A 69,329-nucleotide genomic window follows, 5' to 3' on the forward strand; every position below is an offset into this window, starting at 1 on the left:
CTTCCAGAGCCCAGACTGGCCCACGTGGGAATGTACACCCTCCTCCCAGGCTCTGTGACGTTGTGCAGCCTGGGCCTCCGGGTTCTGGCGCCCTCTGCCTCGGCGGTACAGGGGGAGGGTAACCAGCGGTCCTGGTCACACGATCAGAGGTGGGACGGGGTCACAGTGCAGAGAAGGGACTCAGGCCCCGCCGGGGTCCAGCCTGGCTCTTCTGCCCCTTGGGTAGTGACCAAGCCTCCTCTGCAGCCGTGTCCTCGTGTTCAATGAGAGTCACGATGCAGTGACCACACGGGTGATCACGTGTCATCACGCTGGGGGGTGAAAGGAGGAGGTGCTGTGAATAACCACTGCTCGCCAGCTGGCGTGAAGGGAGCCGGGGCCACCTGGCCAGCAGGTGCCCTTGGAGGTGCTGCGGCGGCTGGAGAGAGCCCAGCCCCCAGGCAGTCTGTGGTTCGTTTGGCCATCACTGCAGATTCGGAGTTTGAGCCTCACGGCAACCTGTCGGGCCGCGTTAAGTCCCCTCGTACAAAATGAATCAGTGGAGCTTTCAGGGGCGCAGAAGCCCCAGCCGATGAACAGAGGGCCTCACCATCTGTTTGACCCTAACAGTCTTCAGGCTGTGTCAGAAAGCAGGCTCTCGACAGGTGGTAACTGCTGTTATTAATATTTATTGTTAATGAGTGGTAGCTTAGATTGTCATCCATTGTTGTCTTGGGTTTTAATAACCCCCTGAGGGGGTTGGAAGTGTCCCGCTTTCTAGGTCGGTCATACCTGTGTGCAAAGCGAGAGTTGCTGGGCTCTGAGTTGAGGGCCGGGAGCCGGGTGGTGGATGCTTGTGGCTGGGCCTCCTGGCATCCGTTCCCGCTGCTCTGAAGGCCTTGTCTGTATTAACACTCCCCAGGGCCCGGGCTCTGAATGGATGACGTTTGCATTGATTCATTGGAGTGAAGAGAAGGAACCCTGGGCTTCGAACCGGAAAACCGGGTTTCGGTGGCTCTGCTCCGCCTCTCTGTCTGGCTTCCGTGTGGAATGGGGCTCATAAGTCTTTGGCCTCTGATGGGGGTGTGTGTAGCAGTGAGGGTGACGGAGACAGCGGGGGTGGAAGGGGTCCTGCGCTGGCGAGCAGTGCTAGACGGGGCACGCTGTTCTCGTGGAGCTCACGGGGAGTCTGATGTGTCCCCGCTCGGGGGCCCCTGCCGTGGGTGTGGGTCCTGAGTCTCTGCCCAGAAGCCACCTCCTCAGAGAGGCCTCCATGTCTACCCCCTTACCCCCCAGTCAATGTCCTTTCTGGCGACCTCAATCCACCGTCTGGTGTGTGTCCCCCCACCGACCCCCACCCTGCCCTGAGGGTAGGGTCGTGAGGGTTCATTTACCCCTGACCCCCAGTGCCCACATGGATGCTGGGTAGGTACACATAGGAATGAAAACCCAGGCCTGGAGGGCACCGAGGGCTTCCTGGAGGAGGAGGGCACATTCACCTGGTCTTGTGGGTGAGGAGTGTCTGGGGGCATTTTGGGTCCTAGAAAGAAAAGGGAGATTGGAGGCATGAATCCTCTAGCCCCCTCCTTCCCTCCCCCTACTGAGGGTAGAGGGGCAGGGCTGAAAATTCAGAACTTAGTTTCCTAGGCTATAGGGAGCCATGGATGCTGTGTGGGCAGCAGCAGGGTGGGCGCCACCATACCATCTCCAGCCCCAGGCCAGGCCTCGCTGTGGTGACCACTCACTGGGGGTGGGGGGTGGGGGGGTGGGTGAATGACATGGGACCTTGTTCCCGGATCTAGTCTGGGGCTGGAGGCCCCATCAAACCTGTGTTGAGCCTCCCTCTGAGATAAGAACACACATGTCTCTTGCTACCCACCCTGGTGGGGAGGGTGGGCCAGCTGGTTGGATGGAGGTGGAAGAGAGAGAAGGGAGGGGTGGGGGGCTGGAGGTCCCTGCGATTCCCCTCCCCTGATGGGGGGCAGGGTGGGCGGGCCTCCTTTGAGGACAGCTCTGTGTCCCGAGTTTGGGTCTCAGGTGGGGTCCTGAGCTGCCTGGGGGTGCTGGGGTGGAAGGGGCATAGCAGCACGGGGGAGGGACCCGGGGAGGCAAGGCCCTGACATGGGGGACGGGGTCAAGGGCTCTGCGTCCAGCCTTGGAGGAGGCGGAGGCGGGTGGCCATGCTGAGACTGGAGGAGGGGGCGGCGTCTGCGCTCCGGGGTGAGGGTACCACAGGCAGTGCTGACGGCCGGGCTGTGGTGGTGCTCCGTGCCAGGCCTTGTCAGGCAGCTGCGGTCGTTTCCCTCTTTGCAGATGAGGAAACTGAGGCACAGAGAGTAACTACGGAGGTCACCTGGTCAGTAAAGATTCTCGGAGGAGATGGTGTTTGATCTGGAGCTGGGGGAGGGGTGCTGCAGGGGAACCCTGCGTGGTCCCAGGGAAAGAGGCTTGCGGTCAAGTGCCTGGAATTCCATGGGGGCGATGCTCCCCCTGCAGGAGCCAGGGGAGGGGAGGCTGGGCCGGTGGCAGGTGTGGCCCAGGTGGGACCTGGGTAGCCCAGCGACAGGTGGCGCTGCGAAAATGCTCCGTTCTAACCCTGTGAGTGACAGCGCGGGAAGCTGAGGCACAGGGTGGAGGGAGGTCTCTGCGAGGAACCCAAGGGGCTTGGCTCCAGGGGCGAGGTGACCCCTGGCTCAGTAATGCTGCCTGCATGGGGGGCACCTCCACCCCCTCCTGGGGCAGCCGCAGTGTTGTAATTAGCCGGCCCGCCCATGCCCGTGGGAGGTGGCTTCTCAGGGTGGGGGTGGGTGGAGGGTGGTCAGCAGTCCCGTTTGGGGGTGGGCCGGCTTTATGCCTGTTCCGGTGACTTCTTCCCCTGTGTCCCCCAAGCTTAGCCCAGCACCCGGCACTGGAAGATGCTCAATGAACATTCTAAGTTGGATGAATGAATGAATGAACGGATGCTGGCTCCTCTGTCCCCCTTGGAGGGAGTCCTGAGCTCTGGGCCGGGAGCAGGGGAGGCCGCAGGGAGGACCCCGGTGGCAGAATGGGCTCCGAGCCAGTGCTGAGGCCTCGGTAGGGGGGAAGTGTGGGAGTGGGGTGTCTTGGGCAATGATGGGTGAACAGTGGAGCTTCAAGCAGAGGCAGGCAGCCCCAGGGGTGCAGTCTCCCATGTACCTGGACACCTGCGTGAGCTGCGGCCAGTGTGTCCCTGTGTGATGTCACAGGCGGCCTGGCAAGCAGTAGCCACACCTTCCAAGCCATCTGTGCCCCCAGCTGTAAGCCCCCGGCAGGAAGCTGGGTCTGGGAGGGAGGGGTGCTGTCTCTGGCACCGAGGCGGGGACCTCCCCCCAGCGGGGTGGCGGAAGGGACACCTGCAGGGCACCTGGCAGTCCTGCTGTCCCTGTTGCTCCTCAGTTTCCTCCTGCATGGTGGCCACAGAGGCCCCGTTTTCCAGCCGTCAGTGCCCGTCCCTTTGTCCCCTCGACACCCCGGCAAGGCAGGGCTTGTCATACCTTTTGGTGAGGAGCCGGGGCTCCGAGGGGCAGGTGGTCACAGACAGCTTTGGGTTCAACCCCAGACCGGCGAGCCCAGAGCTCTGCAGGCAGATCGGCCCTTGTCCTCCTGTCACTCCTCTGCTCAGCCCCCCTCCTCCGGCCCTACTCCTTTCCTCTCGTGCCAGGTCCCTCCAGGGGAGTGTCCAGGCCCAGCAGGGTGTGGCCAGGCCAGCTGAGGCCAAGGTGGGGAGGCCCAAGCCCTCGCCAGGACTGGGGCAAGGGCAGCCTGCAGAGTGGTGGCAGGCAGCCTTCACCATGTGGGTGCCGGCCAGGTGGGTGCCATCGAGGCCAGGGATGCTTAGCGTGGGCCTGGCGGGCTTGGCGTGCCCCTGGGGTTCAGGAGACCCAGGGTGCCTGGTGGCAGCCAGGGTGGAGCACAGCGGCCTTGGCCACACTCACGACTGCCCACGGAGGTAGCAGTTCTGCCTCCTGGGTCTGCACTGGAGCTGCGGCCCGGTCAGTGCTGGCGGCTGATGGTACGTGCGGGCGGGCCACTTGGGTTGACAAGTGGGTACCACGCCCCACGAGGCACCACTAAAGCCACGGTGTGGTGAGGGCAGCCCATGCAGCGCCCAGGGGCAGTGGTGGAGCTCCGGGGAGTGTGTTCGCAGCCCTCTTCCCCGTCTCCAGATCCTGGAGGGTAGAACAGGTGCCTTCCCGGGTGGAAACTCAAGCCTGCTCCCAACAGCTCTGCTTCCAGGTCACAGCCTGGGCACCCCATGACCGGCTTGGAGCGGGCCCCATCGGAAGGTGCCTTCCCTTCCTGGCAGTGTCACCATTTATACAGGAGGCCTGAAGCCCCAGAGAGAGCAAGCATTGGCCCCGGGCTACACAGGGAGTCAGGGCAGCTGGTCAAGCCCTGATGATGAAGTTCCAGGAACGAGGAGCATGCCTGTTCCCCTCGCCGGCCAGCTCCTCCGGGAAGCCTTCCCTGACCACCTGATCCTCCAGTTCTGCCCTTCACAGTGCCTGCTGTGCTGGCTTATTTGGCCCCAAAACTTTCCTGCCGCTGGTCCCCATCCCAGCAGGGGGCACTGAGGAGGCCCTAGAGGGAGGGATTCATAACTCGGGGAGCTGCCCAGGAGCAGTGAGCACCCTGTCACCGGAGGTGTGCAGGCTGGCGATCAGATGGCGTAGTGACCTTTGAGTTTCCTCTGGACTTCAGGGGCTCGGATCCTGTGATGGGTTCTGGATGGCTCCCGGATCTGGACCTCTGCCCAGAACAGTTGGGTCACTTGTTCCTTCCACAACAAGTGGGGGGCCCTCCTGGTGCCAGGCCCTGTGCTGGAGGTGGGTGGAGTCGACAGCCTCTGAACCCCTCCTCCTTCAGGACACACCTACCCTGGGGCCAGGACTCTCTGCTCGGAAGGGCAGTGGCTGCAGGGAGGCGGGGGTGGGTGGGAGGGGAGGCGGTGGAGCTTGGTCAGCGATAGGGGCTGGACCCTCGGTGCCACGGGTCCAGAGGCAGGAGGGTTCTGGGAAGGTTTCCTGGGGGATCAGCGTGGACTTGGCCTGTGGGGTCTCCCCCTCCCGGCCCCCGAGCAGCCAGCGGACTTGGGCTCATCTGGGAGGGTTCCAGGAACGGCTCCTGCCTTGATAAAAATAGACTTCTCTGAAGGGCTTGGGACTGTGCCAGCTGCAGCAGGTGCCCCAGGCGAGGGTGAACAGGGGTGCAGCCTCGGCAGCACGGTGGGCTCTGGGTCCTGGGTGCAGTGTCACAGAGCTTGGTGGGACCTCTCACCCTGTACGGGTGAGGATGAAGTGTGGGGTGGCAGAAGCAGCCTGCCCGGGGCTCCTCTCTCCCAGAGGGCCAGGGTCAGGATGAGCAGGGTCTCTGGGCCCAGCAAAGCAGCCCGGCTTTGGTTCTTCTGTTTCCTTGGGCAAAGCCCCGCGACCCCTCTGAGCTGCTGTTTCATTAATACAGCGTGGCTGACGTGTCTTGCTCATGGGACGCAGTGTCCAGCATGGTGTCTGAGGGGACACACTCTCAGAAAGTGGTCCAGGTGGGAGAGTGGTGGGGCCCTGAGCTCCCAAAGCTGGCCTTTAGGAAGAGGCTGCTGCAAGGGGGGACCTAAGAGCACTGGACTGGGAGTCCTGGCCCGAGCCCGCCTTGGTTCTGGGTGGAGGAGCCCTTGCTGTGAGCCGGTGGGCAGGCCACCTGGCTTGGCTGGGAGGGGGCTCCGGCGGGCCTTTCTGCCCTGTACACGGCTGTCCTATCCTCACCTCCTCTGCCTGCTTGCCCGGCTGAGGGTGGGAGGAGTGCGGGTCCCGGCATGACTGACACTCTCTGGGTATGTGGGTGGGGAGAGCCTGGGAGGGGGCCGTGCTCTGGGCTGGGCCCCTGGCCAGTTCCTCCCACCCCGCCCCTGCGGTGCTGACCGATGATTGCAGGGGCCAGGCTGGCTGTCTGGGAGCTGGGCTCAGAGCCGGGTTCCCAGCGAGGCAAGGCCTCTGGGGACCCTGTGTGCTGGGGGCTCTCCCCACCCTGCTCCACCCCCTTCCGAGGGCCTCCGCCTGGGCCGGGGCAGGTACACGGTTGACTGCGGTGCCAGGCTGCACTCTCGGGGCTCACAGGCTGGGGAGCATTCGTGTTCCTGACATGGTGCTTCCAGGAGGTGAAGCCAGGACCCTGCTGTGGGAGGGGCAGGCCCAGACCCAGGGAGGGCTTCCCATAACAGAGGGCCTTCTGGGGAGGGGCATCTGCACTGAGCATTGGAGGATGAGCCGGGATGTGGACACCGCTCCCTGTGTGTCCCGGTGCTTCGGTTTCCTCACCTGCATGGGGGCGGGGGGGCGGGGCGCCAGCGCCCGCCCAGGGGTGTGGTGACGATTCAGTGCGGGACAGCAGCCTCTGGGAGGAGCTTCCAGGGCCACGAAGGGGGCACACAGTGGAAGGGCCCCCGGGTTTGAGGCTGGAGCAGGAGGGCTTCAGGGCCAGACCAGGTGGTGGGCCACCATCCTGTGGGTGTCACCCTCGGGAACCCACCTGGGCCACAGGCACCCTCCTTCCCATTTGCAACGTAGGGAGCTCGCCCTCTGGGCCTTGGCTTGCGCTGCGGTCCCCGCCAGGAGCCTGGCTCCATGCTGAGCTCCTCACGACCTGGCGCCGCCCCCTCTCCGCAGAGCGAATCCTTCCTTGGAGAAGGAAGGCCATGGGGAGCCCTAGAGGGTTCAGGAGGGCGCCTGAGCCCGGCGGGAGGAAGGCGGGGTGCGCGAACAGCGCCCCCGCCTTTGCGTTTCCCTTTCCTCCGCGGCGTTTCCTCTCCCGGCTCGGCCGTCCACCGCCCCTTTGTCTGCCCCTGCGCGCGGGCCGGGTCGTGGTTATATTTAGGCGGCAGGTGTGGGAGCCACTACAAGCCGGGTCGCTCGCGGGTCACCGGCCACGCCGCCCACGTGATGCCCGGGCGCTATAAATAGCCCCCCGGCAGCCTGGCCGCGGAGCATCCGTGGGGAGGCCGGCGCGCCCCGCGCACCGGGTCTCAGCCACCGCGTCCCGGCCCTGCCCGGCCTCGCGCGAATGGAGGCGGTGGAGGCGGGACGCCTGCGCGCCGGTGAGCCGGGGCGCGCGAGGGCGGGGGCCGTGCCGGGAGGACCCCAGCCCCGCCCCGGGGAGGGGGCCGAATCCCTCGGAACCAGCCTCCCCCGCCCGTCTCCCCCGCCGCCCCCCCCCCCCCCCCCCCCCCCCCCGCCCCCTCGCCCTGCTGCTCGAACACCGCGGGACAGGATGCCTGCGCGCCCACGGCGCCACCCCAGCCCACTGGTCCCAGCCCCGCCCACGGTGCTCCCATGCCCCCCCTCCTTAGCTCTCCTGGGACCCCACTGAGCCGTGGTCCTCCAGCCTCCCCCCAGTATCATACAGGGTCCGGGGTGCAGAGAGGCTGGCGCTCTCTGAAGCCCTCTGCAAACTCCAGCTTCTCAACCAGCTGTGCCACCGGGAATGAGCCTCCTGGACTTGAGATTGAGAACGCCCGCGAGGAGCACTTCCCGGGGCCTGGCGTGGTCAGGGCCCAGAGAAGCCCCTCCAGCTCTCCCTGGCTGGTTTATTCATCTGCAAACAGGGGCCAGGATGGGGCCTCCCCTAACGGGTCTGGAAAGGAGGACTGTTCTGGACATAGCAGAGGGCTCAGAGCCGGCCCGGGTGGAGGCCGCTGGGGTCCCAGCCCAGCAGTGACGTGGGGCCGGTGGTAGGAAGGCCAGAGGGAGGGGCCTTGGGCTCCCAGAAGGGCTCCCGCATCATGGGGGGTGGTGGCCAGGAGCAGTGGCTGGTGGACTTGGGTCAGCCCTGCCTGGGGGCCTGCTCAGTGACCTCACCAAGGGGGTGTGGTTAGGAGGGAGGGCCCCTCCCTGGGGGGAGGCCACAGGCCTGGTTGAGCCACAGGCCTGGCTGCCTGGGGCAGGAAAGGGGGCTTTCACTGCTTTGCTCTCACCTGGGGGTGTGGGCCCTAGACATGGAGGAGACAAGTGGGGTGTGTGGCTAGAGCCCGACCCGGCCTGGGCAGTGATCTCGGTTCAACCTCGGCCCAGACCCTGACCCCATTCTAGCTAGGGCTGGGTCCCCTGACCCCTGCCAACGGGTGACCCTTGAGGCTCACGTGGGCAGCAGTGTGGTGTGGCTCTGGACCCTCAGCTCTGAGGGCCATCCAGGGACACTGGCAGAAGAGCCAGGCCATGTGCCCTCGCCCCCGGGGTCTCCCCAGGTGTCCAGCAGCTATGCGCCGTGAGGTGGCGGGTCAGGCCCTTGGAGAGGCCTGTAGTCCTGTGGCTTCCTGGTAAACACGCACGCACACAGGAACAGCCCGCAGCCCCAGGAGGAGCAGGTGTTTGTGTGCTGCTCAGGGCGCCCGCGGCTGGCTCCTTCCTTGCCTGTACTGGGAGCGAAGCTCGTTCTGGGAGGGTGCAGGATCCCTTCTCCCTGTCTTTTGCCCCCTCCCCGGGGACGCCCGCGTAACCCTCCTAGACAAGGCACGGAGCAGAGTGTGAGCCTGGGAGCGGCGCTGGAGGCCCTCCACCGCGTCCGGGTCCCAGCTGTGGGCCCTGTCTGCACCCAGGTTGAGGCTCCAGGGGCCCAGCCGGCCTGGTGGGCAGCTGGGGAACGGGGTGCTGGGCGGGGCAGAGGTAAGAGTTGTCTGCCGCGGGGGATGGAGGACCTGCCGGGTGAGCAGGTGGGATTGGGCCAAGCCCCGTGGCCGGGGGCGTCCGCTGACCACTGGGTTGTGCTGGAGGGACCTTGGCAGCATCTCGTTTGGCCCCTCACTGTACAGATGGGGAAACTGAGGCCAGTGATGTGCCCAAGTCCTCCCAGCCCGTCTGTGCGGGTGGGAGTGAGGCTGGCTGGGTGCTCCTGCTGGGGCCCCTGGCCCTGGCCCTTTGGGGCCTAGAGAGTGAGAGACAGGCACGAGGTGCTTGATGGCTGTCTCTGTGGCCCAGCAGCATCCCTCCTTGAGGCCCTGTCACAGCGGGACCCCACTCCTGGCCACCTGCACTGTTACCATCTCGGCAAGCACCTGGTGGCCGGTCCTGGCCACTTGGCCCCTGTGGTCTGTCCCCGCTTCTCCGAGCTGCTGCAGGGCAGAGCCGCTTGTTTACCTCCGGTGCGTGGCCAGCCCTGTGGGCGAGTGGTGGACGGTGGCCCAGGGCAGAGGCTGATCAGAGCCGGAGGTTTCCCTGGGGAGCCCTTGAGAGATGCGTAAGGTGGTGCATGGCTGTGAGTGAGGCTGCCACACCCTCAGCCCACTGTGCTCTGGCGCCTTGGCCTCTGCACCTGAGCCCCTTTCCCGGAGGACCGGCTGGCCCAGAGCAGTGTGGGCTTGGAAATGCCACAGAGGCCGGCGTTCTGCAGAGGAGGGGGTGACTGTCCCGGGGCGGGGGTGGACATCCTGGGGTGTCGGGGCTCAGGGGATGGGGGCTGGGCCTCTGTTACCACAGACGGCCCTGAAATCCGTGTTTCGGGGTTCAGCACGCTCCCGGGGGAAGGGTATGTCCCTCCCTCCGTCCCTCTCTGCCCTGTCCTGGTGGCTGTCCTGTCACCTCAGGGGCCTGGGTCAGCCCTAGCAGGAGCCGTCCTTCCTTGGGCTCCCAGATGGGGAAACCGAGGCCCAGGGAGGGTGGCTCGCTCAGCGCGGCCTTGTAGCAGGGCCCGGGAGAAGCACCGGCTGGGACCCCTCCCGGGAGATGGGGCACCCGGGGACCCCTTCCCTTTTCACTTCTTTTTCTCCCCTCCTCCCCAGACGCTGCCTGCCGCTGACCAGCCCGAGATTTATGGAGAGGGCCTCAGAGGGCCACTCTGAGTGCCGCTGCGGCCGGCATCGCCGCCGCGCCTGCTGCTGAGACCCCGCGCCTCCGGCCCTCACCATTGCCCTCGCCCGCCCATGGCCCCCGCCGCCCGGCCCGGGGCCGGCGCTGCCGCCTGAGCCCCCTGCCCCCTTCCAGGACTCGCCGTGCCCCGATGGGGTAACGTGACGGAGGCCCCGTGTCACAGCTGCCTGCTCCCACCCCAAGGCCGCCCCGTTGGTTCAGTTTGAGTTCATTCTTCCTTTGGTCCTTGGGGGTTTGGGGCCTTTGAGTGAAGGCGGCCGTCGACCTGTCCACGGATGCAGACGGGGCGTCCCCAGCGACAGGAGAGCGCTGGCCACGGCCGCAGCGGCCGGACTCACTTTGGGCTTTTTAAAGATTTCTTTGCTGACTGTTTTTGGTTGTCGTTATTTTTGCTTTTGCCCCCTTGTAATTATCCAGCACGGAGAGGCAGGAGCTTGGACTGGTCCATTTTACTTCCGGGGGGCTCTTTCGTTCCTTTCGTTTTTTAAAGAGTTGGGTTTTCTTTTTTAATTATCCACGCGTTAATCCGGGCAGCATCCTCCCCCCTCCCAAGTATTTGCACAACATTTGTGCGCGGTGCTGGGGGGCAGGTTTTTAAAGAAGCATTTTCTCTCTCTTGGACAAGCACAGGGATCTCGTTCTCCTTGGGTTCTGGGGGGGCTGCTGGGGCCTTCTCCCACCCGCGTCCCCGGCCCCGCCTGCAGCCCTTCCTGGGCGCCGCCCCGCCTTCGGGGTGCAGCCATGGCGCGGATGAACCGGCCGGCCCCCGTGGAGGTCAGCTACAAGAACATGCGCTTCCTTATCACGCACAACCCCACCAACGCCACCCTCAGCAGCTTCATCGCGGTGAGTGTCCAGCACGCCCGGCCGCGCGGCCGGGGGCCTCCCGAGGGCCGCAGAGTGAGACGCAAAGCTGTCGGCCCAGGGACTGCGCTTGGGAGCGGAGCTGCCAGCCTGGTTACAGGGTCCCCGGGGGGCACCCGAGGGTGTCCTTCCCGCAGAGCCGGTGTGAGGACTGCGGGGGTATCCGCTGGGCCCGCTGGGGCCTGCAGGGTGGGCAGCGGGAGCCTACACTGCATGAACAGAGGCAGGTTCCGGCAGGAGGAGAAACGGGCCTCGCCTCCTCGGGACGTCGCCTGTGGCCGGCGCAGTCCCGAGCCTTTGCTGGCCGTTTGGCCTCTGTGCGGAGGCTGAGCGAAGGAGGAGGGGGGGGTCCCCCATGTGAGGACTGGCTGCTTCAACAGCCTGGACACAGGCGGTCGCAGGGCACGAAGGCCAGCTGCATGGCCAGCCCAGGCCGCAGGAAGCCCACCGGCAGCGGGGGAATCCTTGGGTTAGAACGGGCCGGCTGGGGGCTTCAGGCCACAGATATCTGTGTGAGGAGGGGCTGGGCGGGAGTCCGAGGCGGCCCCGGGATAGAGTGACCGCCGGACCCTGGGAGCCAGCAGGTTGAGGTGTGCGCTGCTCGTGGCCGCAGCAGATGGGCCACGCGGCAGAGCCTGCAACTCTCCACCTGGCCCCTGGAGTGCCCCTTCCTGTTTGCAGAGCCTGTGGCTGTGTGCAGGGCCATTTGTGGCCTCAGACCTCCAGCCATTCCCTCTGCAACATGAGATAAGCTTCCTTGAGCGCTTGTCCTGGTTGAACAGGGGCCTGGGCACGAGAGGACTTCAGCAACTCCGTAGGGAGAGGCAGTGGGCACCCTGCCATTGGGGGACCTGGACCCTGGATGTTGAGGTGGGACCCTGTAGGGGAGGGCTGTCCCCCTGTATAGCCTGTGATTAGGGTCAGGGCTGAGTGTGACCAGGATTAGGGCTCAGTGTGTGATGGAGGGTCAGGACTCAGTGTGGGAGCGGGGTCAGAGCTCAGTCTGTCACTAGAGGCAGGGCTCCGTGTGTGACCGGGGGCAGCGCTCAGTCTGTGATGAGGGTCAGGGCCCAGCCCTGGGCTGGGTGGAAGCACCCTCGGCTGCGGGCACAGAGGGATCTGAGGCGCCCCTTTGGCCTCAGAGCCCTGCACCACCGCCCCCCACTCCCCGCATTCTCAGAATAGCTCTGTGCTGTCCTCACTGGGTACAGTGTCCCCGTTGCATGATGAGCAAGGTCCAGCAGCTGGTTCCTCACTGCTCCTAAAATAGCTGCTGGGAGCAGGTCGGGGTGGGTGCAGCCCCGGCACGTGGACCCCGTGGAGTGGAGCCCTCCGCCCCAGCGTATAAATATCCCTACGCCTGGCTGTGACCTTCTCCCTGGCAGCCGGGGGCTTCCCCGCTGGTGTGCAGGGCCTGGCTCCCTCCTGGGTGCCATCTGGGCAGGCGCCTGCCCTCCCTGCCCCGAGGCCTGCCCCGCCGAGACTCCGAAAGCCCCTGTTCGGGGTCTGGCTGTGCCCCTTGACTGGACTTGTCCCTGCAACCCTGGCTGGGAGGGCTGCCCAGAGCAGGGACCGTGCAGGGGCTCTCGTGTGGGCTGGTGGTGTCCTATCCCTGCCTGGGGACCCAGGATCTTTGCCTGGAAATTGCTGATGTGATCTGGGGCCCTGAGCACCCAAGAGGAGGGAGGTAGTGCTAGGAAGCTGGCTCCCGGCTGGGTAGCCACGATGGCAAGGAGGGTCGGTGGGGACACCCTCCCTGCTGCTGGGTGGGCCCAGGGACAGTTGCCCCAGGAGCATCAGGAAAGACTGTCCCACCCTCGGCAAGTCACTGAGCCTGAAAGTCAGTGAGCCACTGGTGATTCACGCTGGGTGTCAGCCTTTCTGCCCAGTCAGGGGGTCCCCAGCCCTGAGCCCCGCAGTCCCGGCTCAGCCCTGCCTTCCTTCCCCTGCCAGGACCTGAAGAAGTACGGGGCCACCACCGTGGTGCGTGTGTGCGAAGTGACCTACGACAAGGCCCCGCTGGAGAAGGACGGCATCACCGTCGTGGTGAGGCTGCCGTGCGGGGCGGGGCTGCAGGGGGCTGGGGCCCCGCACCGGGAAGCAGGCACGCGTGGCCTCTCCGCGTGCGCCCTGCTGCGCCCCCCTCGCCGTGTTCGTGTCCAGGCCTCACCTCTAAGGGTCTGGGCTGCCTCAGGGGCGCACCTCTGTCTCCCTGCCTGGCGTTCGGGGCCCTGTCACCGGGCAGCGGGTGCCTCCGGGAGGGTGGGCTGGGGGCACCTGGCGGGCCCCTGGGGAGGCTCTACCGAGGCGGTGGGGAGGGACCCTGGGGGCTGTTTCCTTGGTCCCCGGTGCTGGGGACCTGCGTCTAGGCGGCAGGCCCTGTGGGATGGGCCATGGGTTTCCCGGTGCCTCGACCAGAGCCCTGGGGCCAGCCCTCTGGGGAGGACGCCGAGCCAGGCGACCGTGGTGAGAGTGGGAAGGGTCGGAGCCTCAGGGTCAGACGGGCCTGCCTGAGTCCCGCCTCTGCCCCTTCCCCGCTGAGTGACCCCAGTTTCCTCACCTGTAGAGCGTGGGTGCTTGAAAGGCACCAGGTGAAGTGGTAAAGCGACCCGTGGCACAGGGAGTCCGCAGCCTTTCGCACCCCTCTCACTGCAGCAGGAAGGATCTGAGTTAGACTTACAGCCGCCAGGCAGACCGGTTTCCTCCAGGGGTTGCTGAATCTGGAGTCCGGCAACAGGATTAGGTGACCCGGGGGCCTAGCCTTGGTGGGCACATGTGGATGCACTCAACGGCACGAAGTCTGCTCCACTGGGACTTAAGTGCTTCCATCCTCACTGGGCCCGGCCTGCTCTGTGCAGCTGTGCTGGGGGCTGGGGACACAGACAGGCACACGTCACCATGTTTGTGGGCCAGACCCCTTGGGCTTCCTGACCCAGAACCTCTCAGGCTGGGTGGGGGTCAGGCTTTGACCCCAGAATCGCAGTGTGGGCTGATGGGGAAGGGGGTAGGGCTCCCGGGGCTCCTTGAAGAAAAGAGCAGGGTGTTCCGGGGAGGCTTCCTGGAGGAGAGGGCAGCTGAGGGAGCGGAGAGGATGAAGAGGAGCCTCGCAGTGGGGAGCTCCCTGGCCCTGTGCCCTGGCCCTCACCTCGTGGGCTCCCGACATCCTCTGTGCTTCCCGAGAGCCCATGGGCAGGCCAGCCTGTGCCCCTCACCCCACCTTCCGGTGTGGAGGGCCCTCACGGGCTGCTTCCTTCCGCAGGACTGGCCGTTTGACGACGGGGCGCCTCCACCCGGCAGAGTGGTGGAGGACTGGCTGAGCCTGCTGAAGACCAAGTTCTGTGACGACCCCGGCAGCTGCGTGGCTGTGCACTGCGTGGCCGGCCTGGGACGGTGAGCTGGCGGGGCAGGGCAGTTGGCTTGAACTTGGGGACCCTGTGGCCTGGCTCACTCTCGGATGTGGGTGCTGAGCCCACATCACACACGACCTCCTTCCTTGGAAGTTCCCAGACCTGGGCGGGGAGGAAGTCCTTCCCAGAGTCTGACCCTGCTCCCTCCTGCTGTGGTTGGGATGTGTACTTGAGCAGGAAGGAGCTGCCAGCCCCGCCCCTCTCCAGGCACAAAGGCCCTGCCCCCAGCAGATAGCCTGGGTTTCACTGACGGACCCAGGTGGTGGAATCCCCGATTGCAGAGGGACTGGCTGAGTGGGGTTGATAGCCAAGAGTCAATCTCTTATCCACAACCAGACCTAAGCCCAGCGCTTTACTCTCCCTCCTTCAACCCTCCCACCAACATATTTACGCACAAGGAGCCTGAGGCACAGAGAGGTTGCCTGGCTCACCTGAGGTCACACAGCAGGGTCGGGAGGAGCCTGTGCCCTCCACAGGGCAGGGCAGGGCAGGGCACTGGGGGAGTCTGGGCAGCCCTCAGGCCCCAAGGGGGAAGGCATTGCTCTGTGTCTTCAGTAGGCGGCCTGTCAGGGGAGGGGTTGGGAGTAGAGGCTTGGGTGATTTCGTTCTGCCGTCCGCTCTAGGGCTCCGGTCCTCGTGGCTCTGGCCCTCATCGAGAGTGGGATGAAGTACGAGGACGCCATCCAGTTCATCCGACAGTGAGTGGCCGGTGGGGGAGGGCGGTGGTGAGCGCTCAGGGGTCCGGGTTGAGGGGGCCCTTATCCTGTGCTCCCCGCCCCGCAGGGCCCAGTGCCCTGCCAGTGGGCACTCCTGACCCGTGTCCCCGGGGTGTCCTCTGAGGCATCCCCCGGTCCAGTGCAGCCTCCTTTTGTGGTACCAACGTACCGCTCAGGCCGCCTGGCCCTGACTGAGGACTGGTGTCTGAGTGTGGCCTTCTCCCCTGGCTGGGAGGTATGAGTGAGGAGAGGCTCCAGTGAGGGCCTGGCTGGTCCCACCTCCGTGGCCCGCGGCTCCCTCAGCCTGGGGCGCAGGGCAGTCCAGACAGGCTGGGCTGTGCTGAGCAGCGAGCAGGCCAGCGTAGGGAGTTGGGGCAAACAGCTCTTTAAGCCTCCAGCACTCCTGATGAGGGGTGTCATTCTCCTTACCTGGGAGAGGAAGGACCCCCAGAAGCTATCCAGCCCAGCCCCCCTGTGAAAGGAACCTCCTGTGGCACCTGCCCACCTTCCCCAACACCCCAGGGACGACTGACGCACGGCGGTCTTTCAGAGCTGCCCTTCCGAAGCCCTGGCCCCTGGGGCCTCTGCCCCAGCTTCTCAGCCCCCACGGGGGTCTCCCCCCTCCTCCTCCTCGGGTGGGGGGCTCCTGTCTCTACCACTGCTCCGGGGAAAAGAGCCCTGGTGGTGCAGGGTCTTGGGGTGTCAGCAGGGACAGTGGGGCGGATGGCAGAGGACCTGGGCCTGCACTGGGCCTGCCCCCGCCCCCAGCCCAGCCGCCGTGTGCGTGCGTGCGTGCGTGCGTGCGTGTGTGTGTGAGAGACACGCACGCTCTGTGCCTGTGTGTGTTCTTGTGCTGCTCCCCCAGTGGCGGCTCCCAGGGCACAGCCACCTTTCTCCCAGAGGCAGGCTTGTTTACCAGCCAGACAGCCAGGCCTGCGTGCACCCGTGGGAGCTCAGGCCTCCTCGGGAGCCCGGCACTCCTTCACACACGCGCGCACACACAGGCACACGCTGTTTCTCTCCGTGAGCCTGTGTGCAGCTCTGCGCCTTGGTGCAGATCCAAGGGGCACCAGGGCGAGGGCCGGGCCTTCACCAGAGCCCTTCCTGCACCCACCTCCTTGGTGGTTCCCCAGCTTGAGGCCCGAGGCCCGTGATTGGGGGCTGGGCCCAACCTGGTGACTCAGAGAAGCACAGGCTTGCACCTCCCCCGCTCACGTTTCCTTGGCCAGAGCAAGTCTGTGGCCACGTCTGAGGTCACGGGCGGGTGGGGACAGATGGCCTCCAGAAGCGCACGGTGGGCAGCCCTAGGTGCCCTCACACCTGGGCACCTGAGGTCCACCTCCCCCCTCCTCTACTCCCCCTCCCAGCCAGCCGGGATGCCCAGGCTCCACCCCTGCGGCCTCTGGGGTCCCAGGACCTGGGGGTGAGGTGGTACCCAGGTAGACGCGGGGACCTTGTGGGTGGGGGTCAGGGAGCCAGCCTGGAGGAGGTGATAGCCAGGTGAGTCGAAGGCCAGCAGCGGTGACTGCAGGTGATGGGGGAAGGGTGATTCTGGCCGCAGGAACAGCCCGGGGAAAGGCCTAGCGGCGGGACGGGCTCTGCTGGCTACGAGGACCCGCTCCAGCCCCACTGGACTCTGGTGCCTCGAGGCCCTGGGGCAGGGCAGGTGGCCGAGCCCGGGTCCCGCCTGATCCCCGCCCACCCCCGTTCCGTCTGCTCAGGAAGCGGCGTGGAGCCATCAACAGCAAACAGCTTACCTACCTGGAAAAATACCGGCCTAAGCAGAGACTGCGGTTCAAGGACCCACACGCGCACAAGACCAAGTGCTGTGTCATGTAGCTCAGGACCCTGGCGCCCTGGCCTCGGCTCAGCGGGGCTCCATCTCCCTCCTCTCCAGATGCCTCAGCACACCCGCCACCAACGGTCCGGCCCGCCCCACGCGCCCTTTGCTGTCTCCTGTCACCGTCCCCCACACGCGTGTGCTCGCACCACTGTCTGGTCCATCCTTCCTTTTGTCTACATGCCCGCGTCTGTCTCTTCCTCTGTGCCCCGTGTGTCTCTGTCTGTGCCCTCGGCTCCTTCTGTCCCTCTGAGGCTTAATTCCCCCTAATCTCCCCCTCACCCTGTGTCCCTGGCTCTCCTGCCAGTGCCCTGCCCCTGCCCCTGGGCAGCTCTCCTCTTTGGCCCGTTGGTTTGGGGGCTGGTGTATTTTTTAACCACTGGGCCCGGCCCCTCCCCTGCAGCCCCTCCCCCTGACCTGTTCTTGGCACCTTAAATTATTTGGTCTGGGGCGGTCAGATGTTCTGGACACTCGAAGGCAATAAAACCGGACCCTGTGGCTGTGTGTGTTTGGAGAGTGGGGTGGGGGCCAGGCGGCCTCGAGTGGGCAGGCGGGGCCCCGGGAAGGCCCCTGAACAGGACGGGGCCGGCAGCCCCTCCAGCCGGCTGTGCTGGGGCGCCCCCTGGCGTCCACGCCGAGTCCTTGCGCTCCCTGGCTTAGGGGCAGGGGCCATCCCAGATAGACCAGAACAAGGGCTGTGGCCTGAGCAGGCTCTGCCCACTTGCCATGGTGCTGTTTCAAGGCTCCTGTGCAGGACGGGGTGGGTCATCTGGTAATTCCTCAGGGCTTGTGTCCACTGGGATGGCTGCGCTGCCCCACCAGGTGTCCTTAGAGGCCCAGAGCAGGGAGCGGGTGATGGTGGCCGACTGGGCCTGCCGCGATAGGTCAGAGTGTGTGTGGGAGGGGCGGGGTCTGCCTGGGGGCATGGGTTGCCCTGCTCCCAGCCTCCCTGTATGCAGCTCTCAGCTGTCGCGGAGCTGGGGGCTGGCCCCTCCCTGGGTCGGGTGGCTGCACCTTCCCCAGGTGGGAGGGTGGCCCAGCCGCCAGGTCACAGGCCCTGTCTCCCCGCCTCTGGTCTGCCTTGGCTGGCCTGGCAGTGAACTGTTGCTGCTGGTACGGTTAATGGGGCACCTCCCGTGAATCTGGGTCTAGAGCCCCCCGCCCTGCTGGCCAGGACTGGGCTCCCACCACTTCAGACTTCTCCTGTCTCAGTTCCCCTGGGGGCTTGCCCGGTCACCATTGGCTCCAGGAAACTGTTGGGTCCAGGCCCACCCAGCTCTAAGCTTTTACTAAACCAGACTTCCCAGAGGGAGGGTGAACTGGGGCCGGGTGGAGGGATGTGCGGGAGGCCTGCCTGCCCCACTGCCCAGAGGTGGCCAGGGGGCAAGTGCTGGGTAAACCAGGGAAGTCCCCCCGTTTCAGGAGAGATGGCACTCCTACCCACCAGCTGGACCGAGGAGACCCTCCCCCTCAGGCCTCTTGGTCCTGAAGGAGTGCAACCCTCCCCCCCAGGCAGGGGGTTGCAGCGGAGGAGAGATGGGGGGGCACCCGCGGAGGTCTGTGGACAAGATGGAGAGTTGTGAAAAGGCAAACCCACCTAGAGCTCCTCCTCAGGTGCCCTGTTCAGAGATGCACAGACGGGGAGACGGGGCTCCCAGGTGGAGAGGGGCCGCCAGCTCTACCAAGAGTTATTTCCTCCTTTCCCCAAACACACCCAAGAACACAAGTGAATCTGGGGTGTGTCCATGAAGTTGCTGTATTTTTTCAACCCACCATCCAGGTTTTGGGGTCTCCTGGGTGCCAGCCGTGTGCAGCCCCATCCCTGCCCCGAGGGGCTCACAGTCTAAAGGGGGTGGTGAGCCGGCTAGGGGGGTGCCCGGCCTCAGGAGGGGCTGACGAGGGGCAGGGGACCTTGTTTGGCAGGGCCTCGAGGGATGGGGCTTGTGGAGGTGTCGAGGCTGGGGATGTGGACAAGGCGCTCCAGGTGGAAGCTCTGTCTGGGCGGAGTGGGGAGGGTCAGGAAGGGCACGGGGGGCGGTGGGGGCGGAAAGCAGGGGGCAGGCTGGGCTGGGCTGGACCTCCTGTTGGAGGGCGGCCGGCTGGGGTCCCGAGAGAGACACCCTGGGGGGAAGCCCTAGGGAGGACTCCGGCAAGGGAGGGTCTCACAGGCAGGGAAAGGGCCCACCTGCCCATTGCACAAGTGGAAAGACCAAGACTGGGAGGGGAAGGACCTCCTGAAGGTCAGGTGGGTCTCCAGGGGCTCCCTGGGAGTCCGGGGACCCTTTCTAGACTCAGCCCTCCAAGGGGTCTTGGAGGAAGGTCTTACTACCCATTTTACAGATGGGACAGCTGAGACTCAGGGAGCTGAGACCCTCGCCTAAGGCCACACAGCTCATCCAGGATGGGCCAGGCCCACCAGGAAGGTCTGCCTCTGGGCCAGGCTGGTTCCGCTGCCAACCCCGGGTGCCAGCCCTGACTGGATTCAGGAGGCTAGAGATGGGGGTGGAGGGAGACCTTGAGTCGCAGGAGCTGAGGGAGACCAGCCAAGGGGCCTCTTGCCCACCGTCAGCACCCCCTGTGACTACGGAGCTCTAAACCAGAGACAAGCTGAATGCCGTCGGAGTGCCCCGGTGAATGGCTGCACTCAGCAGTGAGCCCCGAGGGCCAAGGCTGCCCTGGGAGTGCCCTCCCAGCGCCCAGGACACTGGCAGGCCATGGCTTGGGCTCTGGCCAAGGGGAGCCCACCTGATCTCCATGAGGGGAGGGGTTGTCATTTGCAGGGCGCTGCACAGACTTCCCAGTTTGTCTCTGGGGGACACGGTCTCCCCGGCCTCACCCAGGCCTGCCAGTGTCTCCTGGGGCTTGCCTGGTTCCCCTGGGGACCCACGGAATGGTGGGCAGGCAGCGTACAGGTGTGACACATCTTTGTTGAATCTAGATCTTTCTTTCAAATGGAAAAATGTTATGCAACCAAGCGCTGTGTGGACAGAGCAGGGCTTCCTGACACGGTGGGCCCGGGGCTGGGGGTGGGTGAGCAGGAAGGTGAGGGAGGATGGCTGGACGTCAGCGCGGTCCGGCTGCCATCTGCTGAAGGAAGGACTGCCTGGTGGCAAGTTCTTGGATGCTGGGCTCTGGGTCATTCTTAAGATCCTCAAAAGCTCCAGGAGAGGAGGGAGAAGTCAGAGGCGCCCCCTGCAGCCCCGCCCTGACAGGGCAGCGCCCTCGTTCCCACCTGGGGTGTGGGGGGCAGGTTGGCACCCAGACCCCACCTCCTGGGCCTTCTGGGCCTGGGCGCTCCCCTTCCCCACCCCCTCTCAGCCCCACGTGTTTGGGGGTCCACCCTCCCTGTGACACGGGTGTGGGTGTGGACGGGTTGGGGCCACTTTCTGCAGAACAGCAGCTTCGTGTCCATGTCCTTGACCATCTGGGACACGGCCTGGGGGTGGTGGCAGATGGTATAACCTGTGTGACAACCAGGAGCACGCTGGCCGGTGGAAGGGGGCTTGGACCCGCTCCTGAGCCTCTGAGGCCTGGCCCCCTCGCCACCTTTCCTCTTGCCAGTGGCCCTCGAACTCCAGCTGCAGTGGCGAGGCAGGTGCTGGGCGGGCGGGTGAGGCTCAGGGCGCTCAGGCGGGGCAGGCCCGGGGGTCCCCAAGCCCGGCCCCCGCTCACCCATGAAGAGCGCTGACCAGGTCTTGATGTGACGACGGCGGCTGTGCAGGTAGCCGAGGGCCTGTGCCAAGTGGATGCCGAGCCCCTCCTGGCTGTGGGTCATCTGGGGAGCACGCCTGTCACTCGCTGGGGCCAGAGGGCTGGGCCCGCACAGAGCATGGACCGGAGCCCCAGCCCCGGGGAGCCCGGCTCCTGGCCCCCCTCCCCTCCCATCCCCCGCTGCGGCCCCAAACCAGGGAGCTCCAGAGGAAGTGGCTGGCGCCAAGGCTCGCCTCCCAGGCCAGCGTGCAGGAGAGGGTGTGCCGCAGCCGCGCCGCGGTGGAAGGCGAGCTTGGCCTGCTGTGGGGACCGCAGGGGAGGGCCCGGGCTCGGGTAGGGTCTGAGGAAGCCGCAGCGTGGGCGCGGCCCCTCCTGGGCTCCTTCCCGCTGCCTGTGAGGCTGCGCTCAGCCCGCCCACCTCCCTGGCCGTGGCACCAGGCCCCGCTCAGCCCCTATTGGCTTGGACACTGGCCGCTATTGTCCATCTCCCTGGCCGCTGGGAGCTCCAGGAAGGCCGAGCTGCGTCTTAGGGGCCTGGCGTGGGGCACGGGCTGGCACACAGTAGGGCTCAGCCCATATCTCAGCAAGTTCAACGAACAACCTGAGCCCCGACTGCAGGCCGGGCACTGGGGACACAGCAGTGAGCAGGACAGACAGTGTCCTGACCACAGACGGCACGGCCACGTGTTTGCACATGTGTGTGAGTGCACGTGTGTGCACATGGGGAGGGGCAGGGAAACCAAGGAGGGGGCCAAACCTGCTTCCCCAGGGAGCACCCCCTGCCATCTACAGCCCCCCAGCCCCCTGCCCCCAGCCCCCTGCCACCCGTGGGTCCCCAGCCCCGCCAAGGCGAAGGCCCATCGGGAGGCACTGACCGTGACGACGGCCCGGCAGCTGTCCTCCAGGTGCAGGAGCAGGGCCACCATACTCTGGTGCACCTGGGTTCTCAGGCCACTTAGCTTTCTGCCTGTCATTGACGCCACCAGCTCCCCGAACAGTGCCACGGCCGCTGCCTGGACTCCATCCCGCTCCTGCAAGGCAGAGGCTCAGGGCCAGAGCCAGACCTGCCTGGGGCTCCTGACCCTCCGCTCCGTGGTGGGGGTGGGGCTCAGTCCCCTCAGCGGGACACTTTCACCTGGGCTCAGGGCTCTCAGGGACAGGGCTCCTGGGGAGGGTCACAGGCCATCCTCAGGGACCTGAAATCGTTTCTCTTTCATGCTCACAATCACATCCTGACAACCCGAGTGTCATGAATGCAGCTGGGGGGGCGCAGGGCTTATCCCTCTAATTTCCCAGTGAAGGAAAATCTGCCATTGCAAACGTGCTGACTGGTCAGGAAGGTGAGGACAGGCGGGGTTGGAGAGACTGGATGTCGGCGCTAGTTCAGCCCCATGGAGAGGGGCGAGCGCCACCTGGTGGCCTCCCGGCTGGTCCACCTGCGCCGGTGCACACCCAGGGAGCTGCCCTGGACCTCCACCTCCCTGCCCCAGCTGGACCGTGGCCTGGGGTCCTCCCCGCCTTCGAGGAAGGGAGCGGGGGAGGCACAGGAGGGGCACGAGATGGGGGCACTCGCCCCTCCCTGGGCACACTCACGTCGTCGGAGAAGGAGCGGGCGTTGATGGCGATGCCAAAGCTCTGGGCCTTTGTGCTGTGTGCGCCCAGGCAGTGCAGCATGTCCGACACGGTGCCCATGATGCGCACCACCACCGGCTCGCCGCTGTGGAAGAAGCCGTCGAGGAAGGGCGGCAGCAGTCCACGGAGCAGGCGTCCCTGAGGGAGGTGGGGCCGGTGGGCAGTGGGACCCCTGCCTCTGCACACACCCCGCACCCCAGCCCTGCCGGGTAGACCCAGAGCCAACACAGACTCTGCCCTTCCCAGACCCCCATCCAGGCCTGGGCACCTGCACTGTTCCCTGCGCCCTGCTGGATCCCGCCCTGGCTCTGCCCATGAGGGAAATGAGCTCCGAGCCCTGGTCTGTCCACTGGGAGCTGTGGACAGACTGAGGACAGGCTTCTCCTCTCTGAGCCACTGGGGGTCCTCCTGGGGTTAGGGGAGCATTAGCCCCGTGCTAGTTGGCTCCCAGGTCCTTCCTGTCCGGCTCCGTGCTGGCCAGAGCGCCCCCACCAAGTCCTGGAGACCACCCTTCCCTTCCTCCGCCCCACCCTGCCTTTACCCCCATTCCTAGCCTCCCCATGGGTCAGAGGGGGCCTGGGGGGCTGGAGGAGAGAAATTTGGTCAGGTGGGCACACACTGAGGTCGCTGGCGAATCACGTCATGGGGAGTTGGGTGCACCAGTGGTGGCTCCAGACCTTCTATGTTGCAATGACCATTTCCCACTTTTACATTACTTTAAAAGAAAAAGCTAAGTTCATTTTCAGCCAATTCTTCCTGCTCCTCTTGTGTACAGTGTGCTCGTGGATTGTCTGGGTGGACGGATGCTTCCCACCATCAAGCCCCTTACCAATGACTCGTGCAAACTAGGCTGATTTTACAACTTTTAAGCAAGTTTTTGGCAACTTCATTGGCTTCCTAAGCTGTGTTTAGTTTTACAGTATTAAATTAATTTCAGTGACAAACACTTTCTGAGCACCAGCTGGGTGCAGCCAGGGTGCTGGGACCCAGGTCTGGCAGTGGACTGGACAGGCAGAATGGATTCTAACGGGAAGGACCCAAAGTTAAACACACAACGTGGCGTGTGTCAGTCAGTGACGAGTGGTATGATACAGCAGGGCAGGGGTGGAGGTACCGGCAGAGGTGGTGGTTATGAAGGTTTTAAACAAATTATTTTATTTATTTAGTGATTTATTTATTGGCTGTGCCGCACAGCATGTGGGATCTTAGATCCCCGACCAGAGATCGAAGCCTTGCCCCCTGTATTGAAAAGCGGATTCTTAACCAATGGGCCACCAGGGAAGTCCCTAAAGTTTTAATTTTAAGTAGGATCAGAGCATTTGTTACTGAGAAGGTGACAGCTGAGCAAATTCTTACAAAGAGGTGCTGGAAGAGCTTTCCAGCAGAAGGAGCAGCAAGTGCAAAGGCCCTGAGGCAGGAGCACGCCTGGGTGTTTGTGGGGTTTGTTGATTGGCTGAATGACCTTACTGTTTGGGGCTGGAGCAACTGGACGGGTGGAGCCCCCATCACCTGAGATGGGGGCTGCAGGAGGAGCCTGTTTGGGGTGAGGGGTCCGTTGTGCACAGGTTGAGTTTGAGATGCTGCTAGAGTCCAAGCAGTTTGAGGGTCGAGGCTGGAGTTCAGGTCCGCGTTTGGGATACAGGTTTGGGAGCAACTGGCCTATAGGCGGTACATAAAGATTGGAGGATACCACCAAGGGAGCAAGTGTAGACCAAGGAGAACGGTGGGAAGGGGTCCAAGAACAGGAGGAAGAACAGGTGAAGATGACAAGGCACCACCTTCGACGTGGGAGGAAAACCAAGTGAGGGAGGGGTCCTGGGGCCAAGTGGACGGAAAGGTCACCCAGTCACATGTGCTGACGGGTCCACTGCGGGGAGGTCACAGGTGACCTGAACGGGAATGGTTTCAGGTCAGCTGTGGGTGGGAGGCATGCTAACTGGAGCGTGTCTGCCTTCCTTCGATGGCTACATTTGCAGCGTTCTCAGTTGAATTATTTCATTGATATGTAGGCATGACATTGGGAGCATCTTCTAAAAGCAAAATGTAATTTCTAACAAGGACAAACATGGCTGCGCGCCAGTCCTGAAAGCAGCGTGCAGGTTCTCAACGTGATCGTCCCATGACTGTCGAGGCGTTTTTAGCCTAGTTGTCTGGATCCCCTCCCCCGAGGTGAGCAGTGGGATTGGTGGAGGGGGCCCTCCTTCCGCCTGCCGAGCTGGCCCCTTGTTCCCTGGTAAGAGGACCCCTTTGTGGCAGGGGTGGACTTCCCTGGCCTCCTCGCGTGACCACTGGAGCAGAAGCGGGTGATCAACTTGCAGGCCGTGCCTCAAGGGGCAGGGTGTGCCTGCTGGCTGGAGTGGGCATGGTGGTGGCCGCCCAGGCCCTGCAGAGGAGGGCAGCACCCAGAATGGAGCACAACAAACGAGGAGCCTGCTCCCCTGGGGAGTGCAGAGCAGGACAGCCACAGCGGCGGGAGAGAAATGCACTTCTACCGTGTGTAAGCGGTCGGTTTGGGTCTTTTGCGTGTAGCTACTCTCCGGTCTCCCAGTGCACACACCGGCACCCAGTTAGTGCGCTTTGTGTTTGACGGTAGACAGAAGTGGACAGTCCTGCGGGGCCGTTTGTTCTCACGGGCCCCAGCGGAGGGTGCCTCTCTGGCGTCTAGGGCAGCGACCGCAGCCCCTCCCTCAGCCCTGGGGCCCGCTCCATCCCTGCCCCCCCCACAGAAGCAGGTCTCCTTGGCTGGGGGGCTCAGGGTGTGCTGTTTCCCCCAGCCCTGCTGTGGCTGCACCGCCGCCTTGGGAACCATCCACCTTCCCTAGCCCTGGCCGTCCTGGTCTGGTAGCCCCCTCTGCTCTGTCTCCTGTGTTCCTGTAGGTCCACACCCAGTGCGGGGTAGAGAGGAAGCACACGGACACTTCCTACTGATTGCCTGTCTGGGAGGACACCTGGGGACGGGTGTCTGGATGGCTGACCCCTGACAGAATGAATGCATGAGTGACAAAGCAAATGTGGATAAATGACTGAGTGAAATGAATGAATGAAAGAAATCAGAAAAGAATTGCTCATAAATGAAGGACCCCAGGACCAAGTGGATGGGTGGATGGACGAGTGGGTGGATGGGTGGATGGAGGGATGGAGGGATGAATGGCTGACTTTGTGAATGGGTGAGTGGGTAGGTAGGTGGATGAGCTGGGGGGCTGTAGATGGAACGGCCAGCTCCCCCTAAGGCAGCATTGCAGACCTTCCCTTCTGCCTCTCTGGCAATGTTCCAGCTGTTCATTCATTATGGGATGTGGGTTGCACGGTGATGGGTGCAATCGGGAGGGAGTGAAGCTGAGTCTGCGATGACCGGGGGTACCCGCCCATAAGATTCTCAGGGGAGGCTCCTGTCTGCGGGCCAGCCTTGGGCTGCCAACTGGTGGGCTCCTCCTAGGTGCCTGGAGGTCTGCAGGGGCGTCCGCCTATTCCCGGGTGTGGTGGAGACAGTGTCCTTCGGGAGTAGATGCTGCACCCCTCCCGCGGCCCTGCCAAGAGGCCATCACCAGCACCATTCTGCAAGTGAGGAAACCTAGCCCCAGAAAGGTGATTTTGTGTCCCTAGAGCCGGGATTCCAACCCAGTGGGCCTTGTCTGCACCCCGCACACCTGGCCGCTCTGGGGGTTGCTCCAGCCACGGCTCCCCTCACCCTCTTACCTTCTCTGGGAAAAAGAGGATGTTTCCCAGGACCTACAGGCTCAGCACGCAGACCTCAGGGCTGGGGTCCCTGAGGCTTTGGGCCAGCATGGTCAGGGCGGCCTGTTTGGGGAACACCTCCAGCAGGGCAGGGCTGTAGGGGAACTGGGTGGCCCCCGGGGCAGGCGGGTCAGCCCTGGCATCCTCTCCTAGGGGCCTTCATCTGTGTCTGGGAGCAGGGCTGTAGGACCAGGGCCTGGCAGGCGGTTTGGGGAGGGTGGCTGACCTGCTCCCTCTGGGTATCTTGGTTAATGGGTATTTGAAACCCACCTCCAAGCTGGTTCGATCCTTCAATGTATAGCTGGGGAGACTGAGGCCCAGAGGGGGAAAGGTCCTTGTCTGAGGTCACACAGCGAGGCTGGGAGCAGCATACATCAAGAGCCTGGCTCGTGGGGCACTTGGGGACAAAGCCCCGTGGAGGGAGGCCCAGACGTTCCTCGAGCGGGGTGGGGTGGGAGAAGCACAGGCTTTGATTGGGGTCTCCTTCTACTCTTTCATTGCCCTTTTGGCTTCACGGTCCCGGGGTGGGACCTCGAGTCATCAGGGAGCAGGGTGCGTGGAAAGACAGTCCCGCCAGGCTGCAGGCTGAGGGGGCGCTGGGAGGTGCGGACCCAGCCAGAAGCCCCCGACCGTGGGCCCCAAGGAGCTGGAAGCGGGAAGGAGGGGTGTGAGGGGTTTGTCGGGCAGGTGAGGTGCTGGTGTGGTTCTGGCGGTGGCTGAGGCAGCCGGACGAGGGGCTCAGGCTGTCTCTGAGGGGCTCCCCTCGCCGCACGCAGGTCCCTGTGAGGATGACGATGGCTGCCTTCCTCCCCCGCTGCTCCTGGCTCTGCAGGCTGGGTAGCAGCTGGGTGATCGGCACCGTGACTTGCTTGCAGCGGCTCTGCACCATGGCCCTGGGCACAGGCGAAGGGCAGGGGCAGGGCTTGGGCTTGCGGACACAGCCCTGTGTCCCCCTCCCCACACACCCCAACCCAGGGGCCAGGCGGCCAGAGGTGTTGCTGAGCGTGGGTGGGCACATCTCTCTTCGACCGTTTCCTGCTCCATTTGCACCCACTGGCCGCCCACTGGCTGCCAGGCCCGGGCTGAGCATGGGATGGACAGGGGAGCAGATTTGGCCCTTGTCCCCTAGGAGGCCTCAGGCTGTGGAAGGGGCCGGAGGAAGACGCCTGCATCCTAGGCTTCCAGCGTGTGCGCGTGAGACGGGGGCGGGGCGCCCGTGCTTTTCGTGCCCTGCGTGCACACGTGTGAGTCCGTGGGGCTGTGCTCGCAGGCAGGCCCTGGAGGTACGGAAGTCCACAGCCTAGCCTTCTGGGCAGGGGTGACCCGGGCAGTCCCCTTCCCCTGGCCCCGCCCTGCCCCTACCTGGCGAGGAGGCCCATGCCCTGCGGGTCGGTGTGGGTGGTGGCGAACAGGTCCCAGGCTTCCTGCAGCTCCAGGTGGGCGAAGTCCTGCCAGTGCCCAGTGGCGGGCAGCAGGCTCTTCAGCGCCTCCAGCGACGTGCTGCGGCAGTGCAGAGGGGTCCCCAGCCAGCCTCGCCCTTGGGGAGGGTGCCCAGCCGTCGCAGGTGGAAAGGTGCCTTGTGGTTCCTGTCTGCACTCAGGGCCTGGCAGCACTGGGGCCTCCCGGGGGCAGCTCGTTCCCGGCCTCCTTCAACAGAGATGTCGGGGCGTGGGATGGGTGTGCGCCCGGTGGCGGAGCAGGAGACTGGAGGGGGGCCTCCTGGGAGGGGCGGGTCCAGGGGGAAGCTCGAGACAGGTTTGGCACATGGTCAGCGTGAGGTGCCCACAGCTGGCTTTCCAGGGCTGGAGAGAGAACTAGGAGACACCGGGGACAGGTGGTTTCCCCAGCTGCAGGGTGGAGGGGGCCCCAGCAGAGCCTCGATGGACACTGCCGTTTGAAAGTGGAGCTGAGAATGCAGAGAGGTCCCGGCAGGGGAGGAGGACAGTGGGGGGTTGTGTCAAAGGGGCCTGGAGGAGGGTCCACCTGCAGCTCCTGAGGATGAGGGGAAACCAGGTCCACCGGCCGCGTGCTTGCGTGGACTCAAGAAAGAGAGCTGGACCCGGAGCACGGTGGGACAGGGTGCGGGTCAGGGACCGTGCTGCCCGTGCCCCGTCCGGGTCACACAGCCTGGCCAGGGGCCGCAGAAGCAAAGCGCGGCTAGGCCGCGGGCTCCAGACCTGCACAGTGGTGTCAAGCCACGGGCTCTGGGCTGCCCCGGGCCCTGCAGGCAGTGCACGGGCGGAGGGCCCGGGAATAGCTCGGTGGCCCGTCTCCCTGCCTAGCCACCCCGCGCCTGGTGGCGTCACCTGGATGTGTGAGCGCCCCCAGAGTGAGGCTGTCAGCTTGGACCAGGCACAGCTCTGATCAGATTTGCAAATCCAAATGTGAAGGGATGAAATGCCACTCCGTGAAAGTCCCCAGTGGGGCCGACTCAAATGTCAGCTGGCCTGTCATCTCACCCCCAAGCCGTGCCGCTAAAAAGAGGCTGAGTTTTCCGGGTCACTGGTCTCAGCCAGAGTGATGCCGGTTTCAGGAGAAGGCGACTCCGGGCACACTGGCATTTTGTCTGCTCTGTGATGACTCTCGGAAGCTTCTGGTCCTGGGGCACGTTGGGCATCTCCTCTCACGGTCGCTGTGTCCCTGCACCACACCAGGGCTTCTGGAAAGATGGCGTTTGGCTGATTTGGGCATTCTTGGGACTCCCTTGCTGACTCTCGGGGTGAACAGCATCACTTGTGGGGCCCTAAAGCCTAAGACCATCCCCAGCCCAGGACCCCGGGCAATGCACAGGGACCCTTGTTGCCTGAAATCCATGCAGCTCCTTGACCGACAGAAGACGGAGGCCCTCGGGTCCGAGCCCGGCCATGCAGGACTCCCCTCCCTTCCTCCTGGGGTGAAGTCGTGCTCTCCTTCAGCCTCACCCCAGGGATGCCTGGCGCAGAACGACTCTGAAGATGAGGGAGGGCTGGAGGGTGGGCTGCAGGGGTGCAGGGAGCCTGCGGGGTTCACACAGAGCTAGGGCTTCCTGTGCATCAGTGCCGCGGGACACAGACCGCTGTTGTCCCGGGGGGACGAGGGAATGGAGCGTGGCCCTTTCCTTCCCTCCTGGTGTCCCCCAGTCTGACGTGAGCTGCAGGAGGACGCTCTGTCTTCTCATCTTTGTATGTCGCCCCAGTGCCGACCGGATACTGTCACTTCCGCGGCACGGAGCCCCCTGTAGCTCCCCACTGTTCTGGGACTGAGCCGTGGGGTCACCTCCTTCCTGTCCCTTCCTCTTTGGGGTACCCCTGCCTGGAAGGCTCTTTGCCCTCCTTTCCCCACCCAGTGAGCTCTAACCATCATTCAGATCTGTCCTCAGAGGCTGGGTCCTCAGGGAACCACATGCAGGGGGCGCCCCCCAAGGTCATCCTTTGCAGAGGCTGTGCGTCTCCTTCAGGGCACTCTCCAGGGTGTATCATGCATCACCGGGCTGTCACTTGACCCCATCTGCATTTCCATGGGGCTGAGCTCCTGAGTGCAGGGATGGCTCTCTGGTGACTGAGCACGGTCTGTGACACAGCAAGCGCCATCCGTATTCATTAAGTAATGAGAGCAGGACACACAGGACACTTAGCAAGTATCGGCCAAAGAATACATAAGCCGTTAGTCCTTTCTCTCCTCTTTTCGACCAAGAGCTGTGGGGAGCACGGAGTGGAAGGGGGGCCGAGGCTGAGGCCAGGGGCCAGGGAAGGAGGCAGGTCCGAGCAGGGCCGTGTGGACTCCAGACCGGGGCAGAGCACCAACCTTCCCGTCTGTCCCTTCCTGCTCAGGAATCCCTGCTCAACCCCTGGGAAGTCACAACCCCCATGGGTCCGAGGAATCAGGAGGCCCTTGGGCCTGAGACCACGGCACCCCAACTGGGCAAATCGAACAGAAGACGTTTGGGCTGGGGTCATGATCTAACCCTTAACTGAGGCCCCAAGTGTTGGTCGCTTGCATAGGGTCACCCTAGCATAGAGGCTACCCAGTCCTCTGCGGCGCCTGACCCGCACAACACCTGGGGAGGGACCAACCCCATCGCACAGAAGAAGAAACCAAGACCATGAGATGGAGAGACCAGCTCAGAGTGCTCACAGTGGGGTTAGGAGATCTTAGATCTCAGATCCAGGCCCCAAACAGCATATCATTATTAACTGCTTATTTGTTCCTTGTCGACTGCCAAAACCCAGGACTACGGACAGTGTTTTAAATAAAAGAGCTTTAAATTAAACTTAAAGCTTTAAGTCGAAAAGAGGACTAATCAGGAAGTGAGAAACAAAAGGAAGCACCCCCGTGCCACAGTGAGAGATGACTGAACATTAATTTTATGTGAGCTTCCTGGCAGCCAGGGCAAGAAGGAAAATATGTTGGATTATACCTATAAGTGGATGAAGGGAGTGTCTTTGAAATGAAGAGAAATGAGATGTCCTATTAGAGTTAAAGAGATTCAGCCCCTAATGGATGAAACAAGAGGAACGGGAAGTCCTTTGTGGGGCAAGGTGGACAGTGCCTGGAGGAGGACCTTGCTGAGAACCAACCAAAGCAGGAAACGTCTCTAAAAGAAGGGGTTTTGTTCATCAGAGATGCAAAGGAAAGGGAGAGTCCCAAGGCAGGGCCGTCCACGCTTGCTCCTTCCCTGGCAGGAAGCCCTGCCAAACCCTCACCTGTTGCTTCCAGGGGCCGGCACAGCTTAGCAGGACGTCAGGAACCTCAGAGGCCCAGGACTAGTCTGACTCTGCCTTGAGCCTTGCGTGGCTGCCACAGGTATCCTGTGCCACCCTCATGCTGCCGGGGGCACCCACAAGACAGTGGGCCTCTCGGTAGTGAGTGCCCAGATCCCTCTTCGGCCCCCGTCCCCCTGGATGGTACCACCACATCCACCTAGTGTCAGACCTGGGGCCACAGTGATGCGCCTGGGTGGTGCTGCCCTCTGAGGCCCGGGAGCGGCTGCTGACCTCTTTGCTGTCCTTGATGGCTGGCGGACATCACTGCCGATTGGCCTGCTGTGCTCTCGGGCCCCTTGGGGTGGTATCCGCATTGCCGTTGTCCTCTGGGCAAGGGGCCCAGGTCCCATCCCAGCTCCAGGGAAGGTGTGGGAGACAGATCTGGTCAGTCGGAGCCCCACATGCCCCTGTGGCCAAGGCAGTTGGTTCAGGGGTGGGCCTGTGAACTAAGCTGGGCCAATTAGAGCCAATAGACGTGCCCAGGATGGGAGTGTGTCCTGTGGTTGCTGGGGCCCCGCCCTTCTCTTCCGGGAGGACCCGCCCAGAGAAAAGCCAGGACCTGCGAGGTGGGAGGGGGGAGGGCTGAGGCTGCCGGAGCATCTTGACACAGCTGAGCATGAGCAGAAGGCCCCCTGGTGCTCCCCGTGAGGTGACAGCCGTCCTGTTCTCTGGGGCAGCCCTGTGTGAGACAGACATATGTCCCTGCTCCCCGGAGCCCCCGTTATATGGGGCACAGATGACAGCTGTAGCTGGGATGGGCTGGGGGAGAACACAGCACGGAGGGAGGAGGGCTGCTGTTTTAGAGAAGATGGTTGGGAGACCGCAGGAGGTGAGGCTACTGGGGGAAGAGCACCCCAGGAAGAGGGCGCAGCAGCCGCAAAGGTCCTGAGGCGGGAGTGTGCTGGGTTTGAGAAACGGCAGGAAGATGCTGAGGCTGGAGCAGAGGGTGTGCGTGGATGGTGGGGGCTTGTGGCAGGAACTGAGGTCCTGGAGGAGACAGGCACCCAGATGAGGAAGGACCAGAGGGCCACTGGAAGGGTTGGGCCCTTCTCAGAGTTAAAGGGGGAGGAAGCAGGGAGGGTTCTGAGCACAGGCGAGGTCTGACCTGACTTAGGGGTGGAGGGCAGTGGGGGGGTGGTAAGGGGGAGAAGGGGAGGCTGGACCTCATGGGGCGGGGGAGGGAAGCTGATGGACCAGGCAGTTCATCATAGCTTTCTCCTAACCCTCCTGTTTCTGGAAGGAGAACTTTTTAATAGCTTATTAGGGAAGATTCATGCATTTTGCATGGTTGATTTGAATAAAAAAGGAACTTGGTGCATATTCGAATTCAGAAGCAGTATGAGAGAAGTGACAGTTTTTTTCAGTGAGTGTCTTGGGGAGAGCTGTTAAAACTGGCAGCTTGTGTGAAGCTCATCATAATACCAACAAATGAAAAGAGGTCGCCCCGAGGCTTTTAAAGACTTGCTTAATGGATTTCTCCAGATATGCCGCAGTGCAGAGGAAGGCAAGCCTGCCAGCCCGGGCCATGACCCTCCCACAAGGGGCCAGTCCACACTGGTCAGGAGGGGGGTGGGGGGAGGCTGACAACTGTCCAGCACACCAGAGCGAAAACGTGCCAGGGTCCGGCGCCCTGTGCAAGGGAACCCGGAGGGCGTCTGCCTGCAGGGGCCGAGTGGCGGCTGGGCAGGCGTCCCTGCCGTCCCACGGGCTCTAGCTCAGCAATGCACAGACATTCTGTGTGGCTCAGAGGAGCCTCCTCTCCTGCCTCTGGTCCCCTCACCTGGCCTATTCCCGCTCAGCCTTTAGGGCTCGCCCTGCAGTCACCTCCTCCTGGAAGCCTGCCGTGGCTGCTTCCTCCTAAGCCTGGGTTTCCTGGGGTCCAGCTCCCCTGGCACCAACCTGGGTCAACTTAGGGGCCATCACTGGTGTGTGCAGAGCTTTTCAGTGTCCTTGTGCCCATTTTGCACATGAGGAAACTGAGGACTGGAGACAGGATGTGCTCTGATCAGGGCCCTGCCTCGTAACGGGGAGATGGTGCAGGTCAGGCCTGCCTAGTCCCATGGCCTTTCTGCCTGGTCGGGGGGAAGCATGGCCCTGCAAGACTGGAGGAGGCAGGGGGCACCGGGGCTCTCCAGTGTCAGTGACCGTGACGGCCCTCTTGTTTTCTGTGCTAGGTGTCTTTGGGCCTGCGTGCTGGGTGGAAGGGGCTGGAGGGGCAGGAGGGACCCTGGAATGATGGGGTGTGGGCGGGGAGGGCATAGTTGGGGGGTTTGATGACCTGCAACCCCCAGCTTTCAGAGACACCCCAGGGGGGCTGCCCTTGAGCACTGGGGAGGCCACACCAGTCCCATCTGACCCTAGCTGAGTGGGCTCAGAGGACTCTGGGAGATTCCAGAGTGAGGTCACCACCCACTTAGAAGTGGCACCTTTGCAGTGAGAAGGGCCTGGACTCAAATCCCTGCTCTGCCCCGTGCTGGCTGGGTGACCTTGGCCAAGTCACTTCACCTCTCGAGGGCAAAGCTGCCTCGAGGGGCTTAGGTGAGATGGCTCCCCAGGAGCGAGGGTGCACAGAGGGCCAAGGCTTCTATTCTACTCCCTGCGGGTGTCTATCACTCAGTCAGCACCTCTGTACTGGGCATCGTCACGGTCAGGCGACGTCCCGGGGTGCTGGGCAGAGACAGAACCAGTAAGAATCCTGGGCGTGACCCCCCTAGGGTTTGACTTGGGCAGCAAACGATGGTGCGTCAGACACTACCCCACGTGCGTACAGCAGGGCGGGAGGGGGCACGCCAGGAGGATGCATCTGGGAGGCCTCCGCTAAGAAGGGGGGTGCCTGCGGAGACCTGAGAGCAATGGGAGAGGCTGCAGCTCTGAGATGGTGGCCTGCGTGGTGTGTTCAGGGCCAGTGTGGGTGGCGTGGCCTGAGCAGCGGAGGGCAGGAGGACAGTGAGGTCGTGGGGCAGCATCACAACTTGTTGGGTGCCGTAAAGGTTTTGACGTGGGGGTCGCTGGAATGTTTGGAGTGGAGGAGAGACGTGATCCGACCTAGTTTTAAAGGACCACTCTGGCTGCTGGGACGGAGGGGCTGGAAACGGGCCAGGACGCGCAGTGAGAGCGCGTTATGTCCTAACTAGGGTGGTGGTGTCGGCGGCTGGGGGAGATGGAGGCAGGTGGACCGCAGGGCTTCCCAGAGGATGGGCTGAGGGGTGGAGAAGAGAGCCAAGGTGACACCGAGAGCTTTGGCCTGAAGCTGGAGGATGAATCGCCACGTCTGACACAGGAGCTGGCAAGACGAACAGGTGCAGAGCAGGGTCAGGGGGTGGCCTGGACGTGGCAAGTGGACACCCATTAGACATCCCTGTGCATCCGGCCAGGGAGAACATTCGGGAGGCGCCTGGGCTTAGGTGATATTTAAACCAGGGGGCTGGAAGTGGCCACCAGGGCAGGGAGTGTAAGTGAAGATGGGGCCTGAAGCTCAGCCCTGGGGCCCCTGCGTTAAGAAGACAGGGGCACAGGAAGAAGCAGCCAGGAGGCTGTGCAAGAGCGGCTGGGCTTGTGCAGGAGGAGCCAGGTGAGGGTGGGTTCTGGAAGCCAAGTCAGGAAAGTGTTCCCAGCCCAGGAATAAGCCCACGCAGACCTGGTCAATTGATTTACAACAAAGGAGCCAAGAACATGCAATGGGGAAAGGACAGTCTCTTCAACAAATGGTGCTGGGAAAACTGGGCAGCCACGTACGAAAGAATGCAACTGGACCTCTATCTTACAGCACACACAAAAATTAACTCGAAATGGATTAAAGACTTGAACATAAGACCTGAAACCATAAAACTCCTAGAAGAAAGCCTAGGTGGTAAGCTCCTTGACGTCAGTCTTGGCAATCATTTTTTTGGATCTGACACCGAAAGCAAAGGCAGCGAAAGCAAAAATCAACAAAGCGAGACAATATCAAACTAAAACGCTTCTGCACAGCAAAGGAAACCATCTACAAAATGAAAAGGCGACCTAGTGAATGGGAGAGAATATTTGCACATCGTATTTATGAAAAGGGGTTAATGTTCAAAATACTTGAAGCACACACACAACTCAATAGCAAAAACAAACAAACAAAAACTCCCCACACAATCCGATTAAAAAATGGGCAGAGGATCTGAGTAGACATTTTTCTAAGGAAGACATACAGGTGGCCAACAGGTACGGGAAGAGATGCTCAAGCATCACTCACCACGAGGAAAATGCAAGTCAAAACCCCAATGAGGTATCATCTCACACCTATTGTCAAAACGATAAGAACTAACAAGCGTTGGGAAGGATGTGGAGAAAAGGGAAGCCTTGTACACTGTTGGCGGGAATGTAGGTGCAGCCTTTATGGAAAGCAGTATGCAGATCCATCAACCACCACGTGATCCAGCAATCCCTCGGGAATTTATCTGAAAAATGCAAAAACACTAACTTGAAAAGATATATGCACCCCCACGTTCATAGCAGCATTATTTACAATTGCCAAGATATGGAAACAACCTATTTGCCCATCAGCACATGAATGGATAAAGAAGATGTAGCATATATATATATATATATATATATATATATAAAATGAAATATTATTCAGCCATAAGAAAGAAGGAAATCTTGCCATTTGAGACAACATCGATGGACCTTGAGGGCATTAGCTTTAGTGGAATAGGTCAGACAGAGGAAGAAAAATACCAAGTGATCTTGCTTACATGTGGAATCCAAAATGAAAACAAAACCCAAACCAAACAAACAAAAACTCAGCTCATATCTACGGAGAACATGCTGGTGGTTGCTAGAGGTGAGCAGGCAAGGTAAGCGAAATGGTGAAGAGGGTCAAAAGGTACAGACTTCCAGGTATAAGATAAGTCCCGGGGACGTAATGTGCGCACCGCGGCCGTAGCTGTTAACGCTGTATTGTATATTTGCAACTTGCTAAGAGAATAGCTCACCACGAGGACAAAAAAACCTGTAACTATGAATGATGATGATTGTTAACTAAACTTACTGTGGTGATCATTTCACCCCACCACCCCTCCCAAAAAAAAAGAAATAAGAAAGAGAAAGCGTTCCTAGGAGTGAGAGTGGTTGCCATGAAGACACACAGGAACCTGAAAGCATGTCAGAAAGTGACAGAAGCCAACCTGAAAAGGCTACGTATGGTATGATTCCAGCTCTGTGACATTCTGAAAAAGGGAAAACCATGTAGACAGTCAAAAGATCAGTGGTTGCCAGGGGTTTAGTGGGAGGGAGGGATGCATAGTCAGTGCACAGGGGGTTTGGGGGCAGTGAAACTAACCTGTATGATGCTGTAATAGTGAATGCTTGTCACTCACTGTACATTTGTCCAAATCCGTAGAATGTACATCCCCAAGAGTGAATTGTAATGTAAACTATAGACTTTAGTTAATAATAATATATCAATATCGGCTCATCAATTGTAACAAACATAGCACACTAAGGCAAGATGTTACCAAGAAAGGAGCCTGGCAGCGGAGGGAAGTAGATGGAACTTTGCACTTTGTGCTTAATTTTTCTGCAAACCTAAAACAGCTCCCAAAAAAGAAAAGTCTATTTAAAAAAATGGAAAGAGACATACAATGCAATACTAAAGAAAGGAAAACTGGTGTTGCTAGATTTAGATTAGAATAGACAATCAAGATCTAGAAATCTACATTAATATCAGGGTGGTGAAAAAAGGTCTCCAAAGACTACAAGCAGCGTGATACTCTTTACATAAAATTATTGAAACTACAAATAAAATGTTTTTAAGAATATGTTTAGATGCAATCTCATTATATAAAAAGAAAGCAAAAAAATGAGGGTGGATGAGCCAGGAGGATGGAAGCAGTGACGGTGGGCAGCCCTGTCCTTCGATGTAGTTCATAACTAGGGCCCTGGCTTTTGTACGGGTGACAGCTTCACAAGTGTGCATTCGATTACTGAGAAGAATCCTTGCTCTAAGTAAAGAACTAAATTAAAGCAGGCCATGCATAGAGCCGTGATGGACGAGTGTGACAAAGCAAGGATTATCCCTAGTCCAGCTTTGAGGGCCAGGGCAGTAAAAGCAGTTGCCCAAGGGTGAAAGAGGAAAAAGAGAAAACGAGGAAGCTGGGCAATGATTCTAAAAGTTATGTAGAAATGCAAAGGGCCAAGAATGGCCAAGACAGTCTTGCGGAAGGAGGAGGGGGAGGCCTTTCTGGATCAGGGGAGGTGAATTAATATAAAGTTGTAGGAATGAGAACCTTGGGTGTTGGCCTAGGCACAGATAAGCAGAGCAGTGCCAAGCAGGGAGAGCGCAAAGGCAGGTCCCTAGCACACAGCTCTTTTTTTAAAAAGAAATAATTTATTATTTTATGTTTATCTTTGGTTGCATTGGGTCTTTGTTGCTGCGTGCGGGCTTTCTCTAGTTGTGGCTCGTGGGCTCAGTAGTTGTGGCGTGTGGGCTTAGTTGCTCTGCGGCATGTGGGATCTTCCCGGACCAGGGCTCGAACCCATGTCTCCTGCATTGGCAGGCGAATTCTTAACCACTGCGTCACCAGGGAAGTACCTCAGCACACAAACCTTGACTACAGGGAGCAAGCACCCAGAGCTGCAAGAACAGGGTGGGGAACTCGATAAAGGATGCTGGACGTTTAGAAGAAACTGGAGCCCGATTAGCGCCTCCGTGATGTGGGTGGTTGGAGGGCTGAATGAGAAAGGCACACTCTAGGATTTTTATAAGGTAATGTCTGAGAATGAATGATGGAACTTGGAACTCCTTTTCATCAAAGGACCTAGTAAGGGAGCGAAAGGAAAGCTGCAAAGTGGGAGAAGATATTTAACATAGAATCAGCTGAGACCTTGTATCCAGATTACTGTACGTAAAGAATTCCTAGAAATCGATAAGAAAAGGAGGGACGACCCAACAGAAAAATGTGCAGGATACTTGAATAGGCATCACCAAAGACGCCGTTCCAATGGCCAAAAAGGGCATGAAAAGATGTACAACCTCCTTATTTAATCAGCAAAGTGAAAATTAACATGGAAATATGATTAATACTACCCACAAGATTGGCTAAAATTTTGATGGTTGACTAGAAAGTTGATGTTAAGTGTTCGTGAAGATGTAGAGCAACAGGAACTCTAAAAAATACTGTGGGAATGAGAGGCGGTTTAAGTACTTTAGAAACATTTTGCGTCATATGTTGGTGTTGGTGCCACGCCTACACTATGGAAACTGAATGCAGATGTGCCTCAGAGCACATGTATGACCACATTCACAGCAGCGTTAACCACAGACCTAAACCCAAATGTCCATCCATAGTAAGAAGGGTAACTGGTGTTCATAGGATGGGATCCTACACAGCAACCAAAATGAATGAACTCCAGCTCTGTGGAACATATCGGGAGGAGGCTTAAGCACAAGATGTTGAGGGAAAAAGCCAGATAACGAAAGAATACTGGGAGGGCTCATATCACACAATTCTGTTTATATTTTAGGACACGCCACCATTATTTCACGCACAACTAAGAACGAAAAGGTATCCAAGATGGGAGTCTAACAGGGGCCCCACCAAAAAGGTTGGACCCCAAGGGCTGTGTGTACAGTGTAAATGTGGTAAAGCAAAACAAAAGGAAATAAAACCCCCGCCTTGCAGAAAGAACAGCAAGAAAACCGGTGCTCACTGAGCACACCGTGGGGAAGGAGGATGGCGCTCCTGAATCCAAACCACAAAACCTACCTTGGGGTCTGAATCGCACCCCCATTGTGCCCCCCACCAAACACCCTCCAGCAGAGACTTTTACATTTGAAGCGGTCTCAGGGTGAGACTGCCCCCAGGGGACTGAGAACCCTACATCATTCCAGGCGTAAGGCACCATCAATGTAAAATGTGCTCCTACTTCATAGATGTTGATGTGTGGAAAATGTGCTTCTTAGAACTGAGGAAATAAGGTATAAATTCCCATACAGATAAAACTGAACTATAGACCTGGGCAGCTGAGGACAACGGTGGCTGCCTGGGTCCCCGCCCCCCCCCCCCCGCAACCTCTCAAAATTTCCTTGAAAAACAACACAGCAGGAAGAAGAGAAAAGTAAAACCACACAATGTGACCTCAGAGAACACCCAGACTTCAACACAGTATAAGCAGAAGAGAGCTATGCCAGCCCCGGCCTGCAGTCTCTCACACTCCCACCCCACCCCTGTTCCACCATGAGGCTCTGTGGCAGATAAAAGGAGGATGAGAGAAACTATGGAGAGGAGAGGAGACAGGACCTGGCAACAGGGCTCAGAATTTATCTAAATCGCCTTCAGGAAGACAAAGTCCATCTTAAGTCTGAAAATATGAAACAATAAAGAAGAAAGACACCAACTAAACCAGAGCACTGACCACAAGAAAGGGACTGAAAAGAATGTTCATTTGAAGGGCGGCATTCAACACACACAGCTTTGGGGAGAAAAAAGGGGCAAAAAAGAAAGAAGTACGCTTTGAAATTGGTTGGTGAAAGGTAATGGCACAAAAAGGAAAAATTTAAGGTCCTACAAGGGAAAAAGGACACCCCATACTGGAGGATACATAATCCTTTCACCTACCACCAAAACTAAAAATCTGCTAAGTTACCTGGACTTTGGTATACTGACAGAAGAGGGTGCCATTGAACTTGAAATTCTACAAAACAGTCTAATAGTGTTGTATATAAACAGGAGAAAAATTAATAGACCCATAGAGTTACTGCAAAAACTCCTGGAAAACAAAAGCACACATCCAGGGCTTCCCTGGTGGCTCAGTGGTTGAGAGTCCGCCTGCCAATGCAGTGGACACGGGTTCGTGCCCCAGTCCGGGAAGATCCCACATGCCGTGGAGCAGCTGGGCCCGTGAGCCATGGCCGCTGAGCCTGCGCGTCCGGAGCCTGTGCTCCCCAACGGGAGAGGCCACAAGAGTGAGAGGGCCGCGTACGGCAGAAAAAAAAAAAAGCACACATCCAATGAGAAAATTCCTCCTCTGGAAAACAACCATGATTCAGATAAAAGTGTAAGACAACACCCCACATGCAGGCCAATAAACTCAAGCAAGCCTTTAAAGATATGAAAAACCACCTTGAATTATAAATTCAAAAAGGACCAAAAAAAAAAAAAAGCCTCTAGTAAGAAAGGAAAAGGGAGTTGATTGAATTCAGATGTGAAAAAAAGAATTCAAGGTGCTCAAGAGAGAGAAGACTCAAATGAAAATTAGAAAGGGGCATTGAGGAAAAGTAGAAAGACCACCAAGAGAATAAAGATGAATTTAAGAGAAGTAAAAACGGTCACAGAGAAAGTAGGAGAAATGGAAGACAGGCAAGGAAAGACTAGCATTTGAATTACTGGAGTCTCTGAAGAAGAAAAACAACAATGGAACAGCACTACTATTTAAAACTATAACCAAGAGAGAAATAGGTGGGGGAGATAAAGAGGTACAAACGTCCAGTTACAAAATAAATAAATCACAGGGATGAAACATACAGTGTTGGGAACACAGTCAATAATAATGTAATATTTTTGTGTGGTGACATATGGTAACTAGACTTATCATGGTGATCATTTTGAAATGTATAGAAATATAGAATCACTATTTTGTGCACCAGGAACTAACACAGTGTTGCAGGTCAATTATACTTCAAAACAAACAAACAAACAAACTCATAGAAAGAGAGACCAGATTTGTGGCTACCAGAGGTAGGGGTTGGGGGAGGGGGAATTAGATGGAGGTGGTCAAAAGGTATAAACTTTCAGTCATAAGATAAAGAAGTACTAGGGATGTAATGTACACCGTGATTAATAGAATGAACACTGCTGCGCGTTATATATGAAACTTGTTAAGAGAGTGAATCCTGAGTTCTCATCACAAGGAAAAAAATTTCTTTTTCTTTTATTTTGTATCTACATGCCATGGTGAATGCTTGCTAAACTTACTGTGGTCATCATTTCATGATCTATGTAAAGTCAAATCATTCTGTTGTACACCTTAGACTTATCCAGTGCTGTATGTCCAATTATGTCTCAATAAAGCTGGAAGAAAAAAATTACAACCCAGAGAACTTTCCAGAAACAATAACAACAAAAGACTTAAATCTACATATTCAAAAGACTCACCGGGTACCTGGGAAAATTAACACAGAATGATCAATTCTGAGACATTTCTTAGTAAAATTGTTATATCTCAAAGGTAAAGAAAAAAGTTCCAAGGTCTCCAGACAAAAAGATCAAATAGGGCTTCCCTGGTGGCGCAGTGGTTGAGAGTCCGCCTGCCGATGCAGGGGACACGGGTTCGTGCCCCGGTCTGGGAAGATCCCACATGCCGCGGAGCGGCTGGGCCCGTGAGCCATGGCCGCTGAGCCTGCGCGTCCGGAGCCTGTCCTCCGCAACGGGAGAGGCCACAACAGTGAGAGGCCCGCGTAACGCATAAAAAAAAAAAAAAAAAAAAAAAAAAAAAAAAAAAAAAAAAAAAAAAGATCAAATAACTTACAAAGGCAAAAAAAAAAAATTTTTTTTCATCAGACTTTTCAAAAACAAAGCAAGGCAACAATTGAGCAGCATTTAAAAAATACTTAGAGACTTCCCTGGCAGTCCAGTGGTTAACACTCTGTGTTCCCAATGCAGGGGACACGGGTTTAATCCCTGGTCTGGGAAGTAGGATAGCTGTCCTTCATAAAAGAACCTAGGGTGTTCTGAATCCATGAACCTTCTTGAGGAATCTGTCAGAGGATGAGCTTTGTCAAGCTAAGAGATGACTAGAAATCTTTGGCAAAGGGACTTAGGGTGAGTGTGTGTACTCGCTCAAAACAAATGTAAGGAGGAAGGTGGATGACTACACTGCAAATTTTGAAGTGTGCAAATGAAAACATAGAAGGAGAAGGGACGAATAATCTCACTGGTTGTTATATGGGCAATGGATGGGAGTTTAAGGATATCAATAAAAATGGGTAAACCAGATATTAAAAGGTTAAATAAGAAAACAAGGGACTAAGGGCATTAAAATCGGTTAGGAGTACAAACGTAGCAGCTAGAACAAAAATACAACCCTTCCTAAATTAAAAAAACAACTAAAGATCAAAGAATACACGTCATAGAAAAAAAACCCAGCAAATAAAACACATGCAATTACAAAATATTATGACAGAGTTGAGATTCAGCATATCAGTCATATTGATAAATGTGAATGGACTTAACTCACCTATTAAAATAAAAAGATTTTCAATTTGGATTACAGATCAAGACCAAACTATATGCTATATATAGGATGATACCTAAAGCAAATGGATTCTGAAATGTTAAAATAAAAGCATGGGCAAATCCATACTGGGCAAATGGGAAAAAATAGGAGAGAAGAGGCAGTGATCCTGATAAGAAAGTTCAAGCCCTCAAAGCATTAAATGTGACAAGGCAGGGCACTTTTTAATGCTGGCAGTCACAATTCGTAAAGAAGATATAACACTTATGAATATGTGCACCATATAACATTATGAACCTTATGAAGTAAAAACCTTATGAAGTAAAAACTACAGGAGATGGAAGGATACATAGATAGAAACACATTAATAATAGGAGACATTAACACACCATTCTCGGTACAAGACAGATCAAATGGACACAAATTAAGTGAGGAGGTAGAAGACCTAAACAACACAATCAGTAAAGTAAATCTTACAGGTATATAGCAAGTCCTACACCTGATAATAGAAAAAAACACCTTTTCAAGTGCCCATAGAATCTGGGGTGTTACCACGAATAACTGCTCTGACCTTGAGTGTCTGGGTGGGTCAGCTCACTCTGGAGAGTGGCTGTGCCCCAGTGGCTCTGGCCTCCATAAGCTGCCCACCCCCTACCTACTGTGGCCTGCACTGGCTCAGGTCCCTAGCCCTGCCCAGTAGGGTGTTGCTGTCTGATCTCTCCCCCGTCACTGTCCCGCTGGTACCAAGCCTGAGCTGTGAGGTTGCTGTTTGATGCTGAGCGAGGTCCTGTGTGGGGTTGGGGAGCCTACCAGAGGCTGGAGATGATGTGGATGGCCTGTTGGTGGGTCGACGTGCACAGCATGTCCTGGGGCTCCTTCTCCATCAGAAGCTGGAAATCCCAGGTGAAGGCTGAGTCACTCACGCCTGGGCCTACCTCACTTCCGCCACCAAGTCTCAACCCTGCCTAAAGACCTTGGTGCCCAGCACCCCTGTGACCCACAGGATTATGCCCTAGATCCTCACCTACCCAGGCGGGTCTCTGTGGCCCCCACTTAGAACTCTAGAGCATAGACTTTAGAATAGACAGGTCATGTCTGAATCCTGGCTACCCCCATACGAGTTGCATGACCTTGGGCAAGTCTCCCAACTGCCCTGAGCTTCTTTTATTCACAGAAACCATGATGCTGTTGCCCTCGTGTTACACATGAAGCAAGGAAGGAGAGGCAGAGTGTCTGAGTCACGGCAGGGGCTCAGTAAATGAGAACTGTTAGTATTTTTATTATCACTATATAATCGTCCATCACTTTTGTGTTTCCTCCACTACCCCAGGGATTCCGTGAGGCCCAAATCTCTAGTAACTAGTGGTGTGAGCTAGGTCAGTATTAGCAGAATGGATGGTGCTGACCTTTCTGGGTCTCAGCCACATCGGCTGTGCAGTGCACGTAACTGGCCAGCTCAGGGTCCCTGTAGGAACGACGTCATGTGGGGGCCATGGATGTGCTTCCAGGTGTGAAAGCCTGTGAGGGGCTTGTACACGCTCTAGAAATCCAATCAGCCCAACCTTTTCCAGTGGGTGCCTCTCATGAATGTTGCTGCTCTGAGGGAGGTGCCCCCTCTGTCCCGGGAAGCCCTTCCTCTGCCCCAGGACCTTGCACTCACCATCAGACACTCGAAGAGCTCAGAGACCCGGGAGAGCTCGTAGCTTTGGGCGCCCTCGTTGCGGCTGACAGCCCCCACCAGCATGAGGATGGCCGTGAGGAAGCTCTGCTTCAGGGTTTCGTCCTGGCAAGGGGGCGGGGGCGGGGCGTGGGAACACCTGAGGGGCAGGAGAGCCGTGGTCACATGTGGCAGCAGGGCCTCCGGCTCTGGGGCCACGTAGCTGGGTGTTTTTTTGACGCGGGAACCGGTGCTTTTGTTTAACAATGCGAACACGTGGATGATTGCCTGTAAGAAGCTCAGTGTTCAGCTTCTCGTGACGTGTGGCCACGCCAGGCCCAAAGGCCTCAAGTGTGCGGTGGTCTCACAGGGCTGCATAGCCCCTCAGAGTTACCAGGGTGGAAGCCCCTGGTGCAGGGTGCAGAGTCAGGGGACCGTCATCACAGGCTGTGATGGGCAGTCACCCGGACTTCCAATTCCCCCGAGTGAGAGCCCAGGGTTTTCTTTAAGGGGGGCGGTGGAGGGAGGGGGTCCTCACGAAAGCCCATGAAGCCTTAGGTGGGAACGATGGAGTAGGAGCCCAGGGTGTGGGGGGGGAGTGGGGAGGTGGGCTTCAAGGCCCTGGAAGGTCTGGAATTCTCAGACCCCGGTTCTGGCGGGCTCCGGGGGCCGCGGGGGGTCACACGCAGGAGTTGTAGTGGAAGAAGAAAATCATCCGTGAGAAGACGTTGTCCACCCATGGGAGGATGCGGGCCTTGTCCTCGTCCGCCCTCTGGCCACAGGCCAGGGGGAAGGTGATGCTCGCCCACCTCCACCTCATGTCCTCCGAGTTCTGGGCACAGAACAGCAGGCGCATTCTTAACCACTGTGCCACCAGGGAAGTCCTCGTCCGCATTTTTGCATGCATTCTCAAGTTCACTTCTCTATTTCTGCTCTGAATTTTATTATTTCATTTCTGCTGCTTGGTTTCAGTTTTCTTAAAAAAAATTAATTTATTTTTTATATAACAGGTCCTTATTAGTTAGCTATTTTATACATATGTGTATATATGTCCATCCCACTCTCCCAATTCAGTTTAACTCGCTCTTCTTTCTCCAGTTTCCTCAGGTGGATCTTTGGGAGGGAATGAGTCTGCCTAGTACAGGTTGTTTCCAGTTTGAGGCTCTTATGAGTAAGGCTGCCGGGAACATGCCTGTATGTGTAATTTTGTGTACGAATGTTTCATGCCTCTGGGGTTAATACCTAAAAGTGGAACTGGTGAGTCATAACTGTCTAAGACAATGTCGATTTTCCAAGGAGGTTTCACCATCCCACCAGCAGTGTGAGTTTCCCCGCCAGCATTTGGTCGAGTCTTTCTCTTTCCTTTGAGCTCTGTCCTAGGTGGGTAGTGGCAGCTCCCGGGTTTTAATTGACATTTCACTGAGGATTCAAGATGTTGACTGTTGTTTCTTTGGCTTTTGGTCATTCATACGCCTTCCTTTGTGACATACCTATTTAAATCTTTTATTCACTTTTGCAGTTGGTCTGTTTGTCTTTTTCTCCCTGATTTTGTAAGAGTTCTTCATGTATTCCGAATACAGTCCCTTGTCAGATATATGTCTTGTGAATATTTTCTCCATGTCTGTGGCTTCCCTTTTTTCACTTTCCTCATAGTATTGTTTGATGAGCAGAAGCTTTAATTTAGATGAAATCTAATTAATCTATTTTTTTTTCTTTTTATGATAAGTGCTTTCTGGGTCCTAAGAAATATTTACCTACCCCAAGGTTGGCGAGATTGTCTCCTGTGTTTTCTTCTAGAAGTGTTTTCGTTTTTTTATATTTAGGCCTTGGGTCCATCTCAAAATTAGTATTTGTGAATGGTTAGAGACAGGCATTAAAGTTCCTTTTTCCCCCTAGATACGCAATTGTTGTAAAACCATTTGTTCAAAAGACTCCCCATTGAATTGCTTTGGTACCATCGTAAAAGAAATTAATCGACCATATAAGTGTGGTTTTATATTGGAGTTTCTATTCTGTTCCATTGATTTATTTGTTTAATCTCTGTCAGTTCTCACTGTCTTGTGGACTATAGCTATATAGGAAATCTTGAAATCAGGTAGTGTAATTGTTCTTTTTCAAGATTGTTTTGGCTATTCTAGGTCCTTTGAAATTTCCATATAAATTTTTAACTTATAGATTATGTTTAATTTTATAATAAAGTTAGTTAGGATTTTGATTGGCATCGCATTGAATCTATAAATCAATTTTGGGAGAATTGACATCTTAACATTATTGACTCCTGTTATCCATGATCATATAGCTCCATTTATTTAGGTTTTCTTTAATTTCTTTCTGCAATGTTTGTAAAGGTCTTGCACATATTTTGTTAAATTTATCTGAGTCTTTTATGTTTTTCATGTGGCTGTGTCATTGTGTTTTTAAACCTTACTTTCCAATTGTCCGTTGTTAGTATATAGAAATTCAATTGACATTTGCATATTGATTTTGTATCCTGAGATCTAGCTAAATTCAATTATTAGTAATTAATAGTTTTAGCATTAAAAAAAAAAACTTTTGTGAGATTTTCTGTGTATGCAATTATGTTGTCTGCAAAGAAAGATGGTTTTACATTTTCCATTGCAATCTGTGTCTGTGTTCCCGTTCCTCTTACCTTACGGCATTGGTTAGGACTTCAGTGCAACGTTGACCAGAAGTGGAGAGGGTGGACATCTTTGCCTTATTCTGATCTTAGCAGGAAGGTGTCCATTTATTTGTCACTAGGTATGTTAGTTGTAGGGTTTTCATAGATGTCAGTTTCCTCCTATTCCTACTTTGTTGAGAGCCTTTCTCTTTGTGATATTGTGATTTGTAATAAAAATATATATTTGGTCTTCATCTCTATTTTCATCTGGCACAGAACTTCTAAAACCCTTTCCTAAGTGATTAGAGCAGTAAAGGTGTCTTTTGTTGTTCGTAACAAGCCCGGTTCCACTTTTGGAAAGCCCTTAGGTAACCACAGGATGGGGGCAAGTTGCCAGGGGAACCAATCATGGTTAGAGGGTTGGAACTTTCATTCACTCCTCAACTTTCAGAGAGGGGAGAGGGGCTAGAGATTGACTTTAATCCCCAGTGGCCAGTGATTTCATTAATCGTGCCTATTAACGAAGCCTCCGTTAAAAGCCCCAAAGGACTGGGATCTGAGAAATTTCATGTGCTGAACATGTGTGGACTTTTTGTATATTGCCGGATTTATTTTGCTAATATTTTGTTAAAGACTTTTGAGTCCATCTTCATGAAGGATATTGCTCTGTAGTTTTGTTGTAATGTCTTTGTCTGGCTTTGGTGTCAGAGTTGTGCTGGCCTTATGAAAACATTTTGGAAGTGTTTCTTCTTCCTCTATTTCCTGAGAGAATTTGGATAGAATTGGTATTACTTCTGCCTTAACTTGTGATAGAAAATTAACCAGAAAAGTATCTGGGCCTGGAGTTTTCTTTGTGGGAAGGTTTATAAAATATGATTCCAGTTTCTTTAATACAGGACTTCTCAGACTTTCTGTTTCTTCTCGCGTCAGTTTGGTAGTTTGTGTTTTCTAAGGAGTTAGTCTATTCAATCGAAATTGCCTAATTTATTGGAATCGTATTTTATTACCATCCCATATTAAAGGATGTGCAGTGATATTCTTTCTTTGCTGTTACTGAATATTTTTTATTTTCTTGATCAGCCTATCAAGGAGATTATCATTGTATCAATCTTTCTGAATAACCTGCTTTTGGTTTTATTCACTCTCTACTGCTTGTCCGTTTAAAAAATTTCTTTGATTTTTACTCTACTTTTTATTATTTTCTTCCCTCTACTTACTTTGGGCTTAATTTGCACTTTCGGAGATAGTTTCTTAAAATGGAGGTTTAGGAAATAGATTTTATACACTTTTTTCTTTTCTAATATAGGCATTAAAAATATAACTTTCTTCTAAGCATTGTTTTTTGTTGAACCCCACAGATTTTCAAAATTTCATATTGTGTTTTACTTATCATTCAGTTCAAAGTATTTTTTAATTTCCTTTGTGATTTCTTCTTTGACCTACGGAGTATCTAAGAGTGTGGTCTAACTTCCAAATATTTGGAATTTTTCCAGATGTATTTTTGCTATCCTTCTGTAATTGATGTTCTGGGCAGAGAATGTACTCTGTTTGATTTCAGTCCTTTTAAATTTATTGAAACTTGATATATGGCCCAGCAAATGATCTATCTTGGTGAATGTTCTATTTACATTTGAAAGGAACATCAATTAGATCAATTTGGTTAATTACGTTGTTCAAGTCTTCTGTGTCCTTGTGATTTTCTGTCTCATTTTTCTATTAAGTACTTGTACTGCTGCTGCTGCTGGTGTTATTTCCACTAAATGCCATTTAATTGCTACTATTCTGCTGCTGCTATATGATGATAATAACTAATGTAGGGAGTGAGGGCTTCCTGTCTGTCTGGCACAGTGCCAAACACTACGTGGATTATTTCCTGTCATCTCACAATGAACATTTGAGGTTGGTAATTTTACCCCCATTTGACAGACGAGGAAACTAAGGTACGGAGAGGCAAAGTAGGTCACCCGACATGCAGCTGTGATTGGTTGAATCTGGACTTAAACCCAGGTCTGCCAGGGCCCCATGTCCCTTTTCCCGGCCACACAAAGCCTTCACGTGGTGTGTGGTCGGAGATGGACCAGCATGACACCCATCCTCCGCTGTGGCAACTTCAGTCCACGCCGACCTCTTCTTTCCTCCCTTGGTCTCAGATCTGGCCTCTGCATCCTCTCTGGGCCCCTCAGTCACAGATCCAGCCCCCAGGGTGGGTGGGAAGGACACTTACTCTGTGCCAGGTGCCTAGAGACCAAGGTTCAAATCCCAACTCCACAGAGACCAGTCCCATGACTGTCGTCAAGTCCCCTCCCCTCCAAGCCTGTTGCTCATCTGTAACAGCCTCGCCCTGCCTCCCCCTCTGTCCCCTCCCTCCCCCTCCCTCCCTGATCTCCTCCCTCCTCCCAGGGCTGAGCGGGTGCCTCCCATCCCCCATCATCCCGGCAGAAGGCCTTGTGGCAGAGCTCCCTCCCTACCTGGGCCAGCTGCTCTTCCCAGGAAGCCTTCCCTCTCTCCTTGAAGATTTCCTCTGTGGGATGGAGGACGGGTCCCTGGAGGCCAGACCTGATGTCCATGGCCAGGACCGGGTCTTGGGCTCCATCTCCCCCATCCCTTGGACACGACTGATGTCCTGCCTCTGCCCATTCTGGCTCCATCGGGGAGGCGAGCTCGGAGGATGGCGAGCCGGACTTGGGCTCAGGGTCCAGAAAGCTGGTCTGGAGTTGTGGCCCTGCCACACTTGCTGTGTGACCTCAGGTAGGTCACGTTCCCTCTCTGGACCTCAGGCTCACCAATGGTAAATGGAGGGTTCCCTCTGGGCATGGTTGCTTGGGATGTACTTGGGTCCCCTCAAGGGTGGGAAAACGAGGCTCAGAGAGGGGCACATTGGGAGGCTGCAAAGCTTTTACGGAACTTTGGAAACCCAACCTCAGGGGGAGCGGCTGCTTCAGGGATGGCTCTGGGGGTTTCAGAAGTCACCCAAGGCAAAGAGGGACCTCCACCCAGCCTGCCAGCCCCAGGCACAGGGTGCAAAGCTGAGCCAAGAGTCCACTCTCCCAAGCACGGCCTCTGAGGCCTCCCCGCCGGCTTCCTTGCAGAGAGCAGGGCCTGCCACCCCCCTTTCCTCCCCGTGACCTCAACCCCTCGCCGAGGCTGCTGACCAGCTCCTCCCTAAGGCCCTGAGGTGTACTCACACCACTCCCTCCTCAAACTCCTACTCATCCCTCAAGGCATGGCTCAGACTTGGCTGCCTGCTCCGGGAAGCCCTCCCTTATGGCCACCAGGGCCGCCCGGTACCTCCCCCGCTGGGCAGAAGTGAGCTCAGCTCATGCTTGTGAATGGATGAATGAGTGAGGGATGAGAGTTGGCGCGTGCCTGCCTGGGAGGCTGTGAGCTCCTGAGGGCAGAGCCGGGCACGTGACAGGCGCTCAGTGTTTGCTGTCTTGCATTAGCTGAGCCTCAGGCTGGCAAGACCCTTCCCTGTAAGTCCTCTCTGGGGGTTCTCAGAGACCCCTGCTATCCAGGCGGTCCTTCCAGTGGCTCAGAGGCAGCGGCTGCTGAGGAAACACAGAGACCTGGACCCCACAGGCCCAGGACGTGCGGCTGGGTGACCCAGGCCCGTCGCACAGCCTCTGTGAGCTTGGCCTCCCCGTCTGCCATTGATCCGGGGAGAGGACCACGTGGCAGGGCAGGCCTGCCTCCTGGGCTTCCTCGCTCCGTCCCGAGTCTGTCCAGGCCTGTTGTCGAAATGCTGACAGCAGGAGCACAGGCTAGTGGGGATGGGCAGCTCGGCTAGCCGCTGGTGCCCTACCCTGGGAGTCCCGAAGTGGCCCAGGCTGGCCGAGGGGAGGTGGGCTGCGGGAGTGCTCAGGCCATAGCCCATGGCCCTCCGGCACGGGGATGCTTCACTGTTGCACAGCCTGCGTGTGTCCCACGGATCAGCAGCCCTGCATGCCCCCTCCTGCTCTCTCCTCATGACCTCCCCCTCCACCTGCTGGCCTGGGGACAGAGGGTGGCCAAGCCCAGGCCCTGAGCACGGGACATACCATTAGAGGTCAGGACGCCCATCACGTAGAGGAGGCTGCGGTGCAGGAAGACGCCCGACAGGACCTCGGTCTCCAGGTGCTGGGCCACCAGCTGCCAACAGTGCCTGCAGGTGGCCACCAGCACGTTGCTGGCCGCGTCCCGGTAGCCCTGCTCCAGCTCCCGGGTGCGGGCAGGAAGGAAGAGTGGTCTGGTTTGGTGGGCAGCGCGGCTACCGTCCACCCAGTTTTTCGATAGAAAACTGAGACCGAGGAAGGCCGACATGCATAGCTGGCAGGTGAAGATCAGGTCCAATCTCAGGCTCAGAGCTGCACGTGCCTGTCAGCATCCCCGGTCCTCTGACTGGTCCAAGACCCATTGTCATTCTTGCTTCTGAGCCTTTGCTCGTGCTGTACCTCCTGCCTGCCTTACGGGTCCCACTTTCCCTTGTCTATGCAAACCCTAGCCCTGCATTTGGTGGCATCTGAAAGTGAGGGGGTCTCTGGTCTCTCCCCACGTGACGCTGGTCCCTGTGATGCTGTTTGATCATCCTATGAAATTGTTATATCATTTATAAAATTTTTAAAATTTATTTATTTGTTTTATTTATTTATTTTTGTCTGTGTTGGGTGTTTGTTGCTGTGCGCGGGCTTTCTCTAGTTGAGGTGAGCGGGGGCTACTCTTCGTTGTGGTGCGAGGGCTCCTCGTTGCGGTGACTTCTCTTGTTGTGGAGCACGGGCTCTAGGGCACGCGGGCTTCAGTAGTTGTGCCACGTGGGCTCAGTAGTTGTGGCTCGCGGGCTCTAGAGCGCAGGCTCAGTACTTGTGGCGCAAGGGCTTAGTTGCTCCGCAGCATGTGGGATCTTCCCCGATCAGGGCTCAAACGCGTGTCCCCTGCACTGGCAGGTGGAGTCTTTTTTTTCTGTGGTACGCGGGCCTCTCACCGTTGTGGCCTCTCCCGTTGCGGAGCACAGGCTCTGGATGTGCAGGCTCAGCGGCCATGGCTCACGGGCTTAGTTGCTCTGTGGCATGTGGGATCTTCCCGGACCAGGGCTTGAACCCGTGTCTCCTGCACTGGCAGGCGGATTCTTAACCGCTGAGCCACCAGGGAAGCCCCTCCATTCATTCTTTTATTCACTCATTCATTAAAAAGCCAGACAGAGCTTTCCCCCAATCATCTACCCAACCATCCATCCCCTGTGACTTTAGGCAAATCATTTCCCTTCCCTAAGCCTCAGTTTCCTCATCTCTGGGGATCATAATAATCTTATCGAGAGACTGTTCAGAGGATGGTGCACACGTATCCGTCCACTTTCCTCCCTTCCCCCTTGGCTCATTGGACACATGAGATTGACTTGCCCCAAATCATGGTGCTGCTGTCTGGAGGAACCAAGGTTTGATCCCCCTTTGGGGTCCAGCCCTTCCCCTTGCTCCCCACGACTGCCCTGAGTGGCCCGAGCAGCTCCCACCTCCAGGTTGTCTACAAAGTAGTCATGATGGTTTCCAGCACCAGGTTGGGGTCCCCGTGAGCCACGTTCTTGATTTTCTCGATGACGTACTTCAGGTGGAGGGGTTCTGAACTATTCAGGTCCCGGAGTGTCTTGAAGCAGATGGTTAAAGCAGATGGCAAGAAAGTGTGAGGATCGGTGTGCTGTAGGAATGTCACATTGTGCTAACAGGGCTGGGTGGGCAGCAAAAGGGTAGGGCTGGGAATGGGAAACAGTGATCTGAAAGGGAGGACTGGGAACTGAACACACTGGGAAATCCTGGGCCTCCTGACTGTTCTGTCAGTCCTTCCGGGGCTCAAGGTAGGATGAGAAGCAAGAAAGCAAGCAGGGAATGCATCCTTGTTCATCCATACGTATTTCCATCCATTCACTGATTCATCCTCCTTTTCATGCATCCATTTACCCATTCATCTATCACCCACCTATCCATCAATCCATCCATTAATAAACGTATCCATCTATCTACCCATCCACTCATAAATTCATCTATTCATCCATCTACCCACTCTTCATCCATTTAAAAATTCATCTACCCATCCATCCATTTATCCATCCATCCACCCATCCCTCTGTCCCTCCATCTATTCATTCCTTCATCCTTTCATCCTCCATCCAGTCACCCAACATTCAATGATGTTCATTCACTGTGTGGTCACAGGGCTGTGTGTGCGGCTTAAAGGGGAGTCAAGGCCCAGCTCTGTTCTGAAGGAGCCTCCAGCCCAAGGGAGCCCTACCCAGTATTGGTGGACTTCAGTTCTCTGGGGGAGTTGTATAAAAGGCCCTGGGCACACAGAGAGGGGAGGGGTGATAAATCCTGACTAAGGTGGAGAGTCGGGACTGTCTTCTCAGAGGAGCTGGCACTTTAACTTGGCCTAGAAGGATGAGGGCAAGTCATCCTTTGAATGAGGGGAAAAGCATTCCAGTGAGAGGGCCAGGGGTAAGCTGAGGTTCTAAGGTGTGAAAGGTGCTGGAGGAGAGTGGAGGGTGATGGGTGAGGGAAGGCATTTTGGATGGTGCCTCAGGAGACTTGAAAAGGCCAAGGAGGATGGGCAGGAGTCTCTGCTGAAAGCTGCCTATGTCCACACTTCTTGACACCCCAAGGTCCCAGAGAGTGGACTTCCTCTGGCCCTCGTCACCAGGACTTCTTTGGGTGGAGGGACTGAGGGGGCCTGCTGGAACCTGACTGCCCTGCCTGAGTCCCGGGGCCAGTGGTCACCTGCGCTGTAGGCTTCCTCCATCAATGTCTTGTGTTCCTTGGGCACCAGGGCGGCCTGGTTGCTCTGTGACTTGCAGAGCAGGATGGTGGTGGGGTGCATCCATCTGTCCCTGGGGGCAGAATCCTGGGGCACATTTATGTAAGACTGGTTCTTCGTGGATTCAGAGATGTGGGCGGAGATTCTGAAACAGAAAAGGGGTTCCTGGGTGTATGCATCTGGGTGCCCTTGTGTGCGTTCATGGATGCAGGTGCAGTAGATGCCGAGAGCCACCTTGGTCTGGATCAGGCTTGGCAACATTTTTCCATGCACCCACCCTTCTGTTTAATAGACTGACTGAATCCTGGGAGGAGGGCATGGGTCTGGAGGCCCAAGGGACACGGTTGAATGGGCAGCATCACCTGTGGGCCTGGTGGGGCCTTGTTTCCCAGCAAGTGTTGGTGGGACAGACATGGCTGGCAGGAATTAGAGGGCTCAGGGTATGGCAACCGCTCTTAATACTAATATTAAGAGGACCAAGCCCTCTTAATATTGAACTATGAAATGTGTGTCAGATAAAGTCACTCAGAATCCTCCCATGGTTTCCCTCTGCACTCAGAGAAAAACCCAAAGTCCTAAGAATGATGAAGATGACACTGGTGCTTCCATCCAAATGGAGCCACAAGGACAAGATTCACCCTCCTGCCTTACATAACTGGAAAACTGGAAAAAATATACAAAACCATGAATAACAGATATTAGGCAGAAAGCAGGGCAGGACAATGATTCCTGATGGATGGAAAACCAACGAGGCTGGCTCCAAGTTGCTGCAGCTTGCTGCCTGCAAACTTTCTAATTTGCAGTGCAGTGGGGGAGAGCCCAAGAAAACCTAGGGGTCTACTTGAGTTGAGGAAATAGAGGTGGAAGTTTGGGGAGGCCAAAGTGGCCGGAGTTTGCAGGGAAGAATAATAGCAGAGAGCTGCATGGGGAGGGACTGTGAGCTCTGGACATTTTCAGAGCACCCCCTGCCCCCCAAGTCTTTCTCTGCATGCTGATCAGTACACGTGTGAAAAGAAAGCACCTGCAGGAGCAGAGGAAACAATTCTTGGAGTTTACACAGTCTGAGAGTAGCTCCTGTTTTCATCAGCCGGAGTGGAAAACCTTGTAATTCATTGGGCATTGGTCAGAGTACTATGAATGGTATCACCTCAATAGTGGGGAAAAAGTTCAGCCCTAGACAAGAATGCTTTGGCCTGCCCTTATAAAGCTTAAAGGAATGCCTCAAAAGGACCAAATTGCTTTTCAATAATTTAGTTATATGCCAGAACAAAGCTCAAGAATATTTATAAAGTACAGGAATATCCAGCACCTGAAAAGGTACAATTCACAATGCCTAGCATTGAATAGAACATTACCAGGCATGCAGAAGCAGCAAGAAAATATGACCCATTATGAGGAGAAAAATCAGCAGATCAAAAACAACACATAAATGACACAAATGAGAGAATTAGTAGGCAAAGGCATGAAATATTAATATAGTTATATTCCATATTTTCAACATGGTAGGTTAAAACATAAGCACACTAAGGAAAGATGTGGAAAATATTAAAAAGATGAAAAACACAATGCTTAAGATTAAGAATACACAGAATGAGTTTAACAGCAGATTAGACACCATAGATGCAAAAATTAGTGAACTTGAAGACACAACAGAAACTATCCAAAAATGTAACCCTAATAGAAAAAAGATTGAAAAAAAAAAAAAAAGGAACACAGCATCAGTGAGCTGTGGGACAACTACAAAGGGCCTATTTGAGTCCTTACAGGAGAAGAAAAGAGGACAGAGAAATATTTGAAGCAATAATATCTGAAGTTTTCAAGTTAATGAAAACCATAAACCCACAGATCCAGGAAACTCAGTGAACCACAAGGAAAAGAAACATGAAGAAAACTAAGTTACATTGAAATAAAGAGGAAACCTTAAAAACAGCCAGAGGAAAAAAAGACACATTTTATACAAAGGTATAAAGATAAGAATGAGAGCCATAAGATTAAGAATTAGTTCTTGTCAGAAACAGTGCAAAGTGACAGTGGAGCAACATTTTAAAATAGAAAAGAAAAATAGAACAAAGAAGAGATGGGACAAAGAGAAAACAAATTGCAAGTTGGTAAAATAGAAACCAATAATAGAAAGAGAGATGGGAAATCCCCAAGCATTTGGAAACTAAATAACATATTTTAAAATAAGGCACAGGCCAAGAAGAAATCAAAAGAGAAAGTAAAAAGGATTTTGAACTGAAGGAAAATAAAAACACAACATATCAAAATGCATGGGGTGCAGCTAAAGCAGTGCTTAGAGGGAAATTTGTAACGTTAAAATTTATAGTACTAGAAAGGAATAAAGGTTTGGAATCAATGACCTAAGCTTCCATCTTAAAAACTAGGAATAGAAGGGCATATTAAAGCTAACACAAGAAAATAAAAAGTAGAACAGAAATGAAATCGAAAACAGAAAAACAATAGAGAAAATCAATGAAACCAAAAGCTGGTTCTTTGAAATGATGAAAACATTTTTTTTTTTCTTTCTGGTACGCGGGCCTCTCACTGTTGTGGCCTCTCCCGTTGCGGAGCACAGGCTCCGGACGCGCAGGCTCAGCGGCCATGGCTCACGGGCCCAGCCGTTCCGTGGCATGTGGGATCTTCCCAGACTGGGGCATGAACCCGTGTCCCCTGCATCGGTAGGCGGACTCTCAACCACTGCGCCACCAGGGAAGCCCATGATGAAAACATTTGATAAACTTCTAGCATTATTTATCTGAGGAATACAAGGCTGGTTGAACATTTGAAAATCAATCAATGTGGGGACTTCTCTGGTGTGGAGTGGTTAAGACTCCATGCTTCCACTGCAGGGGGCACAGGTTCAACCCATGATCATGGAACTAAGACCCCACATGCCACGTGGCATGGCCAAAGAAAAGAAAATCAATCAATGTAATTCACTGTATTGGCAGACTAAAGAAGAAAATCATATAACCATCTCAATAGATGCAGAGAAAGTATTTGACAAAATTTAACATCCATTCACAATAAAAGCAGGAAGTAAGAGAACATCCACAATCTGATAGAGTACTTACAAAAATCTTACAGCTGATATCATACTTAATAGTGAAAGATACTGTTTTCCCCATATAATTGGGCTGAGGTGAGGATGTCTGCTCTCACTATTCCTATTTGACATTGTACTGAGGGCTTAGTCAATAGAAAATGGTAAGAAAAGAAATTAAAGGCTTGCAGACTGGAAAGGAAGTATCCATATTTGTAGAGGACGGTATTATCTAAATAGAAAACTCCAAAGAATCTAAAAAAAACCCTACTGGAACTAAAAAGTGAATTCAGCAATTTGCAAATATAAAGTCAGCATACAAAAATCAGTCATGTTTCTATATACCTAGCAATGAACAATTGGGAATTAAAATTAAAAAGGTACTATATACAATAGCACTAAAAGTCATGAGATATTTAGGGATAAATCTATCAAATAATTGCAAGATCTATATACTGTAAAATATAAAATATTGATGAAAGAAGTTAAGACTTTCATAAGTGAAGAGACATACCATGTTCACAGATTGGAAGATTCAATATTGTTAAGATGTCTGTTTTCTCTAAATTTATCTAAATATTCAATGCAATTCCAGTCAAAATCCCAGAAGAATTTTTTTGTAGTAACCAACAAGTTGTTTTGAAAATGTATATGGAAAAGTAAAGGAATGAAGATGATAGCCAAAACAATTTTGAGGAAGAACAAAATTGGAGGACCCACACTACTGATTTGAAGATTTATTATAAAGCTATAGTAATCAAGACAGTGTGGTACTGATGAAAGCACAGAAATATAAATAAATAGAACAAAGCATAGAGTCTAGAAAAAGACCCACATGTATTTTGATAAAGGCACAAAAGCAATTCAATTAAGAAAGGATAGTCTATTCAACAAATGGTGTTGCAATAATTGGATATACACGTTAAAAAAAAAATCCCAATTTATACTTCACTACATACCTAAATTAACTCAAAATGGATCATAGACCTTAAAGTAAAACCTACAATTCTAAAACTTCTAGAAGAAAATATAGGAGGAAAACTTCGTGACCTTGAGTTGGACAAAGATATGTTGTATATGACATCAAAAGCACTATCCATAAAATAAAAAATTGGTAAATAAATTCATCAAAATTAAGAACGTCTGCTTTTCAAAAGGCAGCTATAAAAAAATGAAATGATAAGCTTCGGACTTGGAGGAAGTATTTGCAGATCACATATCTGATAAAAGACTATATCTGATATATACAAATAACTCACAAAACAAAACAAAACAAAACACAAACAACCTAAGAAAATACAGGCAAAAAATTCAAATAAACATTCCACTAAAGGAAAAAAGCAGATGGCAAATAAGCCCGTAAGAATGGCTCAACATCATTGCCCATGAGGGAAACCAATTAAAACCACAGTGGGATATCAATACACATCTACTAGAATGGATAAAATAAGAAAAATCAGAAAATACCAAGTGCTGGTGAGGATGCAGAGTAACTGGAGTCTCCATCATCGCCAGTGAAAATGCAAAATGGTACGGCCAGTGTGGAAAGTAGTTTGGTACTTTCTTAGAAAGTGATACCTACATTTGCCATCCAAATCAGCTATTCTACTCCTAGACATTTACTCAAGTGAAATGACAACTTCGCACAAAAATCTGTACACGAATGTTTAGAGTGGCTTTATAATAACCTCAAACCCCAAGTGTCCTCCAACTGGTGAATGCATAAACAAACTGTGTTACATTTGCAGAAATACTACTTAGCAATAACAAGAAACGAATGTATGTAAATAAAAAAGAAATACTGTAAGTAAAAAGAAAAACAAAAAAAAAATAAGAACCAAAGAAATAAGAACAAATAGGACCCCTCCACCTCACTTCCTTCTGCTCTTTCTTGCTAACCCCGTCCACCCCAGGTACAGTGAGCTCCCGAGGCTCTGCAACCCACCAGGCACACTTCTGTCTCAGGACATTTGCACTGGCTGTTCCTTTGGTCTGGGGAACGTCCTTCCTTCAGAGTTGCTCGGCTCAGTCTAACACCTCCTTCAAGTCTTTGCTCAATTGTTTCTTTCTTGATGAACTTCTTTAAAATCTGACCCTCACCCTGCACTCTCTACCCCCTAAACTTGTCAATTTCTTTCCGTATCCCTTTTCACCTTGTAGCATCATATAACTCACTGTACCATGTCTCTGGTTTATTGACTGTCTCCCCCACTGGAACGTAAACCAGGAGGCAGGGCTCTTCATGTCTTGTTTCCAGCTGTGTCCCCCATGCCTGGAATAGTGCCTGGTATGCTTAGCAGGGGCTCAGCAAATGTTTGTGGAATGAATGGTAGAGCGATGTGTCCAAAGCAGCCATCAGCCCTGCCTGCATCTTCTAGGTACAGCCCTGGGACAGCCCTCCCACCTCGCTAGGTTCCTGGTGGTCTGTCCCCTGCAGCCTCCACACCAGGATTAGCTGCCCGAGCCCTCTCCAGCTGACCATGGGACTTTGCTCTCCCCTCTGCCCAGAGCATGTGTCCTTCCTCCTTGTCCCTTTGTGACGCCCACGTGAAGTCAGCCTTCAGCCTTCCTGACTTGGTAAGAGCATCCTAGCTCTTACCAGGTGTGTCTCCTGGCTCCCTCGCTGACTGATGGCCCTCCTTGGCTCTCCCTGAGCTCCTTGGAAACCTGGTGGCACCACTGACTAACCCCTGGTCGTTTGCCTTCGCAAGTTTCCCTGGGGATGTGCTGGCTGTCTCTGGGTCCCCAACGTGTCCCAGGGCAGGCCCTGAGTAAAGGTCGACTGAACGAGTGAATGAGTGGATACTGCTGAGAGCGTGCTCCTGGGAGGACCTTCCTTGAACAGCGGGACTGTCCTCCTCCCGTCCACCTGGAGCTGCTATCAGCAGCCCTGCCTCCTTCAGCTCCCTTCCCACGTGGTGTCCCTGCTCGGAGTGGGGGCCCCTTCCCCATCCCTTGGCCATGCCCAGCCTGAGGACCCTCCCCCCCCGCCATCTGCCTCTTTGGGGACCAGTGACCGTGTGGCCAGGCAGGGGACACTCCCGGGGTTGCCCGAGATGTTGCTTTCCTGCATGTCTGAGCTGGTGACACAGAGGACTCAGCCCTGACCAGGGGACTTGCTGGGATGAAAGCGTTTATAAAGTGCAGGGAACAGAGACTGGGTCGGGGGGGCACTTGGCTTGAGGGTGGCTGACAGGCTCTGTAGTCCCCGAGCCTGCACAATGCCCTGAGCGGCATCCTTCCTGCCGTCTCCGCTCACTCAGTGAGTATTTAGTAAACGCTTACAGTGTGCCAGGCACCACTCCAGGACCTGGGGGTTCATCAGGGGACAAAAACACCCAGAAGCTCCTTCCCTCGTGGCACTTATGTCCCGGGGACAGTGAGAAGGATGACGGTCAAGCCGGCCAGGCAGTGGGTAAGCTGTGGAGGTTATTTTAAGCAGGTCAGGGAGGCTTGGCTGGTAAAGTAGGCAACCCAGAGTGGGTGCTGGATGACTGAATGATTCAGTGGTGAATGCATGAAGGCATTCTGGGAACAGGGCAGCTCGGCCCTGCCCGGGAAGGATGGGCGCGTCCCTTCCCGTCACCTCTGCCCCGCCACCCACATCACCAGCGCCTCCACCGCCACCAACGAGGATGGCCATGTGTTGGGGGCTTGATCGTGTCCACACTGTCCTCACATCAACCCTGCGAGGTGCTGAGACACAGAGAGGTTCAGTGACCCATCCCAGGACACACAGCCTCTGCAGGACACTGCACGTTCAGATCTGCACAATTCTAAAGCCTGCATCCCGGGGACGTGGCCACCGGGGCTCAGTACACACTCAAGCCCTGCCGGAAGGCCCTTCTTCCTACGGCCTCTCAGAAACCCACTCACTCCCCTGCCACTCCTGGCGGGCTCAGCCATTCACACAGAGCCTGGCCTCCCTCTGCGCCCAGGAGGTGCCTCGGGCTGGTCAGTGATGGCCACAGTCACAAGCGAGACCCCTGTCTCACCACAAACACGCATCCCAGCCCCAAGGCGACCAGGACTGAATGTATTTTTAAAGACAGAAAAACAGTAGGAACGCAGTTAGCAAACAGCTGCAGGGGGAGCGTTTTCTCGCCATAGATGTAATGCAGGATGCGCCGGGGTGAGGGGGGAGACAGGCCTGACAGCGCAGGCAGAAGCAACAGTGCAGAACAGAGGAGCTGCGTTCAGAGGCGGGTACGGGCTGCTGCCCTGGGGACAGCCGCAGGGATGGGAACATGGGCGGGAATCCCGCCCTGGAATCGCCCACCCCCACCCCAAGGGATGGCCTGGAGAGCCATGCCTGAGTTCCCACAGAGCACACCCTGGGCTGGGGGCCGAGGAGGCTGGGGAGGGAGCCTTCAGGCCAGATTCCGACCTGCGACTGGACACGGGAGGTGGAACTGCCCTCGTGCCTGCCTGGGGCGCTGGGGACACGAGACCAAAGTCCCCAGAGGAGCCTTCCTTGGTGTACGTTCCTTGAGTCTGTTAGGTCCTGGGCTGCTGTATCCTCTCGATGAAGTCGAGGTTCAGGGAAGCAGTGGACAGTCTGTCTGTCGTCTATCCATCCGTCCACTCGTTCTCATACCTCTGGTTCCCACAAGCAGTCAGCAGCCACAGGTGGCGCGATGGCAAAGGCTGTATTGGGATTCGAGGACCCCTCTCCACATCACCCCCCAGCCTCCTCTCCACCAAGTCAAGGGGACCCCAGCTGCCGGACCCCTCTCTCGGCTCAGGGCCTGGGGGTCAGCTCCCTGCTGCTCTGCACGGGGTGCTCTCCTGGAAGACCACATGGGGGTCCCCTCCTGGGCTCCCACATGCCCCTGCCTGGCGCTGGGCTGACCTGGGGCTCTGGAACCTGGCTAAAGAGGTCCTGTCGGCCATGGTGTGGCTGTGTGGCTTTTCTGAACGCGGCCTGTCCCTGTTGGGGTGCGGTTGGAGGTGCTGCCAGCTCTGTCCTCGTGCCTGGCGGAGCAGTCCTATCTCTGGGCACGCCCTCCGCCACCCCAGCCAGCCCTGACCTCACCCCTGAGGTCACGAATGTTCCAGCACCCAGCACACCTTTGCAGGAACAGTGCAGTGGAATCGAACACTGTGTTCTGGGCACAGCATGTGCGTGTGTGTGTGTGCATGTGTGTGTACACCTATGTCCCCAGTGTGGCCTCGGGCCCGGCCTCTCCACCTCTGGTTCTCAGTTATCTCCTCCTGGACACCCGTGGAGCTGGCCCCAGCTGACACCTTGATGCACCTTTGAGACGCCTCAAGGCAGAAGGCCCGGCTAATCCCTGCCTGGATTCCCAGCCCAAGCAACTGTGAGGCAGTAAACGTGTGTGGTCTGAAGTCCCTAAGTTTGGGGTCATTTGTTCCATAGCGATACATAAGTAATGTGCCAGGGAAGAAGCGGCAGAGCTGGGACTCTGTATGGCCTCCCAGCAGAAGCTGTCTCTGGGCGGTTCTGGAGTGGAGTTCCCGCTTGTGGCCCCTGGTCCAGTTCCATGGCTGCAGGGAAAGCTGGGTCCAGGAGGCAGACCGGGACTCTCAGCATGGACCCCTGTCACCTCACTTGGCTACTGGAGGCCCTACCATTGAGGACGCCCCAGGGCCCATGGACTGCTGCTGGGCCAGCTTGCTCCGGGGCCACGGGCATCTCCCTCTGCCCGGCCAACCCCGATCTCGAGGAGTCCATGCAGCCACGCTGTGCCAGCAGCCCCTGCGTCCTGGAGATAGTCGTGAGGGGACATGGGCCACCACGGGGGAAACCACAGAGAAACCACCGCCGAGGCCTTGGGGGCTCCGGAGCCGGCCCAGGGCTCAGACCCCAGTTCTGGTTCTGCTGGCCAGATGACCTTTCGGAGGCCATGACCCCTTTAGAAACAGGGGTTGGGGCTTCCCTGGTGGTGTGGTGGTTGAGAATCTGCCTGCCACTGCAGGGGACACGGGTTTGAGCCCTGGTCTGGGAAGATCCCACATGCTGCGGAGCAACTGGGCCCGTGAGCCACAACTGCTGAGCCTGCACGTCTGGAGCCTGTGCTCCGCAAAAGAAAGGCCGTGACAGTGAGAGGCCCGCGCACCGCGATGAGGAGTGGCCCCTGCTCGCTGCAACTAGAGAAAGCCCTTGCGCAGCAACGAAGACCCTACGCGGCCAAAAATAAATTTATTTAAAAAAAAGAGAAAGAAACAGGGGCTGACAATGCTCCCTCCACAGCTAGTTCTGAGACTTAAATCACTTTTCCCTGAGAGGTGCTTGGCACGAGACAGACGCCCAGTGCAGTAGAGCTGCCGGACTTCCTGGGCGGCCTCACCAGGTCTAAATGCGACTGAACTTCACGACCTTCCGTGAGATGCGCATCGTGGACTCGCACCCTGTGGTGGGGAGGAGACCGAGGCTGGGAGGGCCGAGGGCGAAGTAAGCAGGAGGGCAGGTTTCTGGAGGTCTCGCCAGGGCCCCTGGAGTCTTCACCTCACCGCGCACCCAGGAGCTGGGAGCTGGGACTTTCTCCGAGCTGTTTGCTCAGGACACTCTAACTGGGGGTGGGGTGGTCCCTGCACGTAGCCCAGTTTGCGCTCTCCCATCTTTCCGGCACCGTGAAGGGGACTGTGGAAAACTGGGTCCATAAATCCATCTGTGAAGGAGGGTCCCTGGGAGGCCCGATCCCTTGCACCGGCCAGAACAGGCATTTGGTTGTGCCCCTTCTCTGAGAGCTGTGCCCCCATGCCTCCACCTGCAGCCTCTCTGCCTGGTGGCCAACAGGCTTGCATGACTGGGGCTTAAATTCTCAGCAATTTTGAGAGTTGGTTGTTAAATACTGCCGTAGAAGCTTACAAGTCAATGGACTCTGTTAGAAACAGAGGTAGTAAGTACCCCAAACTCATCACTTCCTGCTTATTGGACTATATTTCACTGTCACCTATGTCCTAGAGATAATTTATAGCTGTGTCTGTGTCTATATATGGTGAGGTACTGTGCATCTCTGCCAGACTCCGCGTGCTGTGCCATCACAGTGGCAGAGGGAGATCAGCTGTGGTGGGAGCATTTACACCAGGGCCATGGGCAACAGTGCCAGTCAGGGCCTTTGATTTCTTTCTTTCTTTTTTTTTCTTTTTGGCAAGTCATTGTTGGACATCGACCAGGCTGACTGGGCAAGGTGGGCCAACCATTTCCCCGCCTTAGGAATTTGGAATTGGGGCCAAGAGTGAGGCATTGAGGTTGGGGTCTTCTATGGCTGCCCATAGAGGGTTCCAGGCAGAAGGGAGGAGAAAGTGGGGTACAGAGAGAGGCTGGGCCCCGAGGGAGTTGAGCTCGAGGGACGCGCTCAGGGGATTTCGTGGGTCCTGGCCCCAGACCTTCCCCTTGGGCCTTCTGGGCTCTCGGAATGCACCTGGATTACGGCGAGGCAGGTTTTCTGCAATCTCATTTCCACAGAGAACTTTCCAACAAGCCCTGGACAGGTAATGAATAAGCTGCCTTAGAGGGAGTACACTCGCATCTCTGCAGGGTTCCAGGGAGGCCGGATGTTGGGGGGTGGGGGGATTTGAGCAGTACATAGGGGTGCGGGTGGGAGTGGATGAGTCTCCTCTGTGGACTGACATCAGCCCCAGGGGACACGGGGAGGGACACCTGTTGAGACCTGGGATCTGACCCGTGTCCATCTCCCACTACCCCTCACCACGTCTGAAAATGGTAGATGTCAGGGTCGCAGGTCCCTGGCTGGGTCATGCCGCATGCCTGCTTCCCCCACGAACCTCGCAGGAATTGGGGAGCACCGTCAGCACTGGGGGAACCACCTCTGCTGGATGTGGGCTCCCAGCCTGGTGGCCACTTTTCACAGCAACCTGGGAGCCAGATTGCTCACCACCCTGGGATTGGGATGATGCTAAGAGAGGGTCGGGAACTGACTGGAGGTCACACAGCGGTCGGTGGTAGAGCCAGGTTCAAATTCAGGCCCTCAAACCTCAGTTCAGGGTGAGCATGGTGCCCACAGACCATGTCACACACGCCTCCCCAGGGTACCAGGCCCTCCCCAGAGCAGAGCTCACAGGGGCCTCGAGGCTGCTCCCGCCAGCGCCTCCCTGTTCCGCCGGCAGATGGCGCTGCGGGCCCAGGCAGGACCCGAAGCGGAGGGACACGAGGGGAGGGCGCAAGAGACGTTCCTGCAGTGATGGGCTCTTTCCCTCTCCGCAGCCCTCCCGAGCCCAGACAGCAGGTCGTGGGGAGGGGGCCCTGGCATCCCACCGCCCAGGCACCTGGCACACCTGGGGGTGTGACCCCGCTACCCGCTGGGAGACGGCAGCTATGGGTAGAGTGTCGGCTCACTCCCACCTCCGAGCCTTTGCACAGGCCCCTCCCCCTCCTGGGCTCCCTCCAGCTCCGGCTCCTGCCGGGAACCTGACAGGAGGCTGCTGTTACTAACCCCAGAGAGGAGGGGTCCTGACCCAGGGCCCAGCAGACCAGCCCCTGCCCTGCTACCCAGCCCCTGTCTCTCTGCCCCCTCGCCTCCACCCGCAACTCAGTTCCCAGCTGCAGCCAGGTCGGCCCTCTGAGGCTTTGTGCAGTGCCTTCCTCCTGGAATGCCCTTGACAAAGATTCTTGGGTTCCAGAACCTTCTCCTGGGCCCATCTGTGCACTTCCTCATAAAATACTGTTCCAGCAAGAACCTCCCCCACCGCTGTCCCCTGCCCTCCCCCCTGCATCTGATCAGGTTCCTCATCCTCCACCCTCCCCCACGTGAGGTGTGAGCACCTGGCCTGCCTTCAGTGAGAATCCTGGTGCATCGATTTAGCTAGAATCCCCCTTCTCCTGATATTTCCTCTTAGTAATTTTCCATCTATTGACCGCCCCCCCCACCCCGCCCACACCCCGCCCACACCCCATCCTGCTCCTCGGCCATAAGTCCCCACTGCCCCTGCCGTATTCAGAGCTGAGCCCGGTCTCTCCCCCGTACACCCCCATCACTGTGGTCCCTGCACCTGTAGTGATAACCACCCTTGAATAAGTCTGCCATACCATCTTCAACCAGTGTCAGCCCGCACCCCCCCCCCCCCCGCCCTGCTTTCCTAAAGAAACTCCTCGCCCTTTCCTATTCACGCTTGGAGACCCCCAGCTCAGGTCACCTCCTCTGTGACACCATCCCTGGTTCCTCTGGGCTCCCATAGCATTTACTGTCGCTGCGGAGGTTGGTTCAACGTGAACTCTGAGCTCTGGGACACAGGGTGGTGGAGGCTGGGGCACCTAGAGGAGGGGCCAGGCAGACAGACTCTCCCTCCTGGATGGTTCCCGGGAGCACAGTGGCTCCATCAGACCACCTGGCATCCTCCCGCGATGCTTAAGGCCACTGAGCACGCTCAGCCCAGCCTCAAGGAGCAGAGCTGGGATTCCAATCCTGGGCTCTAGGACTTCACGGCTCAGGGAGGTCCTGCCCCGCTGCGTCTCCTGTGGGGTGGCGGTCAGACCCCCCGCCTCACGGGCCCACGTGGTTCCTGGGGCGCGGGGTCAGTCCGTGTCCTGCCAGTCCACCCAGGCCCACTTGGTTCTGCCCATGCATGCCGTCCTCACCTGCCAGAACCTTCCCTGCCCCCTGCCTGGCCCTGCTCCAGGCAGCCTTCGCCCCTCCCCCAGTCTCCCAGCCTTGGGGATCCCCCGTTGTCCCTTTCTCCCAACTAGACCCTGTGCCCCACGAAGATGGAGACCCGGAGTCCCCTCCCTGCCGTGCTCTAGCATGTAGTAGGCACGCACAGAATGCCTGCTGGGTGAAAGCAGCAGATGCGCTCCTTTGAAGAGGCTGCCCAGGGAGGGGTCCTGCCTCGTGTCTCTGGGGCCCGTGCAATAGGGGGACAGAGCCAGCAGGGCCCCTGGGCCCCCATGCAGGCGCACTGCCGGGGGCGCCTGCTCAGCTTCCAGGCTCCCGCCTCCCTCCACGCCAAAGTAAGAGGGGGGAAAAAGCCCAAAGTAAGAGGTTTTCTTCTCCACTTTCTGAAAATGAGATTTTAAAAATAACCAGGAGGCGGTGGCATTGCCAGGAGGGGATTATGTGGGGAACGGGGATGGCGCGGGCCTGCCTGCCCCTCCTCCTGGGTGCGCCTCAGCCTGGACCTCCCACTCTGCCCCTCCCTCTCCTGATGGGGGAGGTGGGAGGGAAGCCCGCAGCAGGGGAACTGCTGAGAAGGGAGGTGACCGCGGTGGAGGAGGAAGGAATGCTTGGGTTGGGACCCCAGGCCCTCACTGGCCCCCCCACTCTCCCTTGGTGCACCGCTCGGCAGCCACCTGGCCTCCCGGGCTGTTTCTTTTTCCTTGGGGCACTGTGCTCCTTGCTGCCACAGGGCCATTGCACGTGCACGTCCTCAAACTCTTTCCTTCCGTTCACGTGACATCCCATCTTTACCCTCAGCTTCAATGTCATTTTCCCGAGAGGCTGACCTTGACTACAGGATGGTCTATGCGTGTTCCCCCTGTCACTGCCGACCTCACGGTTCCCTGACAGTCTCCTCCCACATCCTCATCATCATTGGGGTTTATTTATTGACTTGACTCTTACTTCTCTCTCCCATGCTGTGAGCCCCTTGGGGTGGGGGCTGAGGAGCAAATGATATAGGTCTCTCCCACCCCCATCACCTGGGCTCTTCCTAGTTCTGTAGTTCAGGGCCAGCCCCTGTGTTTCTTTGTCTGAGGTGCTCTCTGGCTGCTGGGGGAAGATGCCAGGGAATCGACTCTCCTGGGAGCAGCACTTAACTCATGACTGATGGGGGTGGTGGGTGACAAGCCCCTCAGCCCTCAGACAGGACAGCCCCATGAGACTGAGCCCCAGTGGCTCCCAGAGGTAACCACTAGGTTGGTAACACCCTTGATCACTGGCCTCCTTCCGTCCCTACCACGTGCGCTGGGATCACTTCCCACATGACCTCCTGTCCTCAAATCATTCGTAGGGCCTGGAGCTAGGCTGAATAATGACCTCCCAAAGAGATCTATGTTTCAATCCCCGGAACCTGTCATTGTTACCTTATATGGCAAAAAAGGGCTTTGTGGCTGTGATTAAGAATCTTCAGATGGGGAGATTATCTGGATTATCTGGGTGGCCCCTTAAAGCAATCACATGCATCCTTATGGAGGGAGGAAGGGGGAGTTTTGACACAGATGGAAGAGGAGGGGGCCGTGTGACCACAGAGGCGGGGATGCCAAGGGATGCTGGCAGCCACCAGAAGCCAGGAGAGGGAAGAGCAGATTCTCCTGGGAGCCGTGGGGGGAGCACGGCCCTTGACTGCATCCCAGTGATACTGTTCTAAACCACCAGGGGCGTGGTGATTGTTACAGCAGCCCAGGGAAACAATACCATGTGCTTCAGGGGGAGCCCAGACTAACGCACACTGGGTCTGTCTTAATTATGGTGACAGGCTGGCAGCTGCCCCTCCATATGCTGAGCACCTGGCCGCCTAGGTGTGGACTACATCCCCCAGCCTCCCTTACAGCCAAGAGTGACCACGTGACTTAATTCTCACCCTGGCATTTGATTTGAGAAGTGAAGGGCACAGTTTCACCTCACATTCTTTTTATTTTTTTTGCGGTACACGGGCCTCTCACTGTTGTGGCCTCTCCCCTTGTGGAGCACAGGCGCTGGACGTGCAGGCTCAGCGGCCATGGCTCACGGGCCCAGCCGCTCCGCGGCACGTGGGATCTTCCCGGACCGGGGCACGAACCCGCGTCCCCTGCATCGGCAGGCGGACTCTCAACCACTGCGCCACCAGGGAAGCCCCCCCTCACATTCTTGAAGGAAACTGCTAGCCTGTGACTGACCCCCACCGCCCCCCAACCCCACCCCGGTGAGAATGCGATGGGGGCATCAGTGGATAAGACCACACCCTTGAGGGGCGGAGCCACAGCTGGAAGGAGCCTGGGCCCTGGATGCCCTGGGGAGCAGGGCTCCCTCGGACTGGACGCCTGGACACCTGGACGGCTGGACAGCTGCAGGAGGGAGCCCAAGGCTCCACCTTATTGAAGCTGCTGTACTGGGGGCTCTTTGTTAACACAGCTGAGCGATCGCCCTACTACACTGGGGCCGAGCAGCCACTAGCAGGCCTGCCCTGTCTACAGTGCTCAGTGACCATCTGTAGGATGAGAATGTCAGTATCGGGTTTCTCTCCCGCATCGGCCCCACCGTATGGACAGCGAGCCACCACCCGGGGCTCACCAGGCTGAGCTGAGCTGGTACGATGCTTGTCCCCAGGGCCGGTGCTTGGTGGCCCACGTCACTGGAGCACGGAACCGTGGACAGCACGGCCGGTCCTGTGAAACACAGGCATCACTGGCCCACGGCTGCCTTTGAGGCCCGAGGGCTGGCTGTGCTTCCGCCCACCAGCGCCTTGAGGACCGGGTCCTCAGCCTCCTGGGCCTCCTCTGAGTTCCAGCCTAGGGCCTGGCTGGGCAGGGTATCAGCCCTGTATGGGGGCTGATGGGCTCCGGGCCGTTGCTTCTCAGGACCCCCAACGGCACTCAGGACCCGGGCCTCCCTGGTGGACGTGGGACCCAGAACCGGTCCTGGGGGCTCGTGCTCATGCCGGGGAGCACCCTGGCCATCGTGCCGCGGGCCCACACAGGAGGGTGCACGGGAGGGCACTGTGCCGTCCTCTCTTGCCAGCTTGGGGCATACAGGGGCATTCTCTTCATTCCCTGTGCTGCCTCTGTCGTTTTGTTAGTGAACGTAGAACATACTCACAAGGGCTTTCGGAGGAGAGCTGGAGATCGTCCGGTCCCTCGTGGGGCTCTGAGGTTCAGAACAAGCAGGGAGGGATTCCTGGGGCCGATTAACCTCGGCGGGTCGGTGGGGTGGGGACGGAGGTCTCTGACTGCCGGGGTGGGGTCTGGACTCCTGAGCAGGGTCAGCTAAGCTGTGGGAGTGTGGGGGAGGGGGCCCTGTGCCTGCTGACCCTCCCCCTCCCAGACCCAGCCCACTTCCAGGTGGGGCTCCTTTAATTGCAGGGTTCTCTGCCTCCCCAGACGGCCCGCCCCCAGTCTCCCGGGCAGCCACAGGTAAACAAGCCTGACCCCAGGCTGCCGACATGGCTTCCCCCGGTTCCCAGGCTGCTGACACGGCTTCCCCCGGTTCCGGGGACCCCAGCCTGGCAGGTCTGCCCCCTCGTCCTGTAGCCACTCCAGGTGAGACGCGTGGTGGGGGGAGGGATGGAGGAGAAGGGGGTGCCAACGGCAGCTGGGGCTCTGAGAAGGTGGGAGAGGCGGCAGTGGCTCCGCCCCCTCTTCCTGGGGAGCGGCTCCTCCAGGGTCGCTGACCAGGGCAGGACCAGGGTGGGGGCAGAGACCTCATCCCCTGATGGTTCTTCCTGCTGTCCTGCAGCCCTTGGACCCCGAGCCTGGAGGTGGGACAGGGTCCTCCTCACTCCTCAGGGTCCCTTCCTGTTCATTCTCTGGCCCCCCTCCTCCACCCCCTCCCTAAAATCCCAGTGCTGGTCCCAGGTGCTCAGAGGCGCACACCCACTACGCGTTGGGGAGGGCAGCCATCCACGCCCACCCAGGGTCATCC

At 56.7% G+C, this 69,329-nt stretch overlaps 2 protein-coding genes across 3 annotated transcripts; one reads left to right on the top strand and one right to left on the bottom strand.

The window, feature by feature from the left end:
* The first annotated feature begins 10,592 nt into the window (after positions 1-10,592).
* PTP4A3 (protein tyrosine phosphatase 4A3) lies at positions 10,593-16,677 on the top strand. Of its 2 annotated transcripts, XM_065895251.1 has the most exons (5): positions 10,593-10,697; positions 12,669-12,761; positions 13,975-14,105; positions 14,746-14,820; positions 16,560-16,677. In XM_065895251.1, the coding sequence occupies exons 1-5, from the start codon at positions 10,593-10,595 to the stop codon at positions 16,675-16,677; spliced, it is 522 nt and encodes a 173-aa protein (XP_065751323.1). The 2 variants fall into 2 exon arrangements, with proteins under 2 accessions (XP_065751323.1, XP_065751324.1); XM_065895252.1 differs by lacking the exon at positions 14,746-14,820.
* Positions 16,678-19,741: 3,064 nt separating this feature from the next.
* Positions 19,742-53,012, bottom strand: LOC136136933 (maestro heat-like repeat family member 5). The gene is given in 18 exon segments (XM_065895157.1): positions 19,742-19,836; positions 20,069-20,140; positions 20,351-20,453; positions 20,584-20,665; positions 20,667-20,689; positions 21,265-21,420; positions 21,983-22,159; positions 25,718-25,861; positions 26,529-26,649; positions 27,119-27,256; positions 42,511-42,590; positions 43,361-43,483; positions 44,043-44,189; positions 48,446-48,498; positions 50,015-50,282; positions 51,460-51,488; positions 51,491-51,604; positions 52,715-53,012. Coding segments are annotated over 18 exon segments (2,223 nt in total).
* Positions 53,013-69,329: the final 16,317 nt, after the last annotated feature.

Source organism: Phocoena phocoena, chromosome 17 (assembly GCF_963924675.1).
Source record: "Phocoena phocoena chromosome 17, mPhoPho1.1, whole genome shotgun sequence".
NCBI lineage: Eukaryota > Metazoa > Chordata > Mammalia > Artiodactyla > Phocoenidae > Phocoena > Phocoena phocoena.

Coding starts and splice junctions, on each gene's coding strand:
- PTP4A3 (XM_065895251.1), top strand. CDS start 10,593: ATGGCGCGGATGAACCGGCCGGCCCCCGTGGAGGTCAGCTACAAGAAC. Junction 10,698..12,668: donor CCCTCAGCAGCTTCATCGCG/GTGAGTGTCCAG, acceptor TTCCCCTGCCAG/GACCTGAAGAAGTACGGGGC. Junction 12,762..13,974: donor AGGACGGCATCACCGTCGTG/GTGAGGCTGCCG, acceptor TTCCTTCCGCAG/GACTGGCCGTTTGACGACGG.